The sequence below is a fragment of the Sciurus carolinensis genome, chromosome 5, assembly GCF_902686445.1.
Source record: "Sciurus carolinensis chromosome 5, mSciCar1.2, whole genome shotgun sequence".
In the NCBI taxonomy this organism is placed as follows: domain Eukaryota; kingdom Metazoa; phylum Chordata; class Mammalia; order Rodentia; family Sciuridae; genus Sciurus; species Sciurus carolinensis.
The window spans coordinates 164,558,537-164,630,625 of NC_062217.1; the positions used below are offsets into that span (position 1 = coordinate 164,558,537).

General features: G+C 38.8%; 1 protein-coding gene across 3 annotated transcripts; it reads right to left on the minus strand.

The window, feature by feature from the left end:
* Positions 1 to 11,487: 11,487 nt before the first annotated feature.
* Positions 11,488 to 43,190, minus strand: Fam204a (family with sequence similarity 204 member A). Of its 3 annotated transcripts, none has more exons than XM_047553845.1 (8): positions 43,037 to 43,190; positions 37,090 to 37,331; positions 36,501 to 36,588; positions 36,319 to 36,349; positions 36,049 to 36,148; positions 26,438 to 26,527; positions 12,091 to 12,197; positions 11,488 to 11,782 (listed from the first exon to the last, which is right to left on the minus strand). In XM_047553845.1, exons 1-8 carry the CDS (start codon positions 43,095 to 43,097, stop codon positions 11,731 to 11,733), a joined length of 771 nt encoding a protein of 256 aa, XP_047409801.1. In that variant the 5' UTR covers positions 43,098 to 43,190; the 3' UTR covers positions 11,488 to 11,730. The 3 variants fall into 3 exon arrangements, with proteins under 3 accessions (XP_047409801.1, XP_047409802.1, XP_047409803.1); XM_047553846.1 differs by having other exon boundaries at positions 37,090 to 37,328; positions 43,037 to 43,074; XM_047553847.1 differs by lacking the exon at positions 43,037 to 43,190 and adding an exon at positions 42,575 to 43,007.
* Positions 43,191 to 72,089: the final 28,899 nt, after the last annotated feature.

Sequence of the window (72,089 nt, forward strand, 5' to 3'; positions counted from 1 at the left end):
CCATTCCTTACCAATAGAGACAGTATGTTAGGGTGAGCTCTAGCTTGGGGCAACTAACAGCAGATGATAGAGATTATTCAAACTGGATCAATGTGAAGATCGCAAGTCTTACATTTTACAACATCAGATACTATCATTATTTCACTGGGGACATTATTTTTGGCATCATGACTCATGAAGATAGGTGATGAGATGCATGGAGAAGAGGTTTCAGTAAACAGTCACTATCTTCAACATCCCACCCACGAGTGATCTAACCTTTTGCAAATCATTCACTGATTTGAGAACCTCACACGCATTTTCATTGTTAGGTCTCACTGGTAATTCTCTGTTGCATTACCTTTTCTGTTTAAAAAATAAATTAAAACAATCTAAGAAGGCAGATAATGTTTAATGGAAAAGGGCAGCGATGGGCTAATGGTTGCCTAGCAACCACTAGACATTGTTTTGCTGCTTCATTTTACAGAAGCCAAAATGGCGGCTGTAATCCATCTGCAGCCCCCTGGACTGTGTATATGTGACAATTCCCTCTGGGTGAAAATCATTTTAGTCTTTGTCTTGAACTGTGGATCCTTCCATTTTCAACCTCCAAATGAGGAAAAGTCACTGCCTAATTCTTGGACATGCTAATGCTTTTATCTTCTAAGATGAACTTTTTGGGTTCTTCTTTTGGGTGATAGTAATTATTTACAGAACTTCCCCACTTCCTTTGTTGAGTCCCCCTTCCTGACAATCTTGATAGGTGAATGGATGAATAACAGGACCCTGCTTACCTATATTTTGAGGTCAAGCAAGTTACTTGATATGGTTTAGTTTTGGAAAGTACCCTCTTGTCTTACCCTCCCTTCTGTTTCCAGAAGGGTCTTGATTGCTCAGTTCCCAAAGGCCAAGGGAAGATGCTAATCCTTTGACAATGGGGTTTTCTCACAACTAGAGGATGGAAGGGTGGAAAAATAACGGTTACAAAAAGTACATTTAGAATTTTCAGGATTATAACCATGACCACAAAACTTAATGAACCTATTTTTAAAAATAACATTTCTATTAGCTTGTCTTGAAACACAGTAAGAAAACCAAAAATACCTGAATTGCTTTAACTTTTTGCTATCCTTATCTCACAAGTAGACTGGAAGTAGGTCTTAAGTGGCCTTGGCTACAGGGAAATAGCAACCGTGTTACGGGTTGTTTGTGATGGTTTGCTGATTTGGAGCAGGTATGGGGAGGTGATTTCTCAGCCACCTCATGGACTGGAAATTTAGTAGTTAAGCGGGCTAGAAATTGGAGTATTTAAGAGGTAGGAAAGTTATAGGAGGTTTATGACCCACTGAAACCGTGCTCAGAATGCAGTTGTGTCCACAGGTACATCTTTCTAGAAGGAGGATCTATAGCCTTCAACAGTTTAAAAACCAGAAGCAGAGAGGGAGATGAGGAAATGAAGAGTTTTGTGAAGAATCTTTGCTCTCAGAAAAATATGTTGAGGACAAGCTAGAGCAGAAATATCACCACAGGAAAGATGAGAGAAAAGGAGGATTTGTTAAGTTAGTTCTTTAGTTCTTTCATTCAGTCAACACTTTTTGGACACTTACCACCTGTGAGTCATTGAGAAAGGTCCTAGGGACACACCATGAAAGACAAAGGGCCTGTGGTATGCAGCCTAGGGCACCGAACATTGGCCGAACACATATTATATGCTGGGGCTTCTGGGCACATTAATAAAATCTTCATAAGCAACCACATAAACTTCAAATTATTATATTACCATATGAAACCTCAAAGTATGTATGAACTAAGATCTGACTCCAAAGCCAGTCCTTTACCAACCCCACCCATAGAAACTTAGCTTTGGGGAATTCTTTGGGCAAAATCCAGGGATATATTAATTTGGGGTTTGGGTGATTCTAAAGAAAGCAGCTTCCACCTGGAATGTAGCACAGCTTTGGGGCCTGATTTCCCTTAAGGTTCAGGGAAGGAACAGAAAGTGTTCAGGTTGTGTGCTAAGCACCAAAGGAGAACCAGTGCTATTAACTGAGGCCGACTACATGCCTGGCCCCGTGCTAAACCCTCTACCTGCATCACCTAAATGTCCACCATACATTGAGGCTTTGAAGATTTCTGTCACTAGTGAATATCCAGGGCCTGGATGCAAACTCTTTATTCCAGAGCCTGTTTTTCTCTACCACTGTGTCTTCCATGTCATGTTTATGCAGATGTTTAACCCCTCAGGTCATTTGGGAATTCTTTGAAAATTGGAGTTACCAGTTACACTTTTGTTTCTTCCAGAAATTTAGCACACCTGCTAGAGTAATAACTAGTCGAGCCAACAGTTACACGGACACAGGTCGCTCGAGCATTTTGAAGGAGCGTAGATTTCACCCTACTTTCAACTTAGCCTGCTGCCGTTTCATGGACACTGGCAGAAGATCCTAGATTCCTGGGTCCCAGAGGCAAAGGACAGTTTACGACTCTCCATAATAGAAGCAGCTACAGCTTGAGCGTTTTTGCACTGATTCCTGAAGTGTGACCTTCGGAGGGCCAGATGACACATGGGAGAGGAACTCTGAGGTTAGGGAATCTCCAGGCGGAAGCACTGCTGCTCTTGCCCAGTGAGACACCGCCTGTCTTCCGAGGTTGTTTATTTATGAACATCCTTGCAAAGAGAGTTTGGAACAAAAGGGCAAGTGTTTCATGGCTTGCTTGTCCGGAGAACCATCTCCTGACAGGCATACTATTTGCTCCATGTCATGGTCTATTGCAATTTCTTTGATCCTCATAACCCTATTATCATCATTTTTTCAGAATAACCTAAGATACGGGAAGAGTAAGCAATCTGCCTGAGTGACACACCCTCAAGTGGCAGAGCTGGGATTCAGATCTGGGTTGCCCCAGAGTCCAGTGTGATGTGACTCCACCACTCAAACATCTTCTGGTGTCAGCAATACGTCCCTGTGGGCCCCCTTGTGACCCACAGCTCATTGCCATCCAAGAGTGCTTCTCCACATGGAGCGTGCGTCAGGATCCTCTGGGGGCCTTGTTACAGCAGTTCCAGATTCAGGTCCTGCCTGGGGCCTGAGCACTTGCATTTCTCTTTCCTAGGTGACATCATAGTTTTATTATCTATCCTCCTCACTATAATATGAGCTGTTTTATGCACAGTACCCTCAGTGCTTGCTACAGGCCCCAGAAAATCATAGGACTTCAGTATGTATTTATTGAAAGAATGAGGAAAGAAAATGGGGGGGGGGTTTCTTCCAGATTGTCATCTGACCTTGACTTTGGAAAATCCTCCAGTGCCATCCTGGCAAACCCTCGAGCAGCCCTCAATGCCACAAGGCTACAGAGGTAAAGGGACCAGGACACTGAATCTTGAAGAAGGCAGCCTGCTCCTGAGAGCTGCACAATTATCAAGGATTTTGGCGGCAAGGATTGTTGAAGCCACTTTTGGTAATATATGAATTTCATAAAAATGCCTTCCGAGGTGCAGAGAAACATCTGAGGACTTTAATTAAGCCTTCCACCGTCGGGAATGGAACTTTCATGTACGTGGACTTTGGATTTTTTATTTTTGAACACTGCTGGCAAGAAAGCTATCAAGTGAGGATTCCAATTGAGTTCTTTGACACAGAACCTTTCTTTTCTGCTCTTTTTTGAAAATGAAAGTGGTTTACCAAGTAGAGCCAGGCTGTTTGGGGCTATGAGAATTATGTTAATGGAATTACTCAGTATTCATACTATATGGTCACCACCTCCCTGTGGTTTGCGGCAAGATGTAAGTTTCGTTGGTTTGCCTTTCTTTCCTAACCCAGCTTCTTCTCCATGTAGGAAGGAGGTGTTACTCTACAACGTGTCTTCGTTAGGATGCACTAATCATAGCAGAGTTTATTAAAATACAGAACCCCAGGCCCAGTTCTGGAGAGGGACCAAGGAGTTTACATTTTAGCAAATGATTCTGATTGCAGGTGGGCATCAATCACGCTTTGAGAATCACTTTTCTTACTCTATCTTCTGTTGTTATAACAAACTACCACAGAGACCAGGTCATTAACAAAGCACAGAAGTTTCTTCGGCAGAGTTCCAGAGGCTGAGAAGTCTCAGAACACAGCACCGGTGTCTGCTTGGCAGTTGGTGAGGGCTTTCTTGCTACAGTGTAATATGGGAGGTGTCTCATGATGAATCACAGCAAGTGTCAGCCAGTTTGGGTCTCTCTTCTTACAAAGCCACCCTCATGAATTCTAATTACCTCCCAAAGGTCCCACCTTCGGATACCATTAACACATGACGCTGAGGATTAAGTTCCCAGGACACAAACTTTCCGGGGACACAGAGTAGCAAATAGAGGGAAAGGGCAAAGGCCTGCCTTAGTTCTAATCCTGATCCTTAAATGCTAGACAGATAGCTCTTAAAATCTTAGCACCTCAGTTTCCTCATCTACAGGACAAAATATAATGCTTGTTGGGCTTCCTTAAAGAGAGGATACCAGAACATTGCATGGAAATAGTAAAAAGATCTGCTAGGCATTTACATGATGTATGTAATAAGTAAGGAGTCTCTTTAAGACAGGAGGAGAAATAATAATAAGTTCTTAGTGCTTAAAAATTTTTCAGTTGAGGGTCTGGGGTTGTAGCTCAGTGGTAAAGCTCTTGCCTACCACTGAGGCACTGAGTTTGATCCTCAGCACCACACAAAAAAAATAAATAGAATAAAAGTATAAAAAATTTTTTTCAGTTGAACAGTATTTCCAAGCCTTATGTTCTCAATCAATTAAATTACTAATGATGCTAAGACAAGACTTCAAATAATTTAACCGGAAGGACCCGGAGTATTTGTATCCATCCACCCATCCACCCATTCATCCATCCATCCATCCATCCATCCATCCTGTCACCCCATGTAAAATGTTGGCCTGTGATCCTGTCCCGGCTAGAGAGCTATAAAGCAAAACAAAAAAGATCGGGATGGCGTGCTGGGAAGCTCAGCAGGTCTGGCTGGCTTGGGCTCAGAAATATACATATTATGAGGGTTTTAAGGTTATGATTTCCAACCTGAAGGCCAAGAAAAACCTAGAACAGTAAGGGGACTTCAGATGAGCCTTGAATAGTTTCATTTGTCCTGGAAGTCAGTAGTCACAATATTTATGATTTCAGCTCCAGTACACTTTCATCTAGTTCAGTCCGTCATATCTATGTCTCATTTAATCAGAACAACCAGCTCGAGTGTGGATTATTTAAACCCTCCAACTTCAAGTTCACCACCCCATGCTGCCTTGTTTCAACAAATCTCAGCCTAATAACAGTGACGAGGGTGGTCTGTCCTGGTGCATGCTGCATACACAGCTGCACTGCCCTCTTCCAGGTAGTGCCCAAATCCCAGTGCTCTTGGCTGCCAACCGTTCCCAGCTGTCCCTTTTCTGGAGAATGTCCTCCACTGGAGAAAGCCTGCAGGTGTGAGGCCCCCTTGCTCTAGGCACTCACAGACTGATCTGAGGCATGAGGAAGGTCCCCTTGCTGCAAGCAGGACTCGCACAGAGCCCTCCCCCCATGGACTGGCTTTACCCTGTTCGGCTACTTCTTTCTCTTGCAGGCTTTTCCAGAAGTGCATTCCTTTATAAATCACTTTCACAAGAGAGCTGAGGCACTGCTGCTAGGAAACCCACCTAAGGCACCCTTGCCTGTGCTCCTGGCTTGCACATTTGATTTGGCCATGGATGCTAACAGTCACCTCTCCGACATTCTCTTGCTTGACATCTCAGAGGTTGCTGCTGAAGTGCTACCTTTTAAAACTTTTCTTCTGCACAACCTTCCCTTCTGACCTCCAGGTCTTTATGTACACCTGACACTCGGTATCTCCAGGACATTCCCCAGGAACCTTGATACAACAAATCTGAATACAACTTACATTACTAGATATATTACAATGTGTCCAATCTGATGACAAAATTAGCAATATAACACCACTCATCATCAAAAGCCTGTTCTACCACCTTCCAGGCCACATCGCCATCCACAAATGTAGGGAGTGAAGACTCCCTGCACGTCCACACAGCTGAGCTGGTTCCAGTCACTCTGCAGCTTCACCCGCTCCTACTCTGCTAATCTAGTTGTGTCTAAGTGTCATGCTGCTCCTTCTCCCTGGGATGCTTCTGCTTTGCTGGTCTACCTAAGAGGCCCAACATCCTTTGTGACTCACGCCAACCCCTGCTTCTGCCTCACTGAGCCACTAAGGACACTTGAGCACCGACCACTGACACCACGCACACTACGTGGTAACATCAGTGGCCATTCTGACTCAGCTTTGTCAAGGTATTTGAGTAAATCTGACATCAAGTTACAAAGAGCAGTTTCTGCTAGTTAAAATCAGAAAATCTTAAAACGTACAATAAGGCCATGTGGCAGACCTGCTGTTTACTAAAGCTCACTTCCTCTTCTTCCTGGAAGCAGCCAGCCTACGTCTCCAGCCTCCATGCAGTTCTAGCCCATGCGGTAAGGAGCACTGAATCCCACTGCTAGGCCTGCAACTTCCACGGGTGCTCTTTTCCCTGCCAATGTACTGGGACAGTGCCACCCAGAACTACTGGGAAAAGAAGGCACAGTGCCATCAGCCTGGGTCTCTGAATGAGTGACTGGGGCAAGGTTCCTGTTGGTAGGATCATTCCTTGTTCCATGTTCCATAAGCAACAAACTTCTGTCCTTGAGTCATTATATTTTGAGGGCACATATATGGCAGGGGCTAGCTTTATCCTAACATGGGTAGGCACTGTCACTACCTGAGGGACACAAATGACATAGTCTAAAAAAAGCTCCAAGCTTAAGTTGCTGGGTAGTGTACAGAACCCAAGGTTACGTTCATTCCTGAGTCACACTCCATCTATAACCCCCATTTCTAGAGTGAGCACAGGAAGTAAAACAGAAGTCAGGGCATCATCCACCCACTCTGACACAAGCTCAGTGGATCAGTCGCTAAGCCTGAGAACTGCAGGTAACTGCTCAGCTAGGCAATCCAGCATCCTGCACATACATATACGCAGGTGACTAAACTGTTAAATTTATTGCATGTGAATTATTTGTATTCAAGAAAAACTCACTGATTATCTAATAACCTATCTAAAAATCAAGTTGTCCAAAACTTGGTTTATATATATTTCCCATTAGACTGTGCTTATGTATCTTTGGGTGTGCCAGAGTTAGCTCAGTAAATGCCACATGGTTAAAGCTGTTCAGTAAACGCTCCTCAGATATCGTGTGGGGAGGAATTCAAAGAAACTCAAAGCTTCATTGTTTGTTTCATTATTTCTTGTGACATTCATAATTACCTCTCCTGGTATCACCCACCTTACAAATGAAAACACTTTTTTTCCCTGGGCAGTCATAATTGTATGCTATCCATCAAACAATAAAACTTTGATAGCTGAGACACATTCAGCCCAAAGATGAAGTGATATATTAACTTCTTGATCACATGCCAGAACTTACAGATGAATATGAAACAGACATCAATAATTACAGCTTGTACTGTAGCTGCTGGTCTCCAAAGCTCTAGGTTCAATGAACAAGTAATGACTGGACAGACACACCCTTCGGAAAGGAGAGGTGGGAAAAGATTACCTCATTCCATACCTGTCACCAAGCAGGCCCCCTGCAGCAATTCAGCAAGAGGCAGCCCGTGGGCCCATGAGGTGGCATAGGCTGCAGCTGCTAGGGTGGTGCCCGAGAATGGGCGCAGAAGGCGAGCTGGCGTAGGATCCCTAGGAGCCAAGTTTCTCTCAGGCCCTGCCCTCCCTCCCCTTCATTCCTGGGCATTTCTGTTTTCTTAAGCAACAGACCTGGGCATAAAACTAAAAATCAATTTCTTAAAAATGCCATCTTGGGAAATTTTTATGCTTTTTCTACTTGAATTTACAAAGGGATTACTAATACCAATAAAAATATAATTATGCCTCAGCTAATTCTTGATTTTACAAGCAGATCTAAAAACACAGTGTACTGCATGACATTTCATCAACTGTCCCACTAGAGCCTGTCACTATGTTCCAGGGACCAAAATCACCAGAGCCAGTGTGACAGGAAGCTTTTCAGAAGGCATCGGCCATATCTGAAGACATTCTGGCAAAATGAACACCCACTGAAGAGTAGAAGGAAGTGCCACTAAGGAGACAACAAACTCACCCCCACATAGTGTGACTCCTAAGTTCTTTTACAGCCACTGGAGCTGCCACACACTGCTCTGCTTATGATCAAAAAATCCCTTCCCTTAAGTGGGTGCTGACGACAGATAATGCCAATGTGTGTGTGTGTGTGGAGTGGGGTGGGGGGGCTTTCCTTTCAAGATGAGTAGTGTGGAGAGAAAATAAAATAATAAAGTAAAAAAATGCAGTTCTGCCAATTGATCAAAATTATACAAAGAACCTCAGCCTCAGAAATGGAAAATGGGTCTCACTAAGTATGCTACAAAGGCCAAGAATGCACACATCTTCATAAAATGTCTCAACAGTTCACTGAAACTTACGCTAACGTATTCTGCTTTACAGCATGTGTCTCTCACTTAGGTCTGAAAGCCCAGAATGATGTTCTCATTGCTTCACAATGAAAGTGTTGCCATGAGTTTTACCTCCAACTTTTTAAAGTACTTTCAGATCTGTTACCAGGTTATAAGGCACTGATGCCACAGATATCAACCTACGTTGGGTTTTGGAAAAAGATTTCCATGTACACATTTTGTCCAAATATTGCTATTTGTTTCATGAAAGTCAGAGTTAAGACTTTAGTAGAGTGTAAATTTTAAGCCAATGAATAAACAGCTGGCTTGACAAAATATTAAATTGACATGCAAAGCATTTGCAACCCTGCCAGATACTAAAAATAAAAGTGACTTCTGCCAGCACAGAAAAACTTGAATTGATCCAGTTGGTTCTGAATTAGATGACTAGGTTTCACTCAGTTAATTTTCCAAAATGGTACCTAACACAACATCAGCTGGTTCTTCTAGACTTTATTCTCTTAAAAAAAATGTATAAATGGCATTTTATTTAAATATCAGCTTCATACAATATTTATTTTCGTAAAACACATTTCTAAAAATGTAATAATCTTTACCTAACAAATAAGAATTTCTCTAAGTTTAATAAACTGAGTTATTAAAATATTTAAAAGATAACACTTTAGACAAAAGGCATGAAGGAAATCAGTAGATTTTAAGTGTGAGGTTCTAAGTTGTTAACTGGTGATAACATTTTATTCCTGTTCTTGGTCTGCCCCTCCCTAATCTGTCTGCCCCCAAAAATAAGTGTTTAAAATATGGAGCCTGAGATTTATGATCAGTTGCAGAAACCTGTTTAACTACTGATTTACAGTCTTGGCTGAGGTATTTAACTCTGTCATCAGAACTAATTATAGCAAGCCTGAGATTATATATTCAAACTCTCCTTTTGGTAAAGGAAATAGAATGTTCTGCTGAAAATCAGAAACATCCTGAGGGCTCCTACACAAGAATGCACTACCAACTTCACTTCTCAGAACCAGGGCTGTAAAGCTCCAAATTACTGTTCTTTAGTAAGCTGTTTTAGCCTAAAGTACTTAAACAATAAATCATAGTTACATTAATGCCATACCAATGGCCTAAAACATATTAATCTCAGTTAACAATAACCGACATTTACATTACTAATCTAATTCAAGCATTCTGGTAGTAGTACATGCACATGTTGAAGCTTCAGGAACTGAAGTTATTACTGATCCAAAAAGAATCCTTATTTCAATGTGATCAGAATGGAGAGGAAAAGTCATTACAGCCCTTGGGCAACAGGGGAACTCTAGGAATAATGCTCCCATTTCACTTTATAATGAGTAAATGTCTAATTTGTATTAAGGCTGATCAAACAAAATTGGTCCCAAATAAGGTTCCAGCAGGGCCAACCTAAGATCCAGCTCCTCCTCCTCTTGAAAATCCTTCCCTTCCACCCACTCTTTAACTGAACCAGTGTTTTGAAGCTTTCCACAACCCACACCCTTAAAAGAGTAGGGACATGGGGGATGGGGCTCCCTTGTCAAGTGAGTCCCCTATTGTATCTGACCCCACCACCACTGTGTTCCACTAAGTTAAAATATTCCACAGACATAACCACGAGCAGGGCAGTTGCTAGCACTGGAGGGAGTGAAGAAGGGCTTCGGTGGCTGGACTTTAGTTAGAGACTCACATCCAACCCTAAAGGATGTCATTCTGGTGAGGCCTTAGGAGGAGAAGAGAGAGAGGGGATGTGCCTGCAGTGGTCCCTAAATGCTAAAGGAAGCACACTGGGGCTGGGGGCGTGGCAGGGGGAAGGCAGATGTAGAAGGGAATGCTCGTCTTGGGGAATACCTACACCACCCAGTGCTCAAAGCCAGTTATTTTTCATACTGCAAACAAAACCGGTGGACTGTGTCGTGGATACCTCCTGCACGATGGATTTGTAGAGGAAAGGTTGCTGCACTCTAAGTTTGTGCTGACCCTTTAGGAGTCTGAAATGGGATGTCGTAGGTAAATGATAATACCTACAAAATGGAACAGGGAATACTAAATTATAAAATACACAACTTTCCAATATCTGGTCTCGATACCTGTTCATGATAAATTACTAGATACACAATCTCCTAAATCTTGCTTTCTCTACACCAGTTTTCCTCAACTACACAGAAGCAAGATATTATTTTTGGACTCTTAAATAACAACTAATTATTCACTTATTCTAGAACAACGAAAAAAGTTAAACACATCACCATAAATGAATAAAGTTTTATTACTACTTATAACATAGCATCAACCATGGACTTCCTTACCAGCTTATCACTGGATTTCTTGAAGCCCTTTCCCATTAGGACTATGAAACACACACCTAATGAAAACTACTTCCTGAGGGACCATTCCTGTCTTTTGCCTCATTCATTCATTCCATCTTTTAAGGAGAAATGGGGAAGAGAAGAAAAATAGACAATTCAAAGTTAGGTTATCTTGAATTATAATTGTCTGCTTAATGTAATTTTACCACTTTCTTTTCCAAGAACCATCTTCCAATTTAAAGAATGACAAGGCCAAGAGATGTTTAGGAAAACATTTCTAGGCTGAGGTGAATTTAAATCATCCTCTAAATATTACATTCTGTCCCCTCTGCATTGTAACCAATCTGAAGGTATGCAAAAATTAATCAATTGCTTTTAATATGTGACTATAAAATATCAACTCTAGTGCCTCCAATAAACAATAAAAAGTTATTTTGATAGCATCAGGGTAATAAAATTAAAGTCATTTGCAAAGACAGCATCAATTGAGACTTATGACTTGCACTTATGACTAATCCATTATAAACAAAAGCTAATCTTAAAAACATAATTCCAGAAAAAGTATAGTTATGCCAAGAACAGATAAGAAAGTACAAGGACTTCACAGGCTATGCTATACCAAACATGTGAAAAGCAAAATTGATTTTATACTGTAGGTCTATACAAATAAATAAATAAAATCCTACTTCTTTTCTTGCATGTATGCTTAGGTTTCTTACATAAATAACAAAAAATGCTTCACTTCATTCACTTCAATAGAATGAACTCCTTAGAAAAAGGCTAAAAAGAATTGATAATAACTCCAAAGTTTTATGCTTATTTTTTCTACTTCTATCAATTTCTTGACATATTTAACCTAAGTAGGAAAATCTTTTCAGTAAATGGAGCACACGAGTCTGCAAGTGTCTTGAAGAACTCTGACAAATTACATATATCCCATGTTGCTTTTGGTTTCCCATCTCTTCTTTGCTTCAAATCTAAAAGGAAGAACATAAAAATTTCAATTTTTTCTAAACTAAAATAATTTGCTATAGTAACATGTTTACTAAGTGACCAAAGTCAAAACAAATGTAAAAACCACACATATTCCATTGCTTAAAAAATAAACACCAAACAGGATAAAGACATGCCTCCATATTTGTAATCTGATAAAATTCAGCAAAGATACAAAGAATAAAGTAAGTAACAGCTATCTACAAAGTGGATACATAAAATGTCTGAGTAGGCTTTCTGCAATTCCCAGGAGACCAGCAGAAATCCTACCACAAATCTGAAGTGAACTCACCCCCATGCAAGTTTCTTCTTTTTTCGGGCTGCCTGCGAGTTTTCAGCCTCCTTTTTGGCTTTTACAAACTTGTGACAGGCGATTGCTTTGGCAATTTTTACACCAAGCTAAGAATTACAAAGAAGAAAAAAAAATGTGAAAATAAATATTCTAGCTACTACAAGAATTATAATAATACCAATAACTGAGAATGTGTGGGTAAGAAAGCTGTGTCTAAAATGAGAAATCCTATGCTCAGGTCCCTTGAATAAAGAAGAATGAATACACAGATATAGTCCATATCTCCCTACCCTCCTAACACTCTCTACCCTAGCTGCGCGGTCTCCCGGATGGAAATCCTTCCCAAACGGAGGCCCCTTGAGGGTCCACAAAGGTAGTAATGAGGCTCTTCAAGCTACCCCAGCATTTTAGTCGGCTGAACGGGAATTTGCCCTGATAAGGCTGCACAGACTGACAGAGACATCAACTTTCTTTGCTCTGGGCTAGAATTACAGCAACTCAGTACGGTCACACCAGTTATCTCATGCTGATCAGGAGCGCTGATTGGCAGTCACAGATGGGATTAATAAAACATGGGAAAGCTAATTACTACTTCATAAATGCACTCTGCAGGATGGGCAACAGCTTTTAAGTATCTGGGAGAGAAAAGAATATAAGGGGTGTGAGGAAGTGAAAAGGCTGGACCCCAGGACCCAGGCATTCCCTGGGCAGGGCCCTCTCGTACCTGCCTAATGTCCAACTGCCAGTCCCACAACTCCACTCAGAATAACCCTCCCAGCCCCAAAAGTCTTCTCTGACTCATCCTACAGCAATTCTTGCTTCTGCATTTCTCTAGTCCTTTGCTGGCTGCAGAGCTTTTCCCCACAAAGTACCTCCAGGTCAGGGATGCTGATTAGTTTCCATGGGCTCCTATTTTAAAATGCCCAGCATACAGGGATGGCTCAATCAGATCTGTTGAGAACCCAGATTAACAATAAAGGTTAAAAACTTCTCTTTCCAGTGTTTGTTTTTCGTATTCCTTCGCTCGACCTAATGCTTATTAGTAGAAAGGCAGACCTGGGAGAGAAGAAAGGACCTGGAAGCCACCCTAAAGACAACTCATCAAAGCCTGAACTTTAAGGATCTTCTTGCCAATAGGAAGGCACTGTAGGAGGTTAAGAGCACATGTGTGAGGACAGAAGCCAAGTTAGACAAGCAAGGTCTGGCATGCTTGACATGTCTTTCAGCTTATCTTGGAGAACAGTCTCCTTTAGGGCAAAACAGACAAGTGGTAATCAAGCACTGGTTGGCGCTTATAAATGGGAGAAAAATAGATCTGATTTTCAGTTAAGAATATGTATATCAAACATAGGCAAATGGAAGGAAGCTGACAATCAAACCAAGGTGCTGAACCGGTCAACACCAATAGGACAGCCACTGAAGAAGGAATGACTAATTGTGACTTGAGAGCTCACCTGAGAAAGTAGACCAAACTTAGCGTACGCTCAAAACTCAAACCGATGTGAGCAATGCTGTCATCATCTTTTTCACGAGAACATTTATTACACAATGCTTATGACAGCACAACTGCACGATTTGCCAGGTCTGTTCTAGGTGCTGGAGACACAGCACTGAACCGACGAGGCTGCCTTTCAAGCTGCGGGCGGGGAGAGCAAGGCACCTCAGCTGGCTTTGTTCTTCTTTCACTCCCAGCTCTTTATCATAGAAAAATTCACCTAAACCAACCACAAGAAGGCTAAGGATCAAAGGGCTGTAGCATCATCATCTCAGGAAAAATGAAGCTCTGGATGGATGCTGCGGCATCATTTTTCATTAAGATGGAATTCCTACCCACTGAAAAACCATGTGTGATCCCAGAGAGACATCAAGTTAGCACCTACTGGGTTAGGCTAGTCACCACTGCAGTACCAAACACATTCCCATCCCACCGGCTAAACTTTCACTCATTTGCTTAAAGTCCTCATGGATGCACAGGCCTTTCCATCTTGTGCTGCCAAGTCCCTCCGCACCTGGCCTTCACATTCAACATGGCAGAAGGAGAGCCGGAGGGTCTCATACCAGCCCTGAAATACTTTCATCCCACAGTGACACACATCATTTTTGCTCATAGTCCATTGGTCACAATTGCTCACATAGAAATATAAAGGTACAACAGGACACTAGGGGAGCAGTATGCACACCTAAGTAGCCATCTTCTGCCACAAAACACGGCTTTCATCCTGAGTTTAAGATGTACAACAGGCTGCCCCCATTCACACTGAACCTATAAAGGTAAAACATAAAAATCTGTACTTTGGGGGCTGGGGTGTGGTTCAGTGGTAGAGCACTAACCTACCACGTGAAGCCCCTGGGCTCCATTTCCAGTACCAGGGGGAAAAAAAATCTGTATTTTTTCCATTAACTCCATTCCTATGTATTTATATAATCAAATGCAAATATGATATATAATACAGTTTTTCCATCCACTCAGAGACTCACTCAGGTAGCTGATCTTGTATTTAAATTAAGCCTAGACTTTGGGTAAGAAATAAAAACAATTTGAACCCTCTCTGCTATATGCCACTAGCCATGTGAGAAAATCACGTTCTGAAACTGTTGTAAAAATTAAGCTTTACATTTTAAACTTATTGAAATTTCCCATATGGGTTTCCTGGATTCAAAAAGACAAACCAAGGAGCATCTCAGTGTGTGTGAACTTGCAGCCACTTGACTCCTGTGGACTCTTCACCTCAACACACTCTCCACTCCAGGAACGGAAACTCTCCTGTGTCTCAGCAAGGCCACAGCCAGACCCAGCACAGCACAGGCTCAGCACACACCACCTTAACACCTAGTAGAAACTTGTTAAAAATGACTCGTCAGAATGCATCAGACAAGTGTGCACACAAGAGGGCTCCGTCATTTTGTGAACTAAATAAATACAAGCAGGTATCAGGTACCTAGAAACACTCAGACAGATGGACCTGTTCCTGTAAAAAGTATACTTTCTAACTGTACCTTACCGTGGATTAGGCTAAATGGAATGCTCTTCAACTGATAAACGTTAAAGGAAGCTGGTCTATGTATTTTTACAGAAAACTGTTTAAGCTTGTAATGATGGTGAAAAGTCATAGTCCTTCACAAGCTTAAAAATGAGTGTTTCACTTATTTCTTTGAGGAAAGAAAAAAGAACAAGAACTATCTGGAAATGCAAAAGGATAACAAGGCCTCAATGGAAAAGACGGTTGAAGGAAAAATGCAGTTTTCCCAGCAAGATGACTATCCCGCGTTCCAGAATATAAAAGAATATCGCGCTGTTTCAGTATTACAAACAAATAAAACAGGCCGACAAGAATCCCCCTTTTGCTTCTATAAAAAGAAAAATGCATCTTCCTGCCCAATGTAAACATCACAAAAGCTTGGTCAATGATTTTTACATTAAAAAACTGTTTCAGGTCATCAGATAACTACAGCAACACAATGTAGGAAGCAATTTTTTTAAATGAATAAAAAAATATACAGAGTTTCTTGTATGTGTAGCCAAAGTATCAGCATTTTCCATATAGAACATCCAATATTTTGCTGCATTTTAATTAAGGTGTCTAAACATTATCACAAAGAACTGCAAATTGGTCAGAGCATGCGGTAAGGAAAATTAAGCTCTAAAGGCTTTTTATCACCATATTTCAGGAACCAAGGGTGTAAAATGTTCTAATTTGGGATATATTAAAAGCCATAAAAGGTCTTTCAAAAAGATTAATGGTACTTTGCTTGGATTTAAGATAAGGGCTTTAGCTGGTTGGAAAAGCAGGGCCCTGGCTGGACCCTTGAGGCATTCATCTTTACAGCCACTTGGAAGATTTGTAAAAGCGTCTGCATAACCTCAAGCAAATGCACGGCGACATTTTTTTAATTCCTTTCAATTTTACAGGTTTAGCATGTGTAAATCATATTGGGTTGTAAAATAGATATAATGGCACATCCTTATAGCACGGTACAGATTTTTTAAAGACAAACTTCAAAATAAAGTTCGTTTTGCTTGGAAAATGTTGTCATTATAAAGTTTGCTGATAATCATTTGAAGCATCTGATTCAAACAGCTTAATCTTGCACAACTATAAACTTCTTATCCATTTCATAAAATATTTTACTCATCTCAAAATTACTAGCTTGTAACAGATTTATGAAGTTTTCCTCCCTTTTGAACACTTTCAAGGCACTTATTTAAAAATACCAATTATCATACTTTAACTTTTTATGGAATAATAGGTCTCTATGAAAAATATTTATGCCATTCTCTTTTGTTCTTTAATTAAATGAAAACAGATGTTTTCTGAAGTAAAGCGGAACCATTACTGGAGTACTTAAAGTGTTAAGGTCTTTAATTTTTATATCAGTTTGGTCGACAATTCCTGATTGTCTTTACTCAAGCTCAACATTAATGTCAAGCAAGTTACCTAGGAGACGAAAGAGATCAAAGAGACAAAAAACCCTCCAATGTCTGATTAATCAAGCCTGCAAACAGCTTATTTCTTTTAGCCTGCATGCAAGTATGAAAATGAGATTCTGGGAGCCGAACATTGTGCAGATTTGTTCATTCTTATCAGAACAAAGCCAGCGGCAGCTTATTTCATGGATCATTGGCACTGTCATCAGTGCTACACAGAACGGGTGACAGCTCCTCATTTTGAGGCTTGAACAAAATTAGCAAAAAGTCGGCACAAATTAGCCTCTCATCTTTTTAGTAATATGACATTATTCATTTACTTTTTATCCAATTTTTAATTTTTTCCTTGTCAGCTATCCCTTTCTAGTGTCTCTCGCATGGCATCATGAAATGCCTTCTAAAAAACAAGCAAAGAAATAGCCAAAGTTGAAATAACATGCAAAGTTCAAGAAGCAAATACAAACAAGCACTTCCAATGACTGGTAAGGCTATGTTTTTAAAAAACTTTAAAAACTTTGCAGTAATAATTGATTTTTAAAACAGCTCACTCAGACTGCCATGCAGTTAGGGAGTATATGAAATTGCTAAGTATACTTCAAGAATATAATGTGACTAATGGGTTCACTCATTCCACAACTGCATATGGTATGTGCTCCAGTAAACTCAGGATGTCCACATGTGGACTGGCACCTTTCTCCCCAGGATACCTGAAAAGCCAACCCTCGGACGACAGCAAATAAGCGAAGCCACATCTAGTCATTTAACTCTGATTCTAAATCAAGTCATTTTCTCTATTAGAGGAAGTAAGTCGGTTTCACTGGCATCTTAAAAGGTGCAAGTAGAGCTGGCACGTGTTTGCATCTGTTTGTGCACTGCATGAATCTACCTGTGTGTACAACTGTGCACACAACTCGTTTATTTGTAACTACAACTTCATGTCACTTTATTCAAAGCACAACTCATAATCCTGACTTTAAAGCACATCAAAATATACACATAAACACAAACCAATCTTTTATCATATATGGGACAAACAGATATACACACCCATACATGATGTAATTCAAATACTCAACTCTGATTACATAACGAAATAGTTTATATAACACCTGTTCTAATGGTGATTATTAAAGCTTCAAGTTAAAGATAGATTACAGCATTCCAAAAGGAGAAAAGATGCTATACTGTTGAAATTACTCCTGGATAGAGACATTTATAGTCAAGCAACTTATTCCATTCATAAGGGAAAAAAGCATTAAAAAATTAACCATAAGCTGTTAGATGCTTTACACAGCCCCCATAAGAAAGACAGTTTTTAAAAAGAACTGTAGTACTGTTTTCAGCAATTTCTTTATCTCTGTTCTTCTAAGTAAGAAAGCCTATTAACAAGCTTTGAACTTAAAATCACATTTACAATAATGTGCCATCAACAGTTTTATAAGCTAATTAGAAAAAGATTAATTAATGACTGGCTGCTAATAAAATGGCAATCATGAAGAAAGAAACCAAGGGTGCTAAGCTTCAACTACCACCAATTAAGAGCTAATTACAAACAAATTATATATGTGTTTTGCTGTGGGCTTTAATTTACTAAAATGGTTTTAATTAAAAGAGAAAACATGCTGATTAATTGAACTGCAGAAAAAATCTACAGTATAAACTGTGCTTTGTCTGTCTCTTTAATTAGACTTGTAACATCTGAAATCTTTTTTTTAAGGTTAGTTAAAAGCACAGATAAACATAATTAAAAGAGAGCAGAAGGACTGCCATTGGAGGTGATCACCCAGTCAGACCCCAAAGGTCAGAAGAAAGCCTCCACAGTGCAATGAGATCCGAGTAAGCACACCTAAAACCCGAGAGGAAAGGCCATCACTGAGCACCACTCTTACTTTTCTGAGGCTAACATGTTCCTGCTTCAAGGCTGTGCAGTTTTATGGGAATGAACATATCTTCAGAGGAGATGTGAAGGAATGCATCAGCCTCCCATGCTGGACGGACAGAGCTTATTTTCCATCTATTGTGCTAAGTGTTCACCTCCAGGTAATGAATGAATTGCTTATAAGAAGTAAGGAGAACAAGGCTTCGAAGAATTAAAATAACCATTTAAGCCCCAGACTATATTCTGACTACAAAATGATACATGGAGGAACCCTGAAATTAAAAAGCAGTGAGAGATGACCAAAGTTAATGAAAGAGAATCAGCTCTCATGATCCTCAGCAGACACACCCGCCTCCGGAAGGAAGGCAGCAGCCCCCACTCCCTAGGTGGCTGATGAGCTGCAGAGCAGCAGCAGCAGTGGAAACAACCTATTCAGTGAGAGGGCTTTTCCTCCCCAGTGTCCTATGTTCTTTCCCACTGCAAATCAGTGAAAATTTATCAAAAACAAAATGGTCCTAACCTCTACTGTCTAACTGGAAAGACAGTAAACAAAAGTAAGGAATCAAAGGCAGAGTAAAATTTCAGAGAGACAGAAAATACACTTTTCCAGAGTATCTGCAGACATTAATCTATATAAAATAATTTAAGTAAAAAAGAACCAGGTGCTTTTAGAGCAAACCTACAGTTGGGCTGTATCCATCATACACATCCCAGTAATAGCAATGAAATAATCTCATTCCATAAAAATAAAATGTTGATGTAGAGCTGTTTAAATCCTTAATATATACAAATAAATGATATTCACTACATTTTTACTGTTTAGCCAGTCTTCAGTGTCTAGAAATCACAATAATTAAAACAGTAGAAAGGACCTGCCCTTCTTCAGAAGAGTTACAGGTTCCAGGGATAAATTTTTATAATGGCTAATTGGAATACGCTGTTCAGCTTTATATCTGAGCAAATTGTTTTATTTTAAAAACACGGTTGTCAAGATTATTTCTACACAAAGAAAGTATCCACAAAAATGAGAAGCACAATTCTGCTCTCTGGCCTACAGAATGAAGGGTTTAGAATCTCACTATGCTTCACTATGTCTTTTAATTCAGCTTTCTTTAGTTTTTGTTGTTTTGGTGCAAACATAACCACACTGACTGCAAGTAACTTTAAACTTAAGTTTGACAGCATCTCTAGTTTAAAAATTTAAACAAATGCTTCAAGTTAAAACTCTAGATGTGACAACAATTCAGGTAGTTTGATAGGTATATCTGTCAAAATTATATTATTTGAGAAGGGTGTGTGTGTTGGGGGTGTGTTTCAAGCTCCTAATCCACAAAGAGCACTTACATCTAAATAAAACTGCTGAAATGAAAGGGTGAATCAGTCAAACCCTCTCAGGGGAAACCAAAGTCTAACGACAAACTGCCCTGGAAAACCCGTACGCTGGAACAAGCGCTACAGTATGCAGAACACTTCTGAGAAAGGACTACTTTTTGGATGCTAACATAAAATGTAGGACCTGTCTCAAATGTACATACATAGCTCTGGTTAATGAAAACACTTTCAGATTTTCTGGAAAATTAGAGTATAAGCTACAAATTAACAACAGTCTGCCCAAATTTAAAGAGCATTTAATTCACTTAGCTATGACAGAAGGTAACTTAAACTTTAGTTTTTAAAAAAGCCATTCCTACCCTTATTTAAATATTAACAAACTATTAGTACTTTGTTAACTTTAACTGCTTTGCAATCCAAAAATTTAGGTTGTCTATTTGTAATAAAATTAAATTCCTGGTTTAACTCATCCTATCCACGTAATATTTACTTACATATATAAAGAGAAAATATTAAAATTATATATATGTATAATCATTTCTACCTGTGATACTTCAATTAGATTCTAAATGACTATTATGTTCAACAGCAAGTCATTACTTTGGGTCCTCGGTTTTAAAATCAAGAAAATGAACTTCAGAATATGAAATATTTTATATCATTTACTTAAATGAAAGGTGTTGGCTTTTGGCCTTGGCCAAAGATGGCAGTGGATTATAACTAAAGTATCTCAGACATGAATATTAATAAGTTGCAAATCATCAAAAAACAACATAACTCTTTCCAATTTGCACTAAACTGTTTTATGCTACAGTACAAAGCACTGGTGTTTTCGAAAAGTCAAATTTACACAGTGTGGCCAAAGATCATTGTATTTTCGTTACTTTAAGGACATAAGCAATACAAAGCTCAAATAAATTATAGGGAACCCCTATTCGTTTCTGCCCTGACACTGTACAGGTAAAAATGAAATCCACCTGGGTAATATAGTTAATGTAGGTACAATGAACCTGATGGTAAGAACACATTGTTCTGCCAGACCAATTATTTTTATCTCTAGCATCTAAAATGAAGATGCTAAGAGAAAAATTCTCTTTGCAAAATGTGAAATTCAACCTAATTGCTGCCTACTTGATTAAATTTAGGTTTTAGCACTTAATTGCAGAACACTTGCTTCTACTGGTTTCTATAAATTGGTACATATATTGTGTTGAAGATAATATGTCAGAAAAGACATTACCAAAGGATCATATCAATAAATAGAATGTACTTCCAAGGTTAAGGTTAACAAGCCACAAATACACTCAATACTTGTGTGCATATACTTTAAAAAAAAAAGACATTTTATTCAAATTAGAAGAGTTTTATGGGTATGACACAAACATTAAGTATATGTCTCCACTTCATTTCTCCTACAAGACTGTTAACAGCAACAAAGTGTTCAACCAACAGGCGGGACAGTCTCAAGGCAACCCATTAAGACATGGCAAAACCAAAGATGACAGACAAGCTAGGCTTCAAACACATGAACTTGGGCCATTCCCCCAAACCAGACTCTGCATCTCCTTAACATCATCATTGATTTAAGGGAATGTGTTTCTGGAAAATCATGTGCTTGCTGTGTCACAATGATAGCACAGTGACAGGCTTATTTTGGCACACTTTTTTTTCTTTCTTCGTTTCATTTTGTTTTATAAGAACTGTTTTCAAGGACTATTCTCTACTTTTGGCTTCATTTTTCTCAAAACTAATGCTGCCCGATTGGTTTCACAGGCTTATAAATGTTAAACATCAAAAATTAGCTTCCCTTATTATGGCTGGAAAAGGCTTTAAGAACTCTGGGATCTGTGCCTCTGAGCAAAGGCTTTATCAGCAGGTCCCAGTCGCTGCTTCTTGAAAAAAGAAAATGCTACTGATTAAAAACCAACATACCTGATTTCCAAAAGCACACCTACCGGGCACGTGGACACACAGATTCATAAAGTTTCTGTCCCAAACTCATGCTTACTTCTCAAAATCCCCTCTCCGTATCCACAGTGACTAGCGCCAACAGGATGAATAAGAAAATTTAAATCTCAAACTATTCATTCAAAAATTCCATCTGCATCAGTTTTTCTTCATGGGTGCTTAATTAATGTGGCCTCAGTATCTTTCCAGAATCTATGTCTGAACAGCATTTCTTCAGATGTCTTTTCACTTACCAGGGAAAAGGTAGCGGGCCCAAATTATTGTTTTCTCTTTTATTTAGAATTCTTTAATCCCACACTAAATAACTTTAATTTACCGTAACAAAGCATTATATTTGCATGGAAGTAAAAAGAAAAATGTTTCCCATCTTCATAAGTGCTGAAAATATGTATTTAAAAAAAACCCTCATTTATCATAAAGTGCACCACGAAGTAACGGCCCTTTAAGTGAAAAACACCTAGTTGATATTATAAAATGTCCATTCTAAAACAAGATAACAAAATGCCAAAAATCATCACATAAACACCCCTTCCAGAAGCCTCTTCAGCACTGCTTCCAGGTACTTCACCAGGAAGCTTCACAGTGCACACGGCAAGGTCAGCTCACCTGGATGGGCACAGCAGGTGAAGCGAGGTCAGTAATGCAATCCAGGTGTGCAGAGTGTCAATCAGCGACCCCTTCCCAGCCCAGAACTTCATGTAGGAAACTGTCCACATTTATTGGTTTAACATGGACACAGAAAGGATTCTATAATCCAATATCTCACTTCAGCCAAATTTTAGATTTGGTTTGCCAAGTAAAGGCAAAAAGTACAATCAATTCATGCTTTAAAAATCTAAAGTCACTTGTTAATCATCATTAAGCAAGAAAGGAATCAGTAATGAATATTAAAACTAGAAGGCCCAAGTATGAGAAAAAATGTCCACAGTCTCAGATTACCTCCCATCTCTCCAAAGACACTCACTCATTACAAAACAGATACACCACCCTAATCAAATACTCAAAGTAACACCATCAATAAATGGAACAAAGAGCTAGCATGTGCCTCTGAATAGCTTGCACTGAGAAGGACACATGACCAGTTTTGTGATTTTTCGGCCCAAAACACACAGCCTGAAGTCAATCTGAGGAAGCATCAGGCAGACCAAAGTTGAGGGGCATGCTACTGAACAAGTGGCCTCCACTCTTCAAAATCACCAAGGCCCTGAGAAACAGAGTGAGAAACTGATGGAGATTAAGGATAAAGGAAAGCCAACAAAATGCAGGAAACCATAATTGTATTTTGTTATTAAGGAAATTAGTAAGACAACTGGTAAATTTAAAGTATGCAGAATAGAGAGAAAAAATACAAATTTCCAACTTTCTCATAGTCTGAATAAATTTTTTTTAAAAATTAAGTAAAGTGTGTTCAACTAGAAGTTTCAGCATTACTAACTCTATTAAAAGGAACACAACCTACAGCAGGGGTGCCACTCTTAAACAGAAAAAGACGACAAGAAATGGATAGCCATCAGTGGATCACATGGAGCCATATTTAATGCTGTAGTACAGTCTTAACTTTATCCTTCTCCTTTCTTCCTTTACCAAGGAAAAATCTGAAGCCACTGACTGGCCTGGGCACTCTGCTGTCAGTTGCCATAGCATTTGGAAGAGATCAGATAATATGCAACTCTTGGGCCTTAGAAAAGGAAGGCTGGATAAAGAACAATGATGGGAGACCAGTTTGCTTGAGTCCTGTGATCCTGAACGGACCAGAGAAGAGACAGAAATTCACAGTACTTCTAACAGCAATAGTGCAGCCCTGCTTATTTTTCTTACACAACTATATTAGGCTTTACTGGAACTATCTAGTGATTCCAGACCAGCCAGCATCAGAGAACAACCAGTAACACATTTCTAGAATTTTTTTTTTTTTTTTTTTGTAGTGCTGGGGATCGAACCCAGGGCTTTGTGCTTGCAAGGCAAGCACTCTACCAACTGAGCTATCTCCCCAGCCCCAGAATTTTGAAAGGGATTCAAGAGAAACTTGCTCAACATATAACCCAATATGGAATATGTCATCACCAGTGATAGATTTAAGTACCAGTTCTCTGATGGCCTTTTGTTCCTGATTCAAATGACACTGCCACCAGCTTCCATAACCCCCAACTTAAGTGTGAAGTAGACCAGTGACTGATTATTGCTGTCTTGTGTGCTCTCCAGTCCCTGAAAGCCCCCTCAGATCTTGAGCCACTGCTCCCTATCCCCACCGGCATGTCTTACTAGACTGCCCCTTGTCAGAGCCATGAAAAATACCTACCCACTGGAGCCTCTTCCAGCCACACAAGCGTTGCCCCTCCCCACCATTCCCTGATGATTACATGGTCAGGTCTACAGAATTTGGAGATCGGATACATTACTGGTGTAACTTGGCTATCTCATGAATCATCTACACTCTCAAGCTGGCCAAGAAACTAAGCCACTATTCTTAACAGCACTTCTACGGAAATATAAGTTCCAAGTGCCAGATAGTTTACTTGCAGAGAAACAACAGATGCTATGTTTATTGAGTGGAATTTTTAAAAGGTTATCTTTGGCACACAGTTTTTCAGGTAGGGACATACTGAAGAAGCTACTATAACACTAAAATTCTACTAAGTTTGTGGTACCAGTCAACACACTATCAAATTCATTTCATTAAAATCCTACAATATGTACAATCAGAAAAATGAGAAATTACACTCCATTTATGTATGATCTATCAAAATGCATAATGCATTCTACTGTCATGTGCAATTAGAATAAAAAAATTTTTTAAATAAAACAAAATGTTATACCTTTGTCTTTCTGTTCCAAAGCAGAGTTCATTACTATTGCTATTATATCCTATGAGACCTATACCCAATGAATTGTAACATGGTTATTATGAGTAATTGAGCATAAATATTACAAGATGAGAAAGGAAGATGTCTTACAAGAAAAAAGCAAATATTATAAACTTTTTGTGATGCAGCAAATCCACTTCTGGGTATATACTCAAAGAACTGAAAACAGGATTTAAAAAGATATTTGTACACTCATGTTCACAGCAGCAACATTCAGTTGTGCATAAACAAAACATAACGAACACCCAAAGTCTAACAAATACCTACAGAGTATTGGTAAGTCTGAAAAAGGAAGGAAATTCTGACAAATACTAGGACATTGATAGACTCTGAAGATGTCACATCACAAGGACAACATGATTCCACTTGTCATAGGTATGTATCTATGAGAGAGAGTCATGTTCAGAGCGGGGGTTGTCCTGGGCTGCATGAGGGAAGAACAGGAGGCCACTGCTGAATGGGTTCCGAGTTTCAGTTCTGCAAGATGAAGAGACTTCTGGAGAAGGACAGTGGTGATGGGCTGCACATTGAAGAGGACATACTTAATGCCACTGAATGGGCACTTAAAATGAGTCAAAAGGAAAATTTTACGTATGTTTTGCTGCAATGAAAAACTTTTTAAAAAATGTCAGCTTATTTTCCTAAAAGCCATGTAACTATGATTTATGCTGCTGGTCAATGCCCCTAAATGAAGTCCACAGCTTTATAGTTTCCATGATATTAGCCATTAACACATATATGCACACAAATTATACAACAGAAGTATTTAATGTGAAAAATAATTTTAAAGGGATTAAATAAAAAAAAGGTAATTCTGGAATCCCTAAGGATCTCTTTTCAACTTTTTTCCCCACATGAAAATATAAAATTTACAAGATTCAGCAAAAAAAAAAAAAGGGGGGGGAAAACACATACACAAAAGTCACAACAACCATTTAATGGTAAATTTTTTGTTATTGTTTTGTTTTTTGGGGGGGCGGGCATCTGATGATGGAAGAGTTCAACAGTATTTCCACAGAATAGTCCACAGAGATAATAAGTTTATCCCTGATCTCTAGAAGTAAATCTCACCTCCAAGTGAGCTAGAATCTGCACATGGCCAGCAGTTCACACAGATGGCCCAACAATGTCCTATACATAACTAAGCACAGGAGCAGTTAGGCCTAAGAATAAGTAAAGATCCAGGCACTAAAAATAAAAACTAGGATAGATATTTTCTTTTTCCTAGAAAGAACAAAAATTACAAAACAGAAACAACAACAAAATGCATGCCAAAATGAGCTCTTCAGTCTATGTGGGATATTAATTTTCAATGGGAAGAATCCCCTTGTTCCCAAGAAGCATAATTTTCCTATTGCCTTCTGTAGTTGGAAAAAGAATATTCAAAACACCTGTTTTCTTATACTATGGACTACAAGGAGAAAAGGTAAGCGATTCGTTAGGGCTGAGAGGGCTGTGCAGAGTAAGCAGTAAAAAGCACTGTAATAGGTTTAAGGAAAGGCTGAGGGCTGACTTCGGAATGTATGGATGCCCTGGGGAGAGTTAAACTTAGTTAAAGACACAAGGGGCTGGGGCTGGGGTCATGGCTCAGCGGTAGAGCACGGCCTAGCATGCATGAGGCCCGGGGTTCCGTCCTCAGCACCACATAAAAATAAAATAAAGGTATCGTGTTCACCTACAACTAAGAAAGCTAGTCTTTTAATCATATCTGGGAAAAACACTCTAATCTAGGTATGTAAAAGTAGGGTTTGGATATCAATGTATGGATTGTTTCCAACATTAAGTTTTAGTTAATACTGAGCTTATTAATGATCACAAAAAGAGTGCATATTCATTTTAGAAAACAATGAAATACAGTTTGGAATCGGTCTGACCCACCTCTCGAGTAGCAAGCTGGTTGCTGAGTTCTTCAGCCTTCTCCACATCCCATTCCTCCACAGCCTGGTCTATCTGCTTTTCAAGACCTGACTATAAAAGAAAGAAATCTAAAAATTAAGGGTACAAATGAAAAGCATGCATTTCTTAGCCAACATTATGTCACAGGACTACACCAAATGGTCTGCATGTATCACACATAACCCTATCTGGTGGTTGTTACTATCCCATTCACAAATGGAAAGTCCCAGAAACATTACATGACTTACCCAAGATCATATAATTCTTAACTAACAATAAAAAGAAGATGCAAATTGGATTCTTGTGACTCCAAAAACAATGCTTTCCCTTAATAATAACACTATTCATGGTAATAATATTTAAAAATTATGAAGAGCTTCTCATGTGGTAGATCCTGGGTTTAGTACTGGTAAGAAAGTTCATTTAACCCTATAATAATTCCATAAAATAATACTGTTACCCTGTTTTAAAGATGAGGAAACATAGTTCTGAACTCCCTAACTTAGCCACACTTAAGTTACATGAATATAGTTTTGCTCAGACCCTGCAAGGCTGTCCCCTATAGCTCAAGATTTTCACTCAACAACCCTTCATCATATTTGACTAAGAGGACTAAGTTGAATATTAAATATGGGAGTAAATCACATTTCATTTCCCTATGGCATTCTCTTAATTTACTAAAGATGCTTCAAAAATTTGTAATTATAATATTCATGGGGTTACCAGACTAGGCAGAACTCAACACACATTTATGGAAAGATGCTCTGACATAAATAAATAAATAGAGTTGTAAAAATAATTGCTAAAGAAAATAATTTTTTTTAAAATGGCCTAACACCTTAAATTATACTACAGAGCCTTAGTAACAAAAATGGCATGTACGGTACTGGCACAAAAACTGATATGTAGACCAATGGTACAGAAAGGAAGACACAGTCAAATCCACATAAATACAGTTATCTCACACTTGACAAAGGGGTCAAAAACATACACTGGAGAAAAGCAAGCCTCTTCAACAAACAGTGCTGGGAAACCTGGAAATCCATATGTAGCAAAATTAAATTAAACCCCTGTCTCTCACCCTGCACAAAAATCAACTCAAAGTGAATTAAGGACTTAGGCATTAGAACAGAGACCCTGCGACCAACAGAAGAAGTAGTAGGCCCAAATCACCACCACGCATACTTAGGAACTGACTTCCTTTAACAAGACTCCTAAAATGCAAGAAGTAAAATCAAGAATCAATAAATGGGATGGAATCAAACTAAAAAGCTTCTTCACAGCAAAGGAAACAATCAGTAACATGAAGACAGAGTCTATAGAATGGGAGAAAATCTTTACCACATGCACCTTAGATAAAGCATTAATCTCCAGGATAAAAAACAAACAAATAACCCAATCAATAAATGGGCTAAGGAACCAAACAGACACTTCACAGAAGAAACATAATCAATTGACAAATATATGAAAAAATGTTCAATATAAATCAAAACTACACTGAGATTCCATCTCACCCTAGTCACAATGGCAATGATCAAAAATACAAGCAACAATATAAGTTGGCAAGGATGTGGGAAAAAAGGTACACTCATACATTACTGTTAGGACTTCAAATTGGTACAACCACTCTAGAAAGCAGTAGGGAGATTCCTCAGAAAACTTGGAATGAAATCACCATTTGACTCAGTTACCCCACTCCTAGGTTTATACCCAAAGGATTTAAAATCAGCATACTACAGCAATGCAGTCACATCAATGTTTACAGCAGCTCAATGCAAAATAGCTAAGCTATGGAACCAACCTAGGTGCCTTTCAGCAGATAAATGGATAAAGAAATTGAGGTATATATACACAATGGAATATTACTCAGTCTTAAAGAAGAATGAAATTATGGCATTTGCCAGTAAACTGATGGAACTGGAAAATATCATGCTATGTGAAATAAGCCAATCCCAAAGAATCAAAGGCGGAATGTTTTCTCTGATATGCGGATGCTAATTCACAATAAGGTGAAGGGAAGGGGAGGGATAGGGAAGAATAGAAGTACTTTGGATTACACAGAGGGGAGTGAAAGGAGGGCAGGGGGTATGGGGACAGGAATGACAGAACAAATAGAACATTATTACCCTATGTGTATATATGATTACATGACCTGTGTAACTCTACAATACATACAACCAGAAGTTATACTCCATTTATGTATGATGTGTCAAATGTACTGTCATGTAAAACTACTACTACGAAAAAAAATGGTCTAACATATGCTTCTTGTAAGAAAATCTTATTCTAACAATGATTTCCCTAGGGTATCTTTAAACAACCACATATTCAGTTAATATTATCTTACAGATTTCTCCCTCCTTATGTAACAACAGAAGTCCTAAGAACATCTCTCCCATCAGTATATTGCTTGATTATTCAAGTCAACTGAGAGAAAATTTGTTCCTGGGTAGCCTTGTTGAAATGATACTTAAAAAACAAAACTGTAATCTGAGACACTATTACCCTATATACATATATAACTCTACAACCAGTGGGATTCCACATCATGTACAACCAGAAAAATGAGAAATTATACTCCATCTATGTATGATGGATCAAAGTGCATTCTACTGTCATGAATAACTAATTAGAACATCAACAACAAAATTAACATTAAAAACAAAACACTGGAGAAGCAGTCCAGTGAGGTCATCACCAATGTCCATCATTAAGTGAAGCCTATTCCTTCTCAAAAACCCACCTAAGGGCCTGGGAGGTCAACAACCTTTCTCACTTGATCTCAACAGCAGCTAGAGATCCTCATCAATGGCCCTTCATCATCTTTGACCCTAGCTAGGCCACACGGCTCTAATGCCCTCTTCCCGTTTTTGTCTATTCTCCAGATTTTCTGCAGAAGTCTTCTGGACACCCTGGACTCACGTTTTAGCACTCTTCCTTGTTAGGAAGCTTTAATCCTACGCTCCTCAGAAGTCAAGGGCAGTGCCACTCCAGCTCTGGTCCACGTCGTGGTCTGTGCGCAGAGCCAATCCATGAATTGTTTTGGTCCAAGCAAAGCTAAGGAACTTGTGCCAGAATGCAAGATCAACTTCATGACTAACACAGTTCTGTCTGCATGACTTAGATTTTTCTCAGTCTCATCTTTGGCAATGCTGTGCTTCCTAATCTCTGGTCACATTTACCATTTTATGAACGTTCTCGTGCCTCTGATGTGCTTCCCTATGAATGTTCTTAATCATTCTTTCAGGCTTACATCAAATGTTACCTTATCTATGGCCCTATGTAATTTCTCAGTCTGCCACCCTCTCCCGTGCCCCACACCAGCCTGCACATCACTCTGTTGTCACTGGCCCTCCTGTCTCCCTTCAGCACTTACTGATCTGACATGCTATCTTCCTCTCTTGGGCTCTATGCTCAGTAAGGGCAGACTCTTTGTGTCACTGGCATGCTGTGTCCCCAAATCCAGTCAGTTCCTCCCACATAAGAGGTACTCACTCACTCACTGAGAGAATATTCACAGTGAAGTATCAACTTTTGCATCCATACTGCAGGACCCACCCATACTGGGAACATTCATTACATATCCACTGCTTTGAAATCACCCCAAGGGAATTCCACAACAGTAACATTGAAGTAATAATGCCCCCATGATTAAAAAAGGGTGGGTGACACACGTTATGACACTTGTTTACTCAAAATCTATCTAGTTACTAAAATATATATTCCCTGAGGGCATGTGAAATATGCCCATCTTGGGCTCCAGGAGTTTAGTTTACCTGCATCTAGAACTTCGTATTTAATATTTAACTTACAATGGAAATAGTCATTTTAAAAATGTTGACAGCCTCCCCTTCCTGTGCAAAATATTATCTCCTCAAATGATACTGAGATAGATGAAACAAAACATCAGTATCAAATTCAATTGCCCTTGCATCACAAATTCTAGGTAGTCTGACACCTCAACTCAGAGCCCATCCATCATTCAGTCAACCCAGACTTGCTCCAATCTTTTAATTCGGCAACCTGCTCAGGAATCCATTCGTAAACCTGCCTTGCTCGTTCCCTTCCAATTATCTAGGCTTCCTGAGATTAAAGACCAGATGTTGTATCCCTTATACCAGAACCTAGAAGGACCACAGACAAGTGAGGGAAGAGGAATCCACTCAATTCTTGCTACTAACACCCAAGAATAAATAAGCAGTCTGCTGAGTTATTCTCAACTTGTTAATGTCCCTTTGTTTACCATGGAGCTACAGCTTAAAATTTAATGACACAAAGGAGAGAAAGCAAAAACACTCCTCCTTTTTAGAAACTCATATTAACTACTAAATCTCAAGGTATAATTTTCACTTAAAAATTAATCAGTTAAATTTACAAATCGATCTTTTCACTATCAAAAGTTTTCTATTCACCCAGTCATTCAGAATAGCAAAATGTGGTCACAGTTCTGAGTAGATGAGGTACTTATAAGCCTCAGTTCCTCAAAGATAATTAAAGGACTGGCTTGAATGACTAACACTTCCTCCAAGAATAAAATCCTAGCTTTCTACTGCATTTCCAACTTTGGTTTTAGTTCAAGTTTTTTGTTTTGCTTTGTTTTCCTTAACATTCATGAACTTTTGCTAGATAAAACTATTTCTTCCTTTCTTCTTCCCTTCTTTCTGATAATTTACTAAAGTAAAATATAATTGCTCCTTAAAAATTTTATAGTTCCATGTGGACACCCAAGCTTTCTGTTTCTGTAAGAACACAGTAACATTCCAAATACATTCAAAATGCTTATATTAATAAAAAAAAATTCTTCTATAAAACATTCCCATCTCCTTAAGACCCTAAGTTCACAGCAGTTTAAAAAGAGCATAGGTCGGGAGATGAGATCTGGGCTCAGAAATCAGCTCCTACACCTATGAACTAAGCAATCCTGGGTGAGTTTCTAACCCCATTGAGGTGAAGGTACTTTGAATACCTGAAATGAGAATAAAACCACACTCTCTGCAATGTTATGGTCAGGATCAAAGAAGCTACATGTAAAATATCTAGTCACATTTTCAGAATATAATGATCACTCATTCAAAACAGTAAGTTGCTCCTATATCTAAATATCCAGATATCACAATGCAAAGAGAAAGCTTCTCTTTCTATGACTATAGACCTTGTCATAGTTCTTCAAGGGCTCACATCCAGAGACCCAAGAATTCAATTTTGAGTCAGTAAAGAGTCCCATGAAATAAGATTTCAGTATTAAAGTTTTTTTAAAAGTCTTAAACTGAACCCAAGAGCAGCCTTTAAGTAACTTGTTCAGGACATCTTCCACACCAGAGAAGAGGCAAGAAGCAGAGCACCGCTGACCGTGGTGATGCTTCTGGTGTGCTTCTAACTTGCCTTTTGGCTAGAATGAAAATTCAGGTCAAGATATGTATCAGCACAAACAGATTAACTGAGGAATGGCAATTTGTCCACAGGTGGAAAATTCACCTAAGGGCAGTACCTCACAGGTTCCCATGAGGCAATTACTAACCTCTAATTAGTAAAGTTTTGCTGCAGATGTCAAGAATATGGCTACACAAGTAAGAAATTTATGGGTACCAGGTTTAAACTGTAGACCAATTGCCCAAATATGTATTTGCAGAATATCCTTTACTGTGTGATTAAAGGTTTTTAGGTCAAACTGTATCACAATATATTTCTATGAAAATTGTACTACTAAATATTATTTTGATACTTCACTGAGCTTCTGAAGCATAACAACAAATTAATTGTCTACTGAAGTTTGCTTTACTATAACTGGACTCAACTATCTAGGAGAAAATGAGATGATTTCTCCATAAACAAGAGGGGGAAACAACCTTTATATATAAACATATAGCACACATTTACAAATACGATTTTTTTGCCTTTATGTATAAAATTATACATAAAGTTGAATCAAGAAAGCAAAAACTAAGTTCAGCAGTTAAAGAAAAATCTAGACTTAGGACCAAATGACTGTTTAAACTCTCATTTCACTTCTTACCTGCTCTGTTTGTTTTGTAGGCAAATCACACTGGCTTCAGTTCTTTCATCTCTATTGTGAGAATAATATTGGCCCTGCCTACCTGCCCCACAGGGATCACATAGGGATCAAGAGAGAACGCTTTGTAGCTGATACCAGGGGAGCTTCCAGGTAACCCCACAACACACCCCACAGCTCCGCCTTCCTGCTCCTTCCTGCCCAAGAGAAGGCAGCCAAGGCTTTTATCTGATCTATGCTCTGCAGTTGCACATAAGACCTGGGTGGAAAAGATATTTTTTTTACCAGTTTGAAAGAGCTCCACCATACAATAGCAGTTTCCGCTCATGAACACCTTTTAAAAACCATCAGACATTGTACAATTACTGTAAAAATTATTAAAGTACTTTTGGCTTTCATGTCAAAAAGTATCCACAGACTATCGGAACTCCTTCAATAATGAGTGCTAACTAATCAAATTGATTTAACTAAAGAACACTTGAGACATTTATAATGAAATTGACGAGTGAAGTTATTCTACAGAAATTCCCACAGATTTAAAATAATTATGTTATCATTACAGAATTATTAGCAAGTCTCAGAACTTCTGCCAGAAACACAATTATGGCTGTATTTAATACAAAGACTATTTTGAAACAGTTTTGGATATTAGGAAAATTGCAATTTAAAAAATACAAGCCTCCTTCCACTGTCCGACAAGCAGGTGATAGGAGTGCTATAAATACACCTTCTAGGCTGAGCAACAGTTTCAGATTGGCAGTATTCCAAAAACTAAACACTGTGGGACAGACACAAGATTAAGAAATTTGTTTTGCTTTACCATTACTGAGGGTTGAGTGAATACAAAATTAAAAGGCTCTCTGAGATATCATAACAGATCAGCCTCTGCTCCAGAGAAATAAAATAATAGACTGAAAATCCATGCTGGTTCATCCATGCTGCATCAGGCTGCATCAGGTTTTGATGATCCTCACGAGATTTCATGAACAGCAGCTACTATCTGCTGAACTTACATTTACTCATAGCTTTTATCTTGGTGCCTCCGATGTGGACATTCTTTAAAGTTTATTTACTCTGTTGGATTCACAGCAGAGACTTTAGCACCACAGCAAAGGGGGTGACATGTAAAACCACAATCCCAAATCAAAGTACGAGCATGGACTTACTGGCATGCAATTACACTGAACTCCCAAGAGAACATGAAATAATTTGGCTTCACTAAATCCTTCCTTCCCTTTTATGTTTGCATTTATTTGTAGAATATGAAGTGCTGGCAAAATCCTGGCCAGCATCAGTTTTCTTGTTTAGAAAATTGTCATAACTTTCTTAGCCAGCTGCCACACAGAGGAATGTCTGCATTAACAAAACCCAGATTTATAAAATAGATCAACGGGTAATTACAACAGGATTTACAGCAATTTCCCTTAAACAGAAGATCTCACTTTTAAAATGGTATTTGACTTATTTTCTTCTAGAACATAGCTAGTGCATAATGTGAAATAGAACACCAGTTCCTGAGTTATTTAAAAGATTTTTGTATAAAGAATTCTAGAATTCTGTACTAAAGTAACTTCACATAAATTACAAATTCCAGACAATGAATAAGAGCTAGTATAACTAGCCAGGCTTAAGATGGTACAATTTCATATGTAATCTCTAAGATAGATTATAAAAAATATTCTCTAAATTTCTAGTTTTTAGAATGCCTGAAAAGTTCATTTTGTGGCTTTAACCTCACTAAAACAATTTAGATAATCTAATCAGTAGTTGTGAGGAAACATAACAAACATTCTAATTGCAAATCACCGAATTCATAAGTAAAACTTCAAAAACAAATGCCCAGTAGAACCAATTTAACCATTTATTTCTTAATGAACAATCCAATCAAGCAGCTGGACTCTCCAAATCTGCCACAGATGGCACTTAGATCAGAATGCTCAGTACCATTCTCCTCCCTTATATTTTAAAAAGATCTGTTACAATCGAGAACATCCCCCTTCACAAAGCCCTTCTCCAAGTCCACCAGAATCTCAAGGGTCAGGAGCATGGCAATGACACAGGCAAACAGTCACCATCCATTCTAGAGTGAACCTAGGGAACTGAGAATGGGTCATGAAACCTGAGTTTTACTTTCAACCCTACCAGTTATCTTTCTTTGTTAGAAATTTTAGCATTTTTGCATCATGCTTAAAGGAGATTGCTCAGAAGAAATAATTAGCTGCAGCAGAAAGCAATCTTAGTTCCACTTACCCAGTGTTCTAGGGACTATTTTTGGATAGTAATTCTTTGCAAAGTTAAAATAAAAATTCACATGTAAAATTCTGTCGTGACAGTTGCTTGATGTATGTACCCTCAGTGACAAAACCGCCCAATGATGGATTTAAAACCAGAGGATTTGTCACAAGAAATACCAACTGATCAAAAAATGGCACACAGATGCCTACACAGCAATGACTCATGTAAGACGCACAAATCTACACTATACACAGGAGACATTACACCTGGGCTTCAGCCATCTCCCTATCATTCTGCACCACCAACACCCTGCTATGTGAATATGTGAGTTACTCTTCCATTCAAACCTTTACCAGGTTCTACAGACTGAAACTCAAAACATGTACCTCAACCTCAGGCTCTTTTCCAAGCCTCCTATCACATTTTATTAAGTGCCTACTCTGTTCCTATATCCCAGTTAACACCCATGACCCAAACTGAATTCTGAATAGGCTCCAGTGTAAATCTTTTCCCCTCCCAAACTTTCTCATCTTCATAACTGGCATTATTGTGCCCACCACTACATAAAGCACAACCTTGGTTTCCTCTTCCTCCTATTCTTCAGAACCTTACAAGCCATGCACAGTCAAATACTGTCAATTCTACTTCTACACTATGCCTCAGATCCGCCCACTTTTCTCCATCCTCAGCAGCACCATTCTTGTTCAATTCACCATCATCTCATGCCTAGAAATTTCTTAACTGTTCTGTTCTCATCTACTTTTGTTGCCTCGCAATTGATTTCTCCAGTAAGAGCTGCGGCAATCTTTTTAACCTAAAATTATATCAAGTCATTCTTCTGACATAAAACCCTTTAAAGAGGCTCAACTGCACTGTGAGTTAAACCCACTTCATGACTATGCCCTCTGAAGTCCTACTCAAGTCCCTGTCCATCAGTCTTTCCAATCTTAACTTAGGTAACTGTGCTCCATGCAGATGACAGTTCAGCCAGGTTGGCTTTCTTACAGTTACTTAAAGGTGCCTGATGACCCTTCCCCATAACTTTACCTATGTTGTTGCTTCTGAATGATCATTCTTTGGTCATTTCATACTGTTCAGGTCTCACCGAAATGGCATCTTCTGAGAAAGGCTTTTCCTCACCTCTCAAGCTAAAGTGAGGCCCTATTTTAATTTTTGTTGCGATAATCTGTTCTTTTCCTTTTTAACACTTTTTAAAAAATGTTTCTCTATATCTTTTTGGTACACAATTAGCATATTCACTTTTGGATGAACTAATGGACAAGTACCTTAGGCAAGGCTAATCAAAAATATATTCTACTAGTAAACATAAGATACTAAAAGATCTTACCTTGTCAACCCTTTTCTTTTTAACAGGCGGTTCAAATCTATCATTGGCTCCAAAGTACTGAGTAAGCTCCTTCCATTGGGTTTCATTTAAAGGCTGTTCACTGCAAAAAGACAAAAAATTATTTTATTCATTTTTATTTTTACTATTTTTAATTGGTTACTACAATTACTAGTTTTTATATTTCATCAAGATCAGAGATTAATAGCTGAGCTATTGGACAAGTTCTACAAATACTGCCTAGAATAGACAACTATTTTAAATTCTACCTACCTATGAGATTCTTTTTCATTCTTCAATTTATCTGAAAAGAATTCACAAAGCATCAATATTTAAATATTTGGCTTATTATTTTAAAATCATATTTTCAAAAAATTATTTAACCCAATTAGTCACAATTCAACACTAGCACTATAGACAATGTGAATGTAAAACAAAAAGCAAAAGAGAAAAACCTTTTCTGGAGCGTTTTCTCTTTTTCCCTCTGAATCGTGAAGCTGAGGTTTTCTGTTCAGAATGTTTTTTATGCAATTCTTGAAATTTCTATGTGAAAGTAAAAATAAGAAAAAAAAAAAAAAAACACTGAGAAACAAAGATATTTTGAAGAAAAACATGCATTTAAAAACCAAATGTGTTAAGTAATAAAAATATTTATATTCTGGCATTTATAAGGTTGAAAATAGAGTTCTTGAGATACACTATTCCCTGAAGATAGAACCTGAGTTTTGAAGTTCATCTGTTTTGATAAAAGCTGTTGGATAGTTGAGACTGAAATGCAATAACTCATAGATAGATAAAATGAAGTTAGAAACCCATCATATACCACACATCAGGCAAAATAATGTATTCCTTCCACTTTTTATGAAAAACAAAGTAAAAATGAAAAGCATCTAAGTGGCTGATGACTCAAAGGGCAGTGAAAGCATTCAAAGCCCACCATCCCTATCCACTCATCATAAGAACACACACACTGACCAGGCAGAGAAACTAAGCACACGCATGCACACACAGGTTTTCATGTGAGCATGTTAGGAAAAAACCTACATTCCACAAATTTAAAGGAATTCCAGAAGGGCATTCTTCATACGCATCTGCATTGGCCTCTGTTTCTGTTTTTGGTCCATCTGCTGGGAAACTTGAGATTTCTGTGTCTCTATTAGCCCCATCCTCCTTATCTTCCTGTAAGTCAAGTTCAGACTTCTCCAGTGTGACTTCGTCTTCAGAACTCGATTCAACATCACTTTCATTCAGGCCAGGAGGCAGCAGTCCATTCCACATCTTTTCTTCTAGAAGAAAAAAAATGAATGTAGACATACAAAGTAGCCATGGAAACAATTTCAAAATCATTTTAAAAAACGCCCCTGAAGCCTGGGAAGTCTTATCAATGGTTAGAGAACAGTCTGTCTAAACTTGTTTAAATATAAAATGTGATGCATCCTCCACATTAAAATAGCTAAAACCTTCACTTCAGTAAGTTAAAGAAACATTTAAAAGTAGTTTAAACTAGTTTGTTACAACACACATCTAAAGGAAATAAGACCTCAATTTGCTAATATATGAATAAATTTATCCTGAAACATGAAATTCAGGAGAGAATTGCTCAAGAATGTGAAATGTCTAATGATATATTCTATAGGAAATTTAAGAATTCAAGTATTATATTCCAAGCTATGCCAAGTAGAGTAAATAAAGATGGAAGTTTCACCCATGTCTGAATGTAGAAAACTTTTAGGGAACTTAACTGTTTAAAGAGCAGGGAAAGAATTACTTAAAGGGTAATTTTAAATTGACTAAGCAATGTGAATAAGGTATAATAGTAAAAAGAATACCCTAGTTTTCTATTTTATACCATTTGCTAAACTGACACTAAATGAAATATAATTCTAACAGCTTAACAAAGCATACAGCTTTTTTAGTAACAATACTATATTTGGAAAACTAAAGTTAAAGTTCAGGATAATTAGCATTAATTGTCTACTAATTGGTAGAATCACTGGTAGAGAGAACATATGCCATTCGTAGAATCATTAATTTTAATAAACATTTCTAAAAAAAATCAGAGTTGTAATCATTTGCTAAAATTATGATAATTGAGTACATTTTCATCATTGGTTTCTATGACACTATTTTTATAAATACGTATTGAAACAAAACCAATTCATTCAAAAAATAAGTCTAAAATAGAAAAACTGGTTATACTGTTTATAATTTATTACATATCAAAAGAAATGAAACAGAAGGACAGAAATCTGCTTTGTGGAGTTTTCAGTCAATTGTGACTAACCTAGCAAGATAATCAACTATACTCTGAAAAAAAAGACATCAGGAGATTTGGCATTAATCTCAATAATTTTCTTTTAAGGACCTCTTCTTGGGTCCAAAGAATCAGATCTTATTTTTTTTGTGGGTTTAGTCCAGCCTCATCAGTTGCTGGTTTTCTAAAAATATCCTCACTTTTTAAGAGGAAGGACTCTGCTGTCTAATTGCTCCAACTGGAATACCAACTCCACCACCCACAAGTGGTATAAAGAAATCATTTACCATCTCTGACAGTTTCTTTATCTGTAACAGGGACAATTACACTGCTCATAAGGTTATTCTGAGGATTAAATGAGATAAGCCACTCAACATAGTATTTAGGAAGTTCTGGGGGCTTAATAAATAGTTCCCTTTTTTTTTTTGGAGGTGGTACTGGGATTGAACCCAGGGTCTTGTGCATGCTAGGAAAACACTCTACCAAATGAGCTATATCCCCAGCCCTTATTAAGTCCCTTTTGATATTATTATCTCTGAGGCTATGTGTTGCATTTTTATCATTTTGGTAAGTGGCAGGATTCAGACTAAACTATAGTTTTGAAGTTTCTAATATTTGTGGTGCATTCACTTAGCAACTGATGCAAATTTTTTATTTCCCTGACTTCCACAGTGTGTCATAAAGTTTTTATTAAAAATTTTGGCATTTGTTTTTTTGAATGAAGCAACAAAACAAGAGGAAAACTGAAAGACCACAGCTCAAATTTCAAGTCTCCACATTTGCACAGGTCCTTCCAAAGCACTGAACTTACTTTTCTATTCAGGATATGCATTCCTTTCTTTTTTTTAAAGCAGGTCCATAAAACCTGTATCTCTTAACCTGGCCTGTGGATGTTAAAGGCTGCAAAACTGAGTACTCTTGAGCTACTTCAGTAACACAAAGGATATCATGTGAAAATATGACAAAATTGGAAAATGGCTGTTATAACATTAATAAAAATATTTCTACTGTACTGAGGAGAAAGGGGAGGAGAGTAATAATAAGCTCTAACAGACTTTGCCCCTGGTATAAAATAGACCATCTAAGAACAGTAACAAATTTCAGATTTCGATTTCTTAGCGTAAGTGCAGCCTATGTTAGAAAGCACCATTTCTCTTCTAGTCCACAGCATCTTTTACATGCTCATCTTGTGCCAGGTACTCAAGACCTTGAAAATGTAAGTATGCAAAACAAGCCAAGATTCCTAAACCCATAGAGCAACATGTATATACAGACGGCAAGTTCCTATTGATAGCAGCCAAGTGTCACTCAACTTGGACCTTAAATGGTATGTGCCTCCCCAAGGAACAGTGGCAAGGTCTCCCACGGAACCACTGTGGTAGCATCTCCACAGGGAAGCAGTCCAAGCTCTAGGCACCACTGGAGAGTAGCCTCAGTTGCACTAAGCAGGGCAGGCTTTTCCTCATCAGACCTCAAACGCTTATCCATTTTTTATTGCTTTTTGGACTTTCTCGAAATGACCTCTAGGTCCCTTTGATATGCCACTAAGAACTGTCTTCACTGATACTTACCTGACATGATCTGAGTGTATCTAAAGAAGAAAATTTTTAAAACTCTAAAAAATGCAATCTACCTCCAAATCCATAAAATAAGGGAAAATTCTAACAAGGTATTTTTTTAACATAGTTCTTTAAACTCTTCAAAGTCACACACCATTTTCCTGTGACTTTAAAAAAAAAGGAAGTATGAGGGAGACTCAGGGAGCCACTGACAAACACAGAAAACTGCTGCCCCTCACTGAGGCCTGTAAAATGGAGCAGCCTGTGTGAGAAGCAGCTCAACTGTAAACCAGCCAGTATGAAGTGGCTGCTCAGTGACTTCTACCGTGGCTCATGTTTGAAAACACCGTATTCCTATTCATAGCAAACACGTCAGTGGTGCATTTTCTAATAGGCCTCCTATTATTCCCTTTTTGGCTGTTCTGGAGGATGACTGTTGTTCACTGCAGTGTCTCTTACCTATGCCTTTCAAAGTGTATTTCTTTATTTTAAAGCACACAATTTCAAATTTCACTTTAATTGAGAAAATTTATTCAGCCATTCTCAAGAGATAGAGGAATAGACATTTAATTTTTTTCATGTACATTATAGCCAGGTCCACGTAATAGCCAACGCATTCATTCATAAGCTTTTAGTTTTTAGCCTAAAATCCATATAATTTTTAATTTAATCATTTTGGTTCCAAGGTAATTGTAAAAGATTCAGAATCTCCTTTTTTCTCAAAAGAGTTTGAATATCATCTTCTTCAACATTTCACACCTCTGGAGTTAAGATTTATGCCATCCACAAGTAACCTATAAAACATTCTATGTGTACCATGCCAAATACATCTTACTCTTGGGCTGACACAATTTACTATGAATTTATAATATTTCTGTATTGTTCTAGTTTGAGTAGCTGAGTTTTCTTTTGCCCTTGCGAACCAACCACAGATATTATTTAGTACACCTGGGCAGAAAACAATGTATCAAGAATAGGCAGAGTTTAGTGGTTCCTAATCTATGGTTTTTACCAAGCTTTATCATGATGGTAACAGGGGTCACTAAGTCATTTTCAATATTTTAAAAAACCCAAGACTTTATTTTCCCTCCCACTGAGACAATGTAATCCACCTTGAGGTAAAGAAACTTAAAACTCAGTGAGTCCATGTTCACCAGAAAAGCTGACTGATAGCTACTGACCTGAATCTTATTAGAAAAACAATGAATGGGAATAGTTCTATATACATAATCTTTCCAAATAGAGAACCCAAAAAGATATCAAAACATAATAAGAAGGGGTTCCAGACTGTACAAAGATTGAGAACTACTGGTTATAGGGGCAAAAACACTGTCTAAAAGTTAGATAATTATTTCGAGGCCTGAGCAGGTCACTATATTTGTCTGGGTCTCCATCCTTAAGTTTTAAAATGAAGGTTTGATCAGATGATCTCTGAGATGTCTGGCAGCTCTAAAATGTTTCCCTATGATCTTAGTATTATAAGTGCCACAAATGCCCAGAGCCCACCTCACTCACTTCTTGGTATAATACTCCATTCTCAACCAGTCATATCCAATCCTGATTAAAACCCAGATGATACGGTTTCTATCCTTCAACTGGCCACCCAGCCAAGATTACTAGCTTTCAGAGAGACTGCACCTCAGGTTGCTAAGAAAGGAAACGCCAGTTAAAACAGAAAACAGAACATCAAGAGGCATACAAGCAATGTGGCAGGTGCTGGTTTATTATAAATCTTCACAACTGTTCCACTAGGAACTACTGTCCAGATCCTTTTTATAGATGAGGAAACTCAGTTCCCTAATGCATTGTGATCCACTTATTTTACAAATTGATGAACCCTATGGCTTTAAATTATGAACTTTCAGACAGAAAGTTCAGATTTGAGTGGGGTAATATATTCTTAGAGGAAAAGATTTGAGAGTAGGTATGAAGAATGAATTCTAGCTTGTCCAAATTTGGTTAGGAAGAATTTTTTTTCTGTGATTTTATATACAAAAAGCTATGTAAGATGTTATACTAAACCACATACATGAAAGTCACACTTAGATGTGAATAATTCAAATGAATTAATAAAATCATCATAAAAATTAATAATATTCAAATTAATATTTCCTGGAAAACCAGGCAGCTGCTTAAAATCAAAACTCAAAGACATAACCTGAGCAGTTCAATGAATGTTTCCTGTCTCCAATATTCCAGAATTTAAATTCCATTCTCACCAAATAAAGCTCTTATACTATTTTGTATCTAATTGGAAATAATCAGAAACCTAAATCATGTCTAAATTTAATCATGCTTGTGCAATGCCCATGAACCATCATTCATCCATTAATCTGAAAGACCTTGTTAAGTAACTATACAATAATCAGTTACTGTGATTTGGAATTAATTGCCTAATTAAAATATTTGCGTGCAGGTAACAACGTAAATGTCCTATATACTTTTCTGAAATGTGTTCCCTTTTCTCAAAAAGTTACATAAAGTGCAACTGAATCACAGGCCTGAGTTCAGATTTAAGTCGACAATCCGCTTATCCGGAAAAACTATTTACTTAACAGGGTTTTGCAAGTATGCGTGAGTTAATGAACGAGGGTGTGTGTTTAGTCGGGGCCTGGAAAACACTTCCCAGACCTTTGACCTCGCATGGAAAGATTCTCAGTGGACCAGTCACATTTCGAGGCTCATTTTAAGGCGACGCCGCGGCGAGAATACTTACGGTGCTGGAGACTGCAGGAGGTGGCTCGCCGGGCTGCACAGCGCCGAGCCCCGCGGGCTCCCGGGCGGCGAGCCTCGGCCGGGTCCCCAGGCGGCAGAACCCCCTCCGGGCACAGGACCGACCGCCGCGGGCTCCGGCGCTCAGGTCCAGCCTCGGTGTTCGCACGACCTGGCGCTGTTCTCGGGATACCTCAGTGTAAACAGGAGCCTGCCCTCCGGAAGCCCCCTCGCCCCTTTTCACTTTGGCCGGGCTGCGACGGAGAAACCCTCTGCTTCTAACAGGCGGCGGAAGGCGCCGCGACGGCCGCGCCGGGGCTCCCGCGGGCCTGTTCCCGGCGCCCCGGCTAAGGAACCGTGAGGCCGCGCAGCCTGGCTCCTCCGCTGCCCTCCCGCGGCCCCCTCGGACTCTCCGCCGCAGCGCCCGAGCCAGTCGGATACCAGCCCCGCGATGAGCCCTACTCACCGGTCAGGAAGCGGCTGCCCGGCGTCCATCTTAAGACCCCGCCAACATCGCGCCTTCTCATTGGCTCCGGCGTCTCAGCCAATGGGCCGCGGCCGTTCTGGCCCCGAGGTCGCCATGGCAACAGCCTCGCTTGGCTTCCCTCCGCGCCTGGCCTGAAAGAGGCAGTTGGCGTCCTTCTTCTCTTCCCCGCCCCCTCCTTTTTCTCACCGTTTTTCTTTCTTTCGAATGGTCTTTAAGGCTTTGTTCTTCCTCCATTCCTTGCCTTACGCTGATGCGTCTGGGTGAGGAAAGTGCTGACTTCGACCTTGAACCAAGTTCGCTCCTGGAGAGAGAATGGCCCCAGATGCTCCTTGCTTTCTGGGAACCCTTTCCTTCATCCGTCCTTGCCCCTTCCCTCTCTTCTTTCCTTCCTTCTTTCTTCCCCTCCTTCTCGATTAGTGGGCGCGGTGTTCCCGGCCCCCCGCCGCTCTGGCCAGCGGAAAACCGTCCCATCTGGCGCTGCTGGGCTCGGAGCGGCCGCGCCAGAAGTTCGCCAAGTCCTTTTTGTGCGGGGCACTGTTAGGCCCTGAAGAGGGTCTGGGGAGCACAGAAAAGGAGGGAAAGCGAAGGAGCAAAAGGCACTGACGAAATGAGAGGGGCAACGAGATTGCCGTGGGAGCAGGGCTGTTGTAGAAACGCTTCTGCTTTTCAAAATAGTGTTCTGTGGTAGTGTTAAGAATACCTTCCTAGTTTCTAGTGTGTGACGACTGTAGAATAAAATACACATAAAGCCTTCAGACAGTTAAAAGGAAAAAAAAAAAAAAACTTTAAACAAATTGAATTGAGCAGTTTATTTTAGCAAATAATTGATTCTTGAGTGGGATAGCCCCTGGACAAATACAGGTTTGGAGAGCTTCACCTCTGGACAGGCAGTCGTTATAGATTAAAAGTAAAGAAGGAGGTGGAGGAGAAGGAGGTGGAGGTGAGGCAGAGAAACAGCTTGATTGGTTATAGCTGAGTATTTGCCTTATATATGGACGTGGTCTGATCAGTTGACAGACTAATTGACGGAAGCTCAGAGGCTGTGATTCACAGAAACTCAGCAACTTTACACAAAATCATACTCAAAGTTCTGTTGCAGTTGAATCTATATAGTTATTCAAATGAAGAAGTCCGAGTTAGTCCAAATTTAATTTAAAAAAAACACATTACTTGGCTCAGTGAATTTTAGTCTTAGCTATTTGTTGTTAATGTTATCAACAATACCTTTTTTAAAGCATTCTAAAGATGCATAAAAATTTTGTATTGCACTCAGTAATATATCTCAAGTTAGTGTAAAGAGTTTAAAGTAAGATAGTTAAAGTAAGAGATACTATTACTTTTAGTATGATTTGGGGGTTATAGAAAACTATTACTTAAGCTTGGCCTATCTTTTGGAAGATGCTGGAGGTCAGATGGGGTATTGAATAGTTAAATACTATGTTTCTGTGATGGAGATCCATTCTCTTGATCACATTCCCTGACTCTAGAGTACAAGCAAAGCTGAATGATGTACCTTACAGAAATAGAGCAAGCAATCATGAAATTCATCTGGAAGAATATGAAACCCAAAATAGCTAAAGCAATCCTTAGCAGGAAGAATGAAACAGGGGGTATCACAATACCAGAACTTCAACTATACTACAAAGCAATAGTAACAAAAATGGCATGGTATTGGCACCAAAATAGACACATAGATCAATGTTACAGAATAGAGGACACGGACACAAACCCAAATAAATACAATTTTCTCATACTAGACAAAGGGGCCAAAAATATGCAATGGAGAAAAGATAGCCTCTTCAACAAATGGTGCTGGGAAAACTGGAAATCCAATATGCAACAGAATGAAACTAAACCCCTATCTCTCACCCTGCACAAAAATCAGCTCACAATGGATGAAGGACCTCAAAATCAGACCAGAGACCCTGCATCTTATAGAAGAAAAAGTAGGTCCAAATCTTCAACTTGTTTGCTTAGGATCAGACTTCCTTAACAGGACTCCCATAGCACAAGAAATAAAAGCAAGAATCAATAACTGGGACAGATTCAAACTAATTAGCTTTCTCTCAGCAAAGGAAACTATCAGCAATGAGAAGAGAGAGCCTACAGAGTGGGAGAATATCTTTGCCACTCATACTTCAGATAGAGCACTAATTTCCAGAATATATAAAGAACTCAAAAAACTCTACTCCAAGAATACAAATAACCCAATCAACAAATGGGCTAAGGATATGAACAGACGCTTCATAGAAGATCTACAAACAACCAACAAACATATGAAAAAATGTTTACCATCTTTGGTAATAAGGGCCATGCAAATCAAAACTACACTAAGATTCCATCTCACCCCAATTAGAATGGCGATTATCAAGAATACAAGCAACAATAGGTGTTGGAGAGGATGTGGGGAAAAAGGTACATTCATACATTGCTGGTGGGGCTGCAAATTAGTGCAGTCACTCTGGAAAGCAGTGTGGAGATTCCTTAGAAAACTTGGAATGGACCTACCATTTGACCCAGCTATCTCACTCCTCGTCCTATACCCAAAGGACTTAAAATCAGCATACTTCAGAGATACAGCCACATCAATGTTCATTGCTGCTCAATTCACAATAGCCAGACTGTGGAACCAACCTAGATGTCCTTCAATTGATGAATGGATAAAGAAACTGTGGTATATAAATACAATGGAATATTACTCAGCTATAAAGAATAATAAAATTATGGCATTTACAGATAAATGGATGAAATTGGAGAACATCATGCTAAGTGAGATAAGCCAATCTCAAAAAACCAAAGGACGAATGATCTCACTGATAAGCGGATGATGACAGATAATGGGGGTTGGGAGGGGTGCAAGAATGGAGGAAGGAGGGACTGTATAGTGGGAAAAGAGGGGTGGGAGGGGTGGGGGTGAAGGAAAAAATAACAATGATTCAAACATCATTACCCTATGTAAATGTATGATTACGCAAATGGTATGCTGTTACTCCATGTACAAACAGAAACAACATGTATCCCATTTGTTTACAATAAAAATAAATTTTTAAAAAACTGAATGACTTCAGGATCTGTATGAAACTTTTATGGACAAATGTATCCTTCTTCTCTATAGGGTTCTTCCTCAATTCCAAACCCTTAAAATGTCAAGCAGTTAAAAAATGATATATATGAAACTGCTGTTGTAACTGTTCACATTGAGCCTCTTAATTGCTATATTAGTCTGTTTGGGCTGCTATAACAAAATACTACAGACTGGGTAGCTTAAGTAACAAACTTATTTCCCATGTTCTGAATGCTGGGAGAGTCTACCAGAAAAATAGATTTTACTCTGAAGCCTCTCTTCTTGGGTTGTAGGCAGCTGCCATATCTCTGTGCTCTCATGATCTCTTTGTGAGCTCAGGTCAGGGGAACTCTCTGGTGTCTATTCTTGCTACTTACCAGAACACTAATCCTACAGGATCAGGGGTTCATTTATTTACTTTATTTGACCTTAATTACTTCCTTGAAGGTCCCGTCTCTGAATACAGCCATATTGTGAATTAAGACTTCAACAAAAGAGTTTTGAGGGTACCAGCCTCAGCCCATAAATATTGCCAACAGTGGAGGTATGACCAGAACAGGGAGAGAAAGGGCAGGGGGGGAAACCATTGCCTGGATGGGTTGGAAGTAACATTGGCATGTTGAAGAACTATCTGGATTGCTTCTTTGTCTATTCCCTTAACAGATGCTCATTATTTAGTTTTTATAAGTGTGCAATGGATAGAGATGGATTAAGTACTCCAAAGGTTGATGAACACCAAATTTCATATCAAAGGTTGTGTAAAGTCCTACGTCAAAAATAAGTATCTAAAAAGTAACTTCCTCAGCATTAATTTGAGATTTCTCAAGTATTTGATAGTGAGATTATTGGATTCCTATAATAAAGGTAAATAATAGCTCAGGTTTTTCTCCTGGTTCAAGTTGTGACACTTTAAGTTTCTGAATACTATTGTTTTGCCAGTTTTCTAAGGAAAATGTCAGTCATTTGATTTATTTTGATCAATAAATTTACCTTCTCTCCAGCAAATTCCTTCCCTGGAAACCTGCCAAGCCATGCATTTTGTGAATGAAATATTTGTATTTTTGAGATTTCTTTGAAACAGAATTGTTGAATACCTTTTACTAAATCATAGTGAAATACCTGATGCAGCTAGTGATTTGCGCTTGAATTGTGTTGCATCTGGCACTAATTTGAGGCATGTAAGTTTCATTTAAATTATCCACCATATCTTTAAAAACACAAAGCAGTTTTTCTTTGCCAAGAAATATTAAGGTCTATGAATAGTTTTCCCTTATATTTAATAATTTTTCTCAGGGTAGAGATTATAAGTCACACCCATGTTGTAAAAGGTTAATTGTGGAATTCTTTTTGGTGGCTGCTAAATCTGATTGATGAAAAATTTCTCCAAATATAATGAAATTCTTTAATATATTTCTCAGTTGAAAAAATGAATACAGCTTCATTGAACATATAATAAATGTGCTTCTTGTTGAAACTGAGAAAGTATAATTAATTTCCTTCTTACAAAGTGCCCCTTTTTCAACATCGAAGTAAAAAATGGTCTGGTGACTTGGTTAAAAAAATTGAAACCAGGGAGCTCTGACTTTTAGAAATTGTGTCAATGTTCTTCACAACAAAGGAAGGATAGTTTATCTATCTGGATTTATTTTTTAGGTTCACAGCCTAAAGTATCCAAAAACAGTGTTAGTCTTCCAAGAATAAGTTGAACAACTTACATTATAACACAAAAAGGAAAGAAAATTTTGGCATAGGATGTTACCAAAGAAAAGCACTTTTTCTTTATTGGTTTGGCCTAGTATTTTCCAATTGTTCATGTCCAATGAGTAGATGTAGGGAGAGAGGGAGAACAGAAAAGGGAGGTTCATTGGCATTTCTACATAGCAGGTTTTATGCCTCTAATATCTTATGTACTTCTATGCAATAGCTATTATTGCATCCATTTCACAGATAAGGAAATTAAGACTTCAAGAGTTTAAGGAATTTAACCTAATGTTGCACACCTAGTGATGTGCAGAACCAGGGTGGGAAGTTCACTGGAGTTGAAAGCTACTGCTCCCCCGACCCCTGCTACACAGGGCCTCATAAGAGGGGCCCACACAGTACCATCAAAGTAGAACCACCATTACTGCCCCGTGGACTGGGACATCCAGCGGAAGCTCATGCAAAGAGAAGCTTCAGAAGCAAAATGTCTTTTTTCACTCCTTCTTCAGTACCAAGGAAGGGATCAGATCCCATTAGAAGCATCCTTTTCAATCATTCCTGTTTGTTACATCTCCCTTTTCCTAATACCTTTATTTTTCAAAACTCCCTACTGCCTGCTTAATCTCTCTAAGCAAAGGAACACATGTTAAACTTTAATACAGAGCCTGGCATAAAAGTCAATAGTAAATATTAGTTTCCCTTTTCCTGCCTTGTAAAAAATAAAGAGGCACATGAAGGTTGATAGATGGCCAGATTGATCCCTCAATATCTTGTGGTCTTTACTATGTGTCCAGTGCTTAGCACTGTGCTAAGGTTTAAGGATTCAAAAGAAGTATATGAATTGGTCTGTTAAGAAGTTTGTGGTCTGAGATATGTAATGTGTTTTTAAATGATATACTTTATCCATATATATTAAAATTGTGAGGTTCATGATATAAGTACAAATTATGAAAGTCCTAAGAATAGGAAGGTAATCTCGATGAATTTGACACATATTATTTCCTTTGCCTGGAATACCTTTCTCTTTTTATGCCTGTAGAACTTCTTTACATCCTTCAAAGCCTTGATTGAATATTACACCTTTCCTGACCCATGAAGTTCACACCTTTCTTGTTCTTGCCTTTATGATAGTAGGTACATAGCTCTGTGAACTTTATCAGATTGAAATACAATTAGTTGCCGTGGTTTGGTCTCCTGTGATAGATTTTGAGTTACTGTTTGTCAGGTTGTAGGTGGTATTTGTAGAGGTGATGGCAGGATGGCAGAAGTGGAAGATGTCAATGCAGGGGGTGAAAAGAAATGGGGAGCATGGTTCCCGAGCATCCTGTGAACAACTTGGAGAGGCAGGAATGCTGTGGTTTAAGGAAGACTCGAGAAATCCGCTTGGGCCAGACTGTGGAGCCTCCCTAAGGCAAGCGGACAAGTTCTAATTGATATAGTGGAAGGAATTATAGGATTTTGATCAAGAGGGTGACATGATGAAGCAGGTGCTTCAGGAAGATTAATGTTATAGTCGTGTGAATTTGAAAGATGGATTCGGAGATAGTCAAACCAATGTGAAAGGCACCAAGCCAGGAAGCCATTGTGGAATAAATGATTAGCATCTAGACAAAGGCAGTGGGAATGGAGGACAAGGGGCAATTCTGAATATCAGGTCTAAAGCTGTCCCCATTCGTGTACTCGCTCCCTCCCATTCTTGTCCTCATGCTGCTGCTCTTATTATTGCTCCCGGCTATGCACCCACGCACATCTCGTGTTCAGTTTTATGAATTCAGCCCAGCCCTCGGGGTTACCACCTTTGCTGTGTTCTTCTATAAAACACCTTTCATTTACTCTGACCTTCAGATGCTCTCCACAAACAACCTCTTTCCACCCTCAGTCACATCCTCAATGTATTCCAAATACCCACGAAGTTGATCCAGCCCATGCACGTGGCCTCCTATTGGTCCTCTTGGGGCTGACACAACACTCTTGGTGTGGAGAGAACCTAAAAAGTGCTCCCTGCCTCTCCTGGGATTCTTACAGCTCAGAATATCGGTCAGTTCATCTCCTCCCACAGGAAATTATAGGTACGGAATGGCACCCAGAAACCTCTTTTCCAGCCCAGTAACTTCGGTGTCTTGTTGTCCAGCTTTGTGTGACTCACAAAACATAACTGCCAAGCACAGGGGATGGAGAACTTGTGAAGAAAAGGAAAGGCAAAAGTTTAAAGTGAAAAGACTAATTTAAGTATTAGCATCGCCCCTCAGAAGTGACCAGAAAAAAACTTTCAGAATCTTTTCCAAAGTTTCCTCACTTCACATAGAGAATAATAATTTCCTTTTCAGGGTTATTTAATGTTGGGTTTAGTTTGTATTGCAGTGTGGCATTTTCTTCTTTGGCCTGGAAATCTAATCATCATCCAGAACATTGCCTCTAATGAAATCATTACTTTGAATGTCCTACAATTACTTAGAAATAAATCAATTATTTAGAAATAAATATTTTCAATATTTGCTGTATTGAGGACATCTTGAATGATCTGTCTCACATCATCTTACCCTTACTGTGTTTTGTCTTTGAAATTTCTTCAAATTGCCTTCTGCATAGCTTCCTGTCACTATAACAAAATACCAGAGATAATTACCTTACAAAGGTTTATTTTGGCTCCTGGTTATAGATGTTTCCAGCCCTTGGTTGGTGGCCCCATTGTTTTGTGCCAACAGCAACACAGCATATCATGGCAGAAGCATGAGGCAAAGCAAAACCACTCACCTACTCACGAGCAAGGGAGCAAAAAAAAGGAAGAAGAAGGAACTGGGATCTACTATCCCCTTCAGGGGCACACTTCCAGTGACCTATTGACCTCCCAGAAGGCACCACCTCCAAAAGGCTTCACCACCTCTCCAATCATTTAACGTGTGGTCCTTTGGGGGACATTCAATATCCAAAATATAGCACTTTCTAGATTTAAACCTTGAATAAATGTTTTAGCTTTTTTGTTGCTGTGACTAAAAGACCTTACAAGAACAAATTTAGGGGAAAAAAAAAGTTTATTTAGGGGCTCACAGTTTCAGAGGTCTCAGTCTATAGAAGGCTGGCTTCATTCCTTGGGGCTGCAGGTGAGACAGAACACCATGGCGGAAGAGCATGGCAGAGGGAAACAGCTCACATGATGATCAGAAAGCAGAGAGAGTGAAAGACTCCATTCACCAGGTACCATATATATATACCCCAAAGCCAGCCCCTGATGACCCACCTCCTCCAGCCACACCCTACCTGCCTTCGGTTACCACTCACTTAATCCCATCAGGGGATTCATTCATGGCTTGGGTTAAGATTCTCACAACCCAATCATTTCTCCTCTGAACCTTCTTGCATTGTCTCTCACATGAACCTTTGGGAGACACATCCAAACCGTAACAGGTGAGTTAACTTAAAATTTAATTTCAGTTTAGAAAAGCACATGCTGCTTTGTCCTGAATTCCTGGGTTGCAGATATGTGCTAAGCCTTCCCCATCTTGCCCTCTGTGCTCCCAGCCCTGACCTCAGAGCACTGACTTCCCCCTTCCCAAGCTCACTCACTGGCCTTTCTAGAATTTCACTCTGGTTTGTACGCTGGGTTTTTATCTATACCCGTTTGGCTTATTTTTAATGGCCATTCCAGGGATTACATTGTCCATCCTGAACTTTTCACAGACTACTTAGTTAATATCTTAATGGTTCTTGGGGAATGGAGAAACCGTCCTGTCTCTGACCCATGCTTGGTGTTGCCATATGTACTACATTCACACTGTAAAGCTCACGTGAAAGTGGTTTTGCTTTAATTCTTACATGTACTTTTAAAGAAGAAAAAGACTTTTCCATTCACCCACATATTTACCATTTCCAGTGCTTTTCATTCTACTCCATAGGTACGAGTTTACATCAGCTTTCGTTTTATGCCAAAACATTTTCTTCAGCATGACATGCAGTACAGGTTTACTGTCAACAGAGTTTTCAATTTTTCTTTTATCTGAAAATATAATTTATCTTTAAAAAAATTGGACCCTGGGGTATAATTTACACATGAATTCACTCCTTATAATTTGCATACTATGAGATTTACACAGTCACATAAACACTACCACAAGCACCATACAGATGATTGCCATCAAGCCAAGTTGCCTTGAGCCTCTGCAGTCCAGCACGCCTCACATCCCAGCTCCTGGAAAACACGGAGGTGTTCTCTACCCTCATGGCTTTGACCTTTCCTGAATGGAATCATATACATAATTTAGCAGGTGGACTTTGAGTCTAGCCTAATTTATGTAGCTTAATGCACGTAAGGGTTGTTCCTGTGACATGTATCAGCAGTCTTGCTGAGCAGCTTTCCCTTGTGATGCTGGAACATAGTTTGTCTATTCACCATTGAAGGATACTTGGACTGTTTTCAGATTTCAGCAATTATGAATTATGAAAAGAGATGCTAAAAATATTCACATATAGGTTTCTGCAAAATGATTTAATTTCTCTTGTGAGATTGCTGGCTTATACGACAGTTTATATTTAACTAGATAAGAAACTGCTAAACTGTTTTCCAAACTGGCTGCACCATTGTACATTTCCAACAGCAATTCATGAGAGTTCCAGTTGCTTCACATTCTTGGTGTGGCCATAAAAAAATAAAAAATAAATAAACTGTTTAAATTATGTGTAGTTGTTTCTCATTGTGGTGTCAATTTTAATTTCTCTAATCATTTTTGATGTTTCTAACTTGTCTTTTGATTTTCACACTTTTAAAGAACAGAAGTTTTTGATTTTGATGAAGGTCAATTTTTTTCATCAATGGTGTGTACTTTTTATATTAGGTCTAAGAAATGTTTGCCTTATTCAAGTTCACAAAGATTTTTTTTCCTGTTTACTTTTGAGCATTTGTTGAGGGGTACCAGGGATTGAACCCAGGGACACTCGGCCACTGAGCCACATCCCCAGCCCTTTTTTGTATTTTATTTAGAGACAGGGTCTCACTGAGTTGCTTAGTTCCTCACTTTTGCTGAGGCTGGCTTTGCACTCAAGATCCTCCTGCCTCAGCCTCCTGAGCCGCTGGGATTACAGGTGTGTGCTACTGCACCTGGCTGAACATTTTATGTAATTTTAAGCTTTAAGTCTGTGATTCATTTGGGGCCAAGTATGTTAATGGTACAAAGTATAAGTCAAGGTTCATCTTTTGGCACCTGGATGTCTAATTGTTCCAGCATAATTTGTTGAAATTTGTTGAATTCTTGTATTGAATTGTTGTCATATCTTTGTTGCAAATCAGATTGACCATACAGATGTAAATATGTGCTCTGAACCCTCCCTTCTCTTTCGCTTCTTTATGTGTATATCCTTTATATCACAGTCTTAATGATAGTGCTTTTATGATACATTTTTAAATCATGTAGATGAGTCTTCCAACCAAATTGTTTTCAAAATAGTTTCATGACCCTAGCTTGCTTTTTATGCAAAATTTCAAATCAGTTTTTCAACCTCTAAAAAACTACTACAAAGACTTTGAAATACATTACTATGTAGATTAGTTTAGAGAGAATTGATACCTTGACCTTATTGAGTCTTGTACTAGTTTTGTTTCTAGATTTACTTAGTAGTACTTTCATTTGTCTCATGAACATTTCCTGCTTTTCAGCCTATAGCTTAGGCTCACATTTAGATGTGGTTTAGCTCATTTCTCTCTCTTCTTTCCAAAAATTGACCTCACTTTCTACAATTGCTGTGGACCCAGACTCTTTCTCAAGTAAAACTCGATTTCTGTCCACTTTCTGCCTCCCTCTACCACTGGCTGGCTGTGGCTCTCCCTCAGCATAAAGTCTGAAAACCCACGATGAACTCACCCCTTGCTGTCCCTTTCTTCAAGCATCAGACCTCACCAGGTCTGCCTGCTTTCGTTTCTTCTCCATGTTTTTGCATAGTTATTTTGCTTCTTTTAGAGTCTACACTTATTACCTGGAAAGTTTGGTCAGAGAGGAGTTTACTTAGCTATGAAAGTGAAATACATGAAGTAGGAATATTTTGTAAACTCAAGCAAGTGCATATCTTCTTAAACATCCCTGCGTTCCTCATGAAATTGTTTTGTTGTTATTATTAGAATTTATTCCTTTTAGCTTATATTTTAAGATTGAAGATTGATACCTTTTATGTTCAATAATACCTGGACAGTTGTATTTTCTACAGTGCTGGACACTGGGAACTTGATAAGTGTTTAAGTAATAAATAATGAGTAAAACTGGCAAAAATTTTCCATACTGTGCCTATTTTGATTTAGAAAAATTATTCTGTGCAAGAACTCCTAAGTCAATAATGGCAATATTTCATAAAAATTGCCAGTAAATAAAATAAGACCTCAAATTTCTTACAAAAATGCAGAACTCCTCTTTTAAAAGAGAATTTTAATTCAATTTATTCAACATTGATTTCATATCTATTAGTTGCAAAACACTATGAGAAGCACTGTTTGGGAATGAAAGGGAAGGATGATTAAATAAGACAGATAAGACATGGTCCCTGTTGCCCAAGAATCCAGAGTGTGGTGGGGAGGCAGGCAGATGCAAATCGTCCTAATACAGAGCACAATGGTAAATGATGTATTGAGGTTGGAGCCAAGCATCATGATTGAAGCAAATTAAGAGTAAGGAAATCAGACTGGGTTTCCAGGAAAGCCTCTTTGTAAAGGTAGATATATACTGTCCTTAGGAGGATGTAAAGAATTTAATATGTGCATATGATAGGAAAATTCATTATAGGAAAGCTTGGGAACACGAAGAGCTGCATGATTTAATGATAAGATCTTGAACTTTGAAGTCACAAAGACATGTCTGACTATGCTCAACTGCTTGAAGTTACCCCAACCTGAGTTTTACCATTGGAAGAATGGGAAAGTTAAGTAGACACCAAATTGTGGCGCCCCTTAAGGGAGGTTTACAAAGATGTGTAGACCGGTGTGAGGGAAGCCTATTAGTTGGCTGTAGAGATGATCTAAGTGAAAAGTATTGGCCATAAAGCTGAGTTCATTTCAATTACAGATTTGAGGTGTGGGGACTTTAGAAGAGGGCACAAATATAAAGGATTTGGCAAATGATCCCATGGAGGAAGGAAAGATGTGAAACTCAGTTTAATAGAGATAGAATCAAATTTTTAAAAAATCTTCTAAAATGATCACTGTAAAGATTATGCATTATTATTTTGGTCTGGTATGTACCTTGGGTTCATTTTATTCTGATATAAAGGCAACTCTCTGATATATTTTAATATAATCATAAACCTGTAACTAGTGATAAGACTCAAAAGATACTAAGAAATAATTTTCAGTTATTTTTTAGTTAAATAAACTCATGGAATTTTCTCCATAATTTTACTTATTTATGAAATTTCTATATTTTCTATTTTTAGTAGACTTATTAATATGTTCTTCACATTTTCTGAATATTAAATTTTCTTTATAGCGATATCCCACTCACTAGCATCTGCTTAGTACTTCATTGAAATGCTTTCTGCAAATAATGCCACTGTTTTTGTCTCTTTATTTGTTTTGGATAGTAAGAAAATATTTAAATCAAGGAATGGCATTTAAATTTCAGAAAGTTGGAAACTTACTATTTAAATGCAAAGAAGCTGACATCCATATTTAGTTAAGTAACTGTAACAACAGACAATTTAGTATTTAGAAAATTATACTGCTGCATTTAACCTATGCATATGTTTTGCCTTTACTAGCATCAATAATAATATTTCACTAATAAAAATTCATTAATGTGTGTCTGCTAAGCATAACATACCCATTATCTTAATTTTTCATAAAAAATATAAGATAGTTTTCTATCTCATGCTAAAGAAAATTAAAGTTCAGGAAGGTTTGTGCCCAGGATCACATAGTAGCAGATGGATTTGGGTCCAGGAAGACCTGCTCCCCAAGCACATCTGTGCTTTTCCACACCACGTTGCCCTCTCCAAGAAACAAAGAAATTCCAAAAAATGAACTGAGTCATTCCTAAATGTCAGCACTGTTCCAAGTGCTTTTACTCATATTAGCTAATTTAATCCTCATAGCAATTGTGGGAGGGAGGTTTCTCAAGAGTATAAGGAGGAGGAAGAAAAGGAGGAGGAGAAGGAGTGGGAATGGGGGGAGAAGAAGAAGGAGAAAAAGGAGGAGGGGAGGGAAGGAAGGAAGAAAGGAAGAAGTGTCGCAGGGACCAGGAAAGGAGCCTGACCTTGCACAAGCCATTCAGCAATCCTCTAATGCCCCTAACAATCGAGAGCAGTGACCCAAGTCCCATCACTGCATGGTCCCTGGGAACATTTTCCTGTCCTCTAAATGTTTTCTCCCAGATTTGTCTCTGGCAAAAGGAAAGCAATGGCGGGGTGAACCTAAACAAGCTTTATCAGCCAACAGCACGGCAATGGGACCAAAGGCCAGCTGGGCTCAGGAAGGAGGATTTTAGGGTTAAAAGGGAAGCTGGAGGAGTAGCAGGCCACAGCACCCGAGAAGGGGTCCTGGGAGGCACTCCTGAGAGTGGTTGAGGCGTAGAAAGCCAATCTCGCCTCTTCCACCTTGTTCTGGGCTTGGTCTTGCTTAGAATCCAACTCGCCCTTGAGATTCATACCTGGAGATGAGACAATTCAATCAACACACTGCGTTCCATGGCAAAGGCTGAGTCAAAGGACGGTTCATTTCTATTTAAGAACATATCGCACTTTGAGGGAGGTTACATGTCACGAGCTGTCCATCTGGCCCTGCCAGACATTAACTCAGGTTAATTGTAGGCTGCTGGATCTGTCATGCACACAATGGTTTCAGATTTTAAGATGATGGATTACATTGTTCCTCTAATTTGATGTTACTCCCATACTATCATATATCAAAAGCCATTTGCCATCTAACTGCATGGGTGTGTAACACTGAGTGACCCTGAGGCAAAAGGAGAAGAGGCAACCTAGTGCAAAGAACTGGGGGTCCAAACCTCGATGTACTTGTGTGATGCTGAATTAATTAAGGGAATCTGTGGGTACTTTCCTAACCGTGGACCGAAAAATCTCATTCCCAAGAAGTTGTTTTGACTTCTAAGCAGAGGATACTATGAAAGGTAGACTATTATAAACTCTCCTGAAGCAAAATATTTGCTTTATGTAAATAGCCTTCTCAAAGTAATAAATAATTAAGAAACCTCAAAATAAAATAATGTATGAAGCTCTGAATTTCTAACCAAAAAAGGTTTTCAGAGATTTACCTTTGGAAATGATCTGCCTTTAAGGAGAAATCCTGAAAACACAACCAAGTGCCCAAATCATCAAAGTCATAAGTGACAATTAAGGGCAAGAATTAAAATGGGGAGGGCTGTGTCCAGGAGCCACAAAGACCTGGGTGCAAATCCTTCTCTCCAGGCAGGTTATGTCACCTGCTGGGCCTTAGATGGTCACAGCAGCCGAGGAGGAATAACAGCACCTGCTCCACCTCCTTCTGCAGCGGTTGTGGGATCCCAAGCAAAGGCAGAGACAATAACAAAGCACCACCCACACCAGAGCCACCGTGTGTGCAGAGGCTCGGCCAAGTCTGACGTGGGACCCCAGTCTGACCGTGCCTTTCACGCGGCTCCCTGCTCTGTCCTGTAGGAAAGGTTACCGGGGAAGGTGGTAACTGTGTACATTGGAGCTGAAGCAATGTGGGCACTTGCTTGACCATTTTGTTGAGGAAAAAGGAGCGAAGAGTCAGGGGCTCAGCACCTGAACTTCCGGGTATCACTCAACACTAGAAAAGACAGGAGCTGACACCCTTAGAGTCTCAGGGGCAAATGGGGCAGGCACCCTATTTGAGCTCCAGTAGGAATGGCTGAAGAGAGACCAGTGATTTGGTTGTCATCTTACGAGGGTTTCTCAGTAGAAAACTAGTCTGTGAAAATAGATGTCAGACCTATCCGGGGGCTAATGCTGGGTGGTAGGACTCTTGGTGGGAAATATGCAATTTTTATTAATATTTTTATCTCTATCATTTTATTCTTCTATAATGAGAATGTGTCACTTTCACAATCAAAATGTTATGTGTGTAAACAGTAAATGTAGGTTTTAAATTTCATATTCAATGTTTAAAAAGAATCCTAGATTTGTCTTTCCATTACTAGGTTCATTATTTAATAGGGAGCTTCTTTAAGATGGAAACAGTGCTTCTTGCTCATCTGCAGTGGTTCAGGATACCCAGTCTTTCAACTCTCTCTCTTAGTTCCCCGGGCCCTACTATTGCCAACTGGGGCCTGTTGTGCTGAGATCGGGATCGGTTGTGTGACAGGGTGTGGCCCAAATGACCCTCAGGAATACAGGCCACAGAGCTAATGAAGAGCCCCAAGGAGAGGAAGACCCACCCATCAGCTATGAATCCTCTCCCCCATGCCATAGACCTGAGGGCACGTGACCTAGGAATGTGCATCCAAAGATAATACTACCTTCAGAGAACTCTACTTATAGGTAAGTAACTCTCCTTTATAGGAGGTATCTTTGTGTGGCAGACTGTTTATGGGAGCAATTTGAATTGAACTTTAAATGAAAAAGGCATATCTCTGTAAGTGGTAATAATTTTAGTCATCTCGCTGTGGCTAGGGGTTGTGGAATTCATTAGCACAGATTAACATATAAAGTGGGTGAGATATCTAATAGCAAACGGAGAGGTTTAGGGGCCTTAATTCATCACTGAATGAACAGCGTGTACAGTATTAGGGACTATGAAATTTTTAATTTACACAAAGTGTCCAAGAATATAGGGAATAAATTTAAACCCAAAACAGATAATGGAGCTATGCCCTGCCTGGCTGGCAAGTTGAATTGTTTTTACACTGAGTGAAGAAAGCTAATTATCCCAAGCACAAGGAGACTGCTAAAAATAATAAGATTATAAGGAATAATTTGCTGATATAATTACAACAAAATTGGGTACACACAATCGTCAGATACATGTATTGCTTGACCTGGGTGAGAAAGTGAAATAAATCCTCCTTCTATAGCCTTCGTAAATTTGTTTTTATCATCTCCAAGTGGTGTTTGCACAGGCAGCACAATTTGCATGTGTAATGTGGCTGTACAAATTGACAACAAGTAAATTATTCAAGGAAATAGGCTGGTCGCGGGTCTGAACTATCTTGCAAAGCCTATTCATTTTGAAGAATCACTGAGACGTGAAGCTCATACATCAACCGTTTTCTGACAATCCTCAGACTTATTGTCTCCTAAAATGTCATTATGGCTATTATTTATGAAGCTAATTCATTTATTAATATATATTTAACTCTGACTTGTCATGCACCTTAGCAGACATTCTGTGCACTGCATATTTTTGAATAGATGAAAGACTTTTGCATGCTTTAATGATTACTGTAAGCTGCTATAGATTTATAGAATGCAGCTTTATTATCTACTTGCATTAATACCTTTTTATAACTTTTTTTTTGCTTAAGGCCATCAAATATAAATGGCAAATGACATATTCAAAAGATTGTGCGGAATAAGATTTTCTGAGAGTTTGTTGAATTTTAGAACAAAATAGGTTATCTGTCAGTTAAGGCCTAATTCACCTAAAAAGATGGGTATATACCAATTATGTTGAATTTTCCTGCAAAATATAGGCTGCAGTTTTTCAAGAAAAAAGAAAAGATGCATGATTCTTTGAGCTTTTTCCTTGTGAGAAGACAGCCCACCCTTTTCCATGCTGGAGTTGGGCGATACTTTCCACGGGAGCTGAATTTGGACTCTGCATTATTCCACAGGGCCCTGCCTGGGGCTTTTATGCTGTCATCAATCAGTAGATGCGCGTAGAACGAAGGAGTGAATGGACAAATGGACTTCAGGTTCTCTAATAAAGGCATGAATGGAATCAGTAGAATCAAGCATCCACCTAGAACATGATTTTATGTATTTCTGTGTTCACACTTCCAACCTCTAGAAAATGTCTTTTGACTCCTACTATGATCAATAAATAAACCACATGTATATGCAATCAAAATACATATATACACATGTACATATACATTATATATTTGTATGAATGCATAGGAATATCTCAGTACTGGACATGTACTGCTTCTTGTCACAGCATGAAGCCTGATCATTACATGTGACTGTTACTTCTGGGTGTGTGCATAGCGGGGGTGTTGGTGAGAGAGAAGGAACTGAGAAAAAAAATAAATAAAAATGATAAGGTTGTCTGAGTGAGGCTCAAGCTGACCATTCAAATATTCACAATCTTTCTATGTAACATCTCTGGATTTGTGTAAGAATAAATTTAAACCCTTAGAGCACTAACCAAGAAGAGGGCATCACAGACAACTTAATTCTAGGGCAATTCACCCACGGATTTGTAATTGTCACAAACCAGATATTTCCCTTCAAAGGTAAATATCCTAAGAAGAATAAAAATGCCACTACCTGACTATTGTGTTGAATGTATTGGTTTTAATAAAGTCATAAAATCACCAAAACGTTGACATGATTAGAAATCTGCTTTAAAATGCTGCCTGATCTATGCATACAGGAAGTAGATTACTGATGTGTGGGGCTGTTTTAAAGTTCAATGGTGGTCGTAATTGTGTAACCGTGTGAATCAACTAAACACCATTGAATTATACACTCTGAGTGGGTAAATTACATGGTATGTGAATTATATCTCAATAAGGCTATTTAAATAGTATTGCTTGATTTATACCAAAATTAAATATTTTACTATATTTAGCCAACACCTATACTATGAATAATAGTTAAGGAAATAGCTACTTAAGAAACTAGCTTATGGATGGAACTAAATTCAAATAGAAAATGTGATCTATTCACAAAAGTATAGGAAGGACACCCACTCTCTCAAAACTCAGCCTTCCACAAGAGGGGTATTTGTGTGGTGGGATCAGATGAGAGAGAGAGAGAAAAAAAAAATCATTTGTTTCCCAAACACTGATATAAGTTACCAATCAAAAGATGGATTTTTTCAATCAAGCTAAATCTTTACCAAATGCATAGGAAGATACCATTTCTCATGTGGAATTTTATTGTATAAAACCAACACAGCATCAAGAATCTATTTTTAAAAGAAATGTTCTTGTATTAAGCAGTCTCTCCAAATGTCCTATTAGATGTGGAAAGCAAGCCACACACATGCATACAAAATGTGTTTCCAACTGCATCACGCTGGCAGGGAAGGTTGATGACATTTTTATTAGTAATATTAATCACATGCTTAAAGGGAAAACCATCTCGCTTTTCCAAGAACCATAATATTTACCTATTTACACCTTTTAAAATTTCAGTAACTTCAACTTAGAACCCTTAACCCCCATAACCTTAAAAAAACAAGTAAAATGAAAATTAATAAATGTTCCCTAGTGTGCCATGAACCATTAATTGTATAGACTGAAAAGCTTTCACCTAATAAGAAACACGCCTTTGGCAGAAATGGAAAGTCACCTGATGCTCAAGATTTAATGATAAAAATGTGCAGTCAATTTTCAATGAAGTTAAGACCTATAACCCAGGAATATTTTAACTCACAAATTCGTGCAGATACCTGAGGAACTTTAAAAGGTGAACGACCAGAAGGACTGAAATGTTCTCAGCATGAATTAAATAATTCATCTCGAAAGTGGTCTGAAGGTAGAGGGAAGGGGATTTCCAGCAGTGACAGGTGACCAGAGATGGATGTGATTGGCCTCTCCAAAAGAAGCACAGGCATTTCATTAATCTAGCCATGAAATGATTTTATTGGTTATTTTTTAGAGAAGAGGCATTTTAACATTAGAAATAAAGACGTGTTAATAAAATTATTGGCCATAAATCTCAGATAAGTTTTCAAAATCAGCTCTAGGCTTTGCTCTTGAAAGACCTAAGCATAATTCATTCATTCAAATAATTACTTAGTTCTCACTATGAACCAAGCCAGGGCTAAGCATTCTGGCACTAATGTGGGCAGATTTGGGGCAGGGAGATATAAAGGTCACTAAAATACATTCTTGTCCTTGAGGAATTTAAAATCATGAAAGGAGTGTGATGTGTTTACAAAAACTGTACCCTGTTGTTGGAGCTATTTACAATGAGCAATGTTTATAATCAGAGCTGAAAGCATTAAGATGGATTTTTTGAAAGGTACTTAAATAGCCTTGAGTGAAGCGCATGGTTTAGGTGTTTAGAATAGAGATTCCCACCAAGGAATGAGGGAAGAGTTGGCATGTGAGCTGGGCCCGATGGATGGCCCATAGGAGGACCAACTGAACTGGAGAAGGTGGCCAGGTGGAAAGCAGGACAGGAAGGCTGCTGGGTAGGGTGCGCACAGAGCAGAAAGAACTAGAAGGTGATGCTGGGGCTCCACTGTGGGAGGTCCACCTGGTCACATGTGGGAACTCAGATTCAGTCTGTTCGGTTGTGCATGTGTGCAACTCAGCACACAGTCCTGGGCGTGTCCGAAGTGCTCAGGAGTTAGGACCCATCTGCATTACTGTTCCAAGTACCAGAAGGAGACAGAGAGGGCAAAGACTGGCCATCTCTTAGGGGGCCAGTTCAGTCTCCTCCTTCTGTTGCACAGGCAGGCCCTGGGTGAGTGTCCCCCAGCAGGTAGGTCTACATAAGGGCATGACTCACTTTCAGATCACCCCTGATCTGTCTCCACACTCAATACGCAGCATCCAGTTGGAAAGTTTCTTCAATGCAAGGACCAGGTCCTCTTCTGCACTTTATTCCCAAAGCCTTCGCATGTTTGGGTGTTCAGGAAATGTTTGTCAAACCAAGTCTCGTGTAGGTGTGAAAACTCCTGAATAAAGGGATAAATGGGTATTCTGGTGCATGTCAGAGTCTACGGCCTATTACTTTAGTGACAAGTTGATCATCACTGGACATACTAATGACAGCTTATTTCTGGATCTGCCATGTTTCCAAAAGGAGTTTTGTCCTGAGATTTCCCTGTGTGCAACCTTCTGGATGTTAATATACTCTCAATTTTCCACTTCAGCCCCAAAGTACCATGCCTACCCCCATAAGGTATTGTGAATGGAATCAGGATTGTCGAGTACCTGGCATTGTGCCTTATGCAGACTAAAATTCACTACGCATGCTCTTTTTCCTGACCAGAATTTCCAAACAATCCACCCGTAGCTATGACATGATTCACTATGTGGTGTACTCTTTTGTGGCAAGTGAAATAAGAGAAGGCTCTTTCATGATTTTCATTTGAATGTCTCCTTTCGACAGATTCTGCTGCTCATATGAACATTAACATATGCTCTCCTTTTCTATGATTATCTGCCGCTCCTTGTGTCTAAGCTTAATTCTTGAAACTCAGGATTATAGAGTTCAGAGTGGTAACTATAGAGTTCAGCATTATCGAGTCAAGTTTCTGTCCCCATCGAGATTTAAGGGATTGAAGTCCAGAATGGTCAAAGATTGAAAGATGAATTGAGACCCAGATGGCCAAGTGAGTTGCCTCTGATGAGCACTGTTAAAAAGTGGGAGACAGGAAGAATTTCTGGCTTTAGTCTTTGTCATCATGAAGACAAGGGACCATAGTGGTTAAGAGCAGGAGTAGGTGAACCATGACACCTCATCCAAACCCAGTCCACCTATGGTTTGAATTGGAATAGTGTTCTGCAAGGGTTCACATATTAAAGGCTTACAATTAGGAGGTGATTTGGACCTTTAGGAGGTGGAGCCTCATGGGAGGTATTTAGGTCATTGGAGGTGTGCTCTTGAAAGGGATTATGGGTCCTCGCATGTCCTCTCTCAGTTTCCTAGTTCATGATGAGTGTGGTCTGCTCTGGCACACACTCCCCGTCATTGCTATGTGACTCCCTTACCAGAGGTCCAAAGCAATGGGGCTGCTTAATCTTTGCAGACTCCTCCAGAACCATGAGCTAAATAAACTTTTCTACCTATAAATTAATTGCCTCAGGTATATCATTGTAGTAATGTAGTAACTGACTAATACAACCTGCTTTCGTAACGAAAGCTTTGTTGGAATGGAGCCATATCCATTTGTTTGGAGCCATATTGGCTATGGCTTCTTTCACATTAGGAGGGCAGAGGGAATAGTTACAATAGAGATCACATGTCCCACAAAGCCTAAAATATTTATTTTCTGGCCATTTGCAGGAAATGTTTGCTGACCATGGTTAAGACTAATATCCAGGGCTGGGAATGTGGCTCAGTGATAGAGTGCTCGCCTAGCACGCAAGAGGCCCTGGGTTCGATCCTCGGCACCACATAAAAATAAAATAAAGGTATTATGTCCACCTACAACTAAAACAAAATTTTTTTAAAAAAAGAGACTAATATCCAGAATATATAAAGAACTCAAAAAGCTTAACACCAAAAATAATTAATAAAGGGGCAAAAGAACTAAACAAACACTTCTCAAAAGAAGAAATACAAATGGTCAACAAATATATGAAAAACAATGTTCAACGTCTCTAGCAATCAGGGAAATACAAATCAAAACTACACTGAGATTTCATCTCACTCCAGTCAGAATGGCAATTATCAAGAATGTAAGTAATAATAAATGCTGGTAAGGATGTTGGGGGTAGGGACACACTCATAAATTGGTGGTAAGACTGCAAATAGCACAACCACTCTGGAAAGCAGTATGAAGATTCCTCAAAAAAACTAGCATGGACCCACCATGTGACCCAGTTATCCCACTCCTTACTCTTTATCCAAAAAAACTAAAACCAGCAGGCCATAGTGATACAATCACAGCAATGTTTTAGCAGCACAATTCACAATATCCAAGTTATGGAACCAGCCCAGAAGCCCAGCAACAGAGGAATAGATAAAGAAAAGGCGGTATACATACCCAGTGGATTTTACTCAGCCATAAAGAAGAACGAAAGGATGGCCTTTGCTGGTAAATGGATGGAACTGGAGAACACCATGCTGAGCGAAACAGACAGACCCAGCAAGTCAAGCAAGGGCTGCCTGTTTTCTCTCATATGGGGAAACTAGACCAAAATAAGGGGACAAGGGGAAGAAGAGGGGGATGAAAATATAAAAGAGATCAGTAGAGGAGAGGAAGGGGATTGAGGAGGGAGGAGGAGGGAGGAAAGGAGGAACGGTACAATGAAGCTGGCCCAACTACCCTATGTACATATGTGAGCACACCACAGTGAAGCTCACCTCCCTGCATATCTACAATGCACTAATTAAAAAAACTATAAATAAATAGAAGAAACACCGGTAGAATAGGAAAAGGAAACGGGTGGGGAAAGGAGAGGGAAAGGAGAAGGACTAGGGACTGAACTGGAGCAAACTAAATTCTGTTTATATAATTATATCAAAATGAACCTCAACATTATGTATAACTATAATGTACTAAGTTAAAAAAATTTTAAAAGATACTATCTGCATCTTTGAAATACACAAATAATTAATACCTTAAAAAAAAAAAAAGAATGACTTTGTCAGAACGGAGTTAAATCCTAGTTCCATCCTAGAAGAGTTAACCTCTTCATATCTCGGTTTCTTCATTTATAAAGTGGGAGTAGTGATAGTGTCTACTTTATAGGGTTATTATGAGAATTAAATGCCCAAAAGTACTTAGCACAACATGTAGATCACAGGAAGCTTATTCATGAGGGCATTTGTGACAATGACACAGATAAATGTAAAATTATCATCGAGTGAACACTGTACCTCAAACATGTTTTGCAAGTATGTTTTAAAATGAATCTGGGTTTTGTTTTAATCACGTATGTGAAGATACGTGGACATAGACGTGGCCATGAAGGAGGAAGTTCTATTCACAGATCCCTAGAAACAGGAAGCAGGGTGGGCACACCACGCAGGGTCAGGTGGGGAAGCCGTGGGTGGTCAGCGGGCAGAGCCAGGGAGTACGTGGACAGGAGCTTTCATTGAGGCTTCTGTGGGACAGGCACCCGGGGTAACGCAGTTAAGGTTCACTGGTTTGAATACCTTCAGTGATCCTAGGCTACAGGTACCGTCCTGTCGTCTGGTTCCTGGCCCTAGATGATCAGGGCAGAACAGTAGCCCTGAGCACAGGAGACTGATAAAAGAGGAAGTGGGAGTGTGGGCTTTAGATGGTTTGGTTTGCATACGAAAGGTGGACTCCTGAGGAGGTTTGTTTCTTTGTTTGTTTCTGGTACCAGGGATTGAACTCAGAGGCACTCAAACACTGAGTCACATCCCCAGCCCTATTTTGTATTTTAGAGACAGAGTCTCACTGAGTTGCTTAGCACCTGGCTTTTGCTGAGGCTGGCTTTGAACTCACCATCCTCCTGCCTCAGCCTCCAGAGCTGCTGGGGTTACAGGCATGTGCCACTGCACCCAGCCTGAGCCAGTTTTTACTACCTAGGAATTGACGAGTCCTGGGAGGGTAGTCCTCTCCGGTGTTAGCAAGACCCCAAGATGTCAAGGAAGCAGGAAATACAGAAAACAGGAATTGAACACAGAGTAGCTTGTTGAAGACTATAATATAACATAGATACATAGGCATACATTTACCTAACATGAAAAAACATGTCTATGTGTGAAGATGTGAGTAGACAACACACAGACACACAAGCACTTGCCATATATATGAAAAAATATGGTTCTAATGCAAGTATAACACACACACACACACACAAATTCTGTACCCCAAAGCACTTTCTCCACTCTGGGTGTGATATGGTCACTCTGTGCTGCAGCTTCTAGATTGTGCGACGCTTGCACTAAAGAGGTGGCCCAGAGGGTCCAGACGAGGTAGATGTGGCCAGGGTTGAGCAGGGTTTTCTTTGCCATATGCGCCTTGGCAATTGCTCTTTTAACTCCTTTCATTTTTTTCCCACCCAGTGGTGAAACTGAGTCACTGCAACGGCTGACAGTTCTTCAGGGATTGCTGCCAGTTTCTTAGTTTTGGGAAAATAACAACAACAACAACAACAAAAAAAAACTGTCAGCAAAGTTCAGGGAACTGGAGATGCCGGGAATGACTGTGAACAGTCAAAACTACTTTGGGAACGAGAAGGAAAGTGGGAAAGGACCACCTTCTAACAAACTATGATACTTCTTATGTCCGTCGTTTATTGTCTGTGTCCTTTTTCATGATGTTAACTCCCCAAAGGCAAGGACACCTGACTGGTCTGTTCATCATTGTGTCCAAAAAGACCTACCTTGTACCCTGTAGACAGTCAGGGAACATGTCCTGAGTTGAATAAATGCTGCAGATCTATAGGTTATGGCACTTTTGGAGAACATGCTAAGGTGTGTCCTAAGATGCTAAGGTAATTGATAGCTTATCCCCATCTTCTCTCTGGCCCCTTGGACTTGGTTTGAGTCTCTATGGTTAGAAAGATGAGGCCTGTTGAAACAGTTTTCAAAAAAGGCTGTGAGACTCTGGCCAGACCCCTGGGTCCCAGGGAGGAAAAAGTGATACATAATAGAGAAAAAGAAAAAAAACTATGAGATACAAACAAACTGAAAAAGAAATGAAATGAGCTTCTGGTTCTGTAATCCTCCCGCACATAACAACTGTAAATTCTGGACAAGCCATAGGAAAGCAGCTATCCAAAGGCTCTGGAGAGCAACCAAGCAGACAGACCACGGAGGGAAATCTGCATTTGGAGATGGGGATGGCAGCGGAAGGTTGCCCATTATTATAACTCTTGGCTGGAAAGCAAAACCCGTCCATGCCAAAGAAAGATGACTAAAATTTGGACAGAAAACCTGTAGTCTTACTAGCATGAAGAGCCAGGAGAGAGGGCTTAGGTGATTAGAGCAACTGGAAAGTGGACGAATCTTGGAAAGAGAACCAAAGAGTGGAGAGAGACATGGTCTGTAGGAACTGCGCAGGCCATTGGGTGACTCCTGAACCATGTGGGCAGGTAGCCCAGCTAAGGCTCAAAGAACAGAACAGAGGTCTCTGTGGCTGCTCTCCACAAGGAACGCAGTGCAGGGGCTGGAGTCAGTTAGGCCAGCTGCCTCTTTGAACAGAATCAGTACTCTTTGGAGGAATTTAACAGAATCTAGCAGCTCTCCAATGCATCATTCACGATGTCCTGAATTCTAGAACATGAGAGTTTTCAATGTTCAAAGAGAAAGTTTAGACTTCTTCTAAGTTTCATATTATTATAATTTTAAATTTATTTTAAATTCCATGTATCACAAGCAACCTAAAATAATATTGTACACATTTGCATCCTTTCCACCTAGTTTAAGAAATAAAAAGTACCAAGTACTGCAGGACTCCACCGTTGGTCCTTCTCCGATTTTACTTCTCTCCATGTACCTTCCTTCTGTGGTAACCACATATTAAGTTTTGTCATTACTTTAACTTTTTAATTCAAGAAGACTTATTGTTAAACAATGTATAGTCTAATTTTGCAAACTTTTGAACTCAAAATTAATGATATTATATTCTATGTTTCCTTCTGTGAATTTTTAAAAAATATGATACCGTGCTTTCTGATGCTCATTCAGGTTGATACATGCCATGGTTTGAATGTGTCTCCAAAAGTTACTGTGGTGCAAACTTAACCCTCATTGCAACAGTGTTGAAAGGTAGAACCCTTAAGAAGTGATGGAAGTGCAGAGCCCTCATGAATGGATTAATGCCGCTGTCACAGAACAGGGTTGTTATCTCCAGAATGGGTTTTTTATAAAAGTGAGTCAGGCTCCCTCTTGCTTATTTGTGCTCTCTTGCCTTTCTGCCTTCCACCATGGGATGACCCAGTAAGAAGCCCCTTGTCACATGACTGTCTCTGGGTCTTGGACTTCCCAGCCTCCAGAATTATAAGAAATAAATCTCTATTCTTTATAACTCATCCAGAATGTTATTCTCTGATAGCAGCATAAAATGAACCAAGATGGTGTGCATAATTGCTGTTCATTCATTTTCACTGTTCTATAAAATTTTAGTACATATTACAATGTATTTTTTCATTCTTCCTTTCAGGAATATTTGAAATGTTGCGACTTTGTTATTACTGAAAAATGCTGCTACGAACTTTCTCATATGTGGATTCACAGTACACGTGAACTTTCTTGTATGTGGATTCACAGTGCATGCGTAAGAGTTTCTCGAGAAGAGTAGATATCACAGTGTAGTCCTGTATCAACAGCCTCAGTATTACTTGAGATCTGGTTGGCAACACAAATTCTTGGACTCCACCATGGACTCCTGAGTCAGGAACTCTGAGAGAAGGAACATCAGCCTGTGTTTCAGCCCTCCGGTGAACCGGCAGGGCTGACAACCACTGCTCTAGAAGTGGAATTACTGGAACACAGGGGGTATGTGTATGTTGGCTGGATGATAAGGAATACTCCCTTCTATCATTCCAGTGAGCTTCTACTGATTCCAATACTTCATATTCTTGGAACTTCGAATTTTCTGACCAATCCAGTTGGTGTAAAATGGTTTGTGCTGTGATCTTATTTTAGTCTTCACTGATTCTGATAAGGTTGAACACCTTTCTGTTCATTTGTTAGGAATCCATGTTTTCTTTTCTATGGCATTTCTGTTCCTTTTGTCCATTTTTTTCTACTGAATTGTTTTAATCTTTTTGATTATTGAGAATTTCTTGTCAGATATTTTGCAGATAACTTCTCCCAGTCTGTGGAATTTTTTATAACTTAAATATTTTGATATGCAAACACCTCCTTTTTAAAGTTCCCCAAGATACATTTTGTACAAAGTCAACATAGAATAATATCCACAGACATGTATATAAATACATGCATATATAAATGTGAACATGCATATGCACACATACATGACTATACCTTAAATGTATACATATAAATACCCAAAATACCTGTATCTATAATATATAATCTATGCCTACCCACATATATCTAATACTTATTATACTGTCTTTTCCCTGTATCTTTAATGGTTCATTATAGTTGTACATAATGGTGGTATTCATTGTGACATATTCACATGCACACAACATAACAATACAATTTGGTCAGTATGGTTCCCCAGTATTTCCTCTTTCCCTGCCCTCCTCCTTCCTCCTAGTCTCCTTTCTCTACTCAGCTGATTTCCCTTAGATTTTCAAGAGCTCACCCTAACACATCTTTATTTTCCATTTTCCTCTCTAGCATCCACATATGAGAGAAAACATATGATCCTTGACCTTCTGAGTTTGGCTTATTTAGCTTAGTATAATATTCTCTAGTTCCATTCATTTGCCTGCAAATGACATGATTTCATTTTTCTTTAGGGCCAAATAAGACTCCATTGTGTATATATACTATATTTTCTTTACAGACATCTAGGCTGCTTCCCATAGCTTGGCTATTGTGAATTGTGAGGTTGAAAACACAGGCATGCATGTATCACTGTACTAGGCTGACTTTCATTCTTTAGGATAAATACCAAGGAGTGGTATAGCTGGGTTCTACAGTGGTTTCATGCCTAGTCTTTTTAAAAAGTATTTTCTAGATGTTGATAGACCTTTATTTTATTCATTTATTTATATGTGGTGCTGAGAATCAAACTCAGTGCCTCACCCATGCTAGGCAAGCACTCTACCACTGAGCCACAACCCCAGGCCCGCCTAGTCTTTTAATGAACCTCCATGCTGATTTCCATCAGAACTGGTTGTACTAGTTTAAAATCCCACTGAAGTGTAAGGGTGTTCCTTTCCCCATATCCTCTCCAGCATTTATTATTGATTGTGTTCTTGTGACTGCCATTCCAACTCAAGTGTAATTTTGATTTGCATTTCCCTAATTGCTAATGATGTTGACCATTTTCCCATACATTTGTTCATCATTTGTATTTCTTCTCAAAAGCCTTTACTTCTAATGTAGTTATATTGGCCTTTTTTTTCTATGTGTTTTTTTAAAATCTTGCTTAAGAAACCCTGCCCTACAAAGGAAATAAAGATATTCTTTATTTTCTTCTAAAAGCCTTAACATTTTGCTTTCATATTTAGGTGTTCAAACCACATTGGCTTTATCTTGTGTAATGTGGGAAAGAAATTCCTTATTTTTTATACAGTTAAGCAATTGTCCCAGTTATAGCAAATATATAGATTTGGGGGAGGAGAAGTGACATCCTTGTAATAATGAGTCTCCCTATTCATACATATGAGTGTAATATATCTGTTCCTTTAGTAAGGTCTTTTAAAATTATATTTCAATGACATTTCATACTTGTAATAAATTTATTCCTAGATATATTTTTAGTTGCTTTGTGAATAATGTCTTTAAAAGTAAGCTTATATGTTCCAAATGTTTTGTGCCAGAGTAGAAAAACAGTTGATTTTTGTGTGATGGTCTTCTAGACAGTAACCTTGCTTAATTTCAAAATGATTAAAACCAGACTATCCTTATATTTTTCTGCCATAGCAATTATTGGAAAGTATTGGAACGACATCTATAGAAGCAATAGGAAAAGGCTTGGCGAGCTTGGAGTTCTCCCTGTAGCCAAGCTGTCATCCCCACAGAAGTACAAGAAGGATGCTCTCAGATGGACAAAGTCATAGACTCTTTTTGGCTGTTTGCTGTGGCCAGAGTATTAAGAAAAGAATTAGAATTTAAAAGTACTGAATGGAGATGTTACCACTAAGATGAATCTGAGGTACCCACTTGTGGAACTGGAAATAAGTAAATAAGAGCTCAAAGTGAGAGCTCAAACAGCTCTCTCATGTAACTTAAAAAATTATTAGCAGACAAAATTGGAAAATATTCTAGAATGAAATGGGGGTGAGAAGGAGTCCCTGAATCTTAGATTCAAGATACTAAAGAGGGAAAGGTGGAAATTCAAGGCACAAAATCTCTTGACTTTCATGCAAAAAAAGCAACATTTTATAATTTTTATCAGACACCTTTCAAATTTAGAAACATTGGTAAAATATGTTCCTGTTTGACCAGTTGAGTAAAAATAAGAGGCATTTACATTCCAAATTGTTTTAAAACATCAACAGAAACAATGTTGCACATGTGATAAAAGGTATATAGAGGACAACAAAGAAGTATTAAAAAGGGAACAATAACTATTTAATTATTATAATGAATATAGTTATATAAATTTCCCACAGAGTCATACTGAATTGAAAACGTTTAATAATATTTTACCTAACAGAATTTTTTAAGGAACACGCTATGGACATGATTTAAAATGTCGTGATGGTTAGTACATGAAGTTTAGTGAAGAGAACAGTTTTATCTGGGAAAGGAGTTCTGAAGATTTTGTGCTTTGTATGACAGGCTACAGAAAGACAGGCTAAATGTAGACTGCAAAAAGTTTCTAAATCTCATTTATTTTATTTATTTGTTTATCAAATACTTATG

Bases quoted from the DNA above. Each gene is read 5' to 3' on its own strand.
- Fam204a (XM_047553845.1), bottom strand. From the start codon at position 43,097: ATGAGAAGGCGCGATGTTGGCGGGGTCTTAAGATGGACGCCGGGCAGC. The intron at 37,332-43,036 runs GTGAGTAGGGCT...TTTTTCTTCTAG, and splicing joins GGGCAGCCGCTTCCTGACCG to AAGAAAAGATGTGGAATGGA. The intron at 26,528-36,048 runs GTAAGATCTTTT...TTTCTTTTATAG, and splicing joins AAAAGAAAAGGGTTGACAAG to TCAGGTCTTGAAAAGCAGAT.